This window comes from Erythranthe guttata, chromosome 6 (genome assembly GCF_056151865.1).
Source record: "Erythranthe guttata isolate IM_541 chromosome 6, IM_541, whole genome shotgun sequence".
Classification (NCBI taxonomy): Eukaryota; Viridiplantae; Streptophyta; class Magnoliopsida; order Lamiales; family Phrymaceae; genus Erythranthe; species Erythranthe guttata.
The window spans coordinates 16,322,252-16,385,390 of record NC_142538.1 but is presented as its reverse complement, the minus strand read 5'-3'; the positions used below and the strand labels follow the sequence as shown (position 1 = coordinate 16,385,390).

Genomic DNA, 63,139 nt, shown 5'->3' with positions numbered 1-63,139 from the left:
TTGATTGATTGGCTAGTCATCCGCAATATACATATATTAAGATCATGTATATATTAACCAATATTATATATAGAAATATTAATTAAATACACGGATTGAGAGGATCATAAATTGAAATGGTAATATATTAAATTTCGATCATAAATAAGTAAATAATTTACCCGATTTTGAATTTGAAATTATTGAATGCAAATTGAAATAGTAAATATATTAATTATGAAGCATAATAATTGTATTTTCGATTTTATGTTTAATAATTTAAAATAAAGTTTAATGACTTTCTATATATTAAAACAATGTTTTGTGGTGATAATTTAATAATTAAGGAAAGAAGACAAAAAATGAAAGAAATGAAAATAATGTGGGTCAAAATTGAAGATGTAAAAACATTGATTGTGGTTGGCAAAAAATACAAAAAAACATGAAATTCCTAAAGAGGATAAATTGTTTCATAATTTGAAATACAATTTAATGACATTCTATATATTAAAACAATGTTTTATAGTGATAAATTGGAATGTAATAATAATTATGGAAATAAGTCCAGAAATGAAATAAATGAAAAAATGTTGGATCAAAATTGAAGATACAAAAACTTTGATTGTGTGTTCTCCCTTTATATATTATATAGATTAAAAAAAAACAATTGTATTCCTTTATTTTAATATTTTAATGTTAAAAAAATGTTTTTTTCTGAAGATTATTTGAATATTCGGAAAAAAATTGAGTATCATGATTTTTTTCAATAATGTATTTTGAAATACTGAAAATATAAATAAGATTTTTTTTATTTCGAATTTATAAAATATTAACTTTGGAAATAATATATATACATGTGGTAATTGTTTAAATGAGTGTATAAATGTTAAATAGGAAATAACTTAAATACATACCAAAATAAAATTGACAAGTCACCAATTAAAGAATCCACCTCATCAATTGAACTCCAACTAAGCAATTTTGATAAATGACATCATCATTTGCCACATGTCAATCATTGAGGGCATAGATCCTCTTTTTATATTATATATAGATTATTCTAAAATTAATTGAAGACATAAATGTAATTAGAAAACCAAAATTAATTAATATACTATAGTCTACACCATGTTATATTTTAAGAAAAATCTCTTATACACCCATATGTGCCTACTTACTTACGAATAGGTCTAGTACTAAATCACATTTACCTAAATGAACGGACAAAATTCTCAAGTCTATCAAAGAAAAGAATGCCGCTCAAATTCTAATTTACTCTCAATTTCATCGATCAAATCCTAATTTAACCTTAATAAATCAATTTTGTATCAAACACTATCCTCGCTGTTGACTTTTTTTTTTACCAGTCAAAAGCATAACAATATATATATATATATATATATATATATATATATATATATATATATATATTTTCGTGTTGACGCTAACTTTTTTTATATTGAGTCAAGTAATATTATTATTATTTTCTTTTTTTTTGACTTTTTTTTTTTGAAACAATGTTATTGAGTTTTTTACCATTTGTTAATTGATTTGATGGGGTGTTACCAGCTCAATTCCAGTAATCCAAATATAGCTAGAGAACAAGAAGAGTAAGAGAAGAAGAGGACATGCAGAATTATAATTAAAGAGAAGATGATATTTGCAGAAGAGAATTACTATTATCGTTTAAAAACGCATTCCACGCTATATGGAAGAATAACGTTTTTATAAGTAGCATCTCAAGACGAGACATGTGACATAGAGAGAAAAATTAAAGTTGTTATTTCAGATTTGTAATAGGAAGAAAACGTTTCTTGGATTCATATTTTTTTAGCACTTTCTAATTATAGTTTTAGTATGTATAGGGCACGCTTGAGGTAGAAGCAGGCAGCTGATTTTAGGTTAAGTTTTCTTCTGACTGTTTGTGACTTGTTTCTCGAAGCTTCTCAGTGTTTAAGCTTCCCGATTCAACCTTTTATTATCTGTAATTTCCATTATCATTATATATCTATTTCGGTTGGTTTCATGGGGGTGGGGTGATGGAATAAAATGTAGTATATGTTAGAAGATGTAAGAGTATGCTCTGAAAATTGGAAAATATGAATAGTGCAATGGAGTTTTCGTTTTCGTTATGTGTGTGAATATGAAGTATCCGATTATTGTCCAAAACTACCCTGACAATAACACCGTAAACTGTCCAAAAATATTGTTTTAAGGGCATTGCATATTATTAGCAATCAAATAAGTGTGTGCTTAATTATTTTTATAAATACTTTTGTCAAAGTCATGAGTAAATACACATCATTCGATGTAGTCTTCACCGCGTGCAGAATAGAAATAACCACCTTTAGATTATTCAACCCCTAAACAACGGGAGAATTTTATTCTACCAACATCTAAAACATCCATGCTATAATAATGACCTATTTAAAATACATGAAAAAAAGAAAAAAAGAAATCTCGATTTACGTTTAGTCCGATGCACATGGATTCGTAATTAAGAAATTAAACGTTAACTCTCGAGTGATAAGACTGTCCCGGAACCCAATTACCAGGGATCACTTTATACGCAAGTGCTGTTTTCTTCGACTCGATTGTGGTAAGCCTCACGGAGTAAGGACCGCTTATCCCAACGGGTAATCCAACGGCCCAAGTTTCACCCCATGATTGTTTCATGGATAACCATCCTTTAGAATTGTCCGACAATATCTCGAGGGAACCAATATCGCCGTCTCCATTCACGTATTCTACTGCAAATGCTAGGTAGTTAGGGTTCGATCCAGAGTCGATCTTGAATGTTATATTGGTCCCATTGTAGTTGCATAACACCCTGCGGAAAAAAAAAAAAAAATAAACATATATTATAAGGAAAATAATTTTTTTTTTTAAATAGAATCGAGAATTACGATAGATAGATTTATTTTCTTGCCTTTGGTATTGGATATTGATTCTGCCCCATTTCCTTAACGGGTCAGCTTGACCCGGTTTGGCTAAAGCTCCGAAAGCTTTCCCGCTCAAATCGAAGTGGAATGCTTCATTGTTGCACGTACCGGGGCATTCGTTTGTGACCGTTACAGTAACTGGATTTCCCGAGCACAGCGGATTTTCTGTACATTTCACCTGAAAAAAAAAACAAATTATTAAAAAATTTAATCTAAAATTCTAAATCTATTTTTAATAAAATTTAACCAATTTATAGTGAAAATTGTTTAATTAACATCAATTATATACATAAAAAAAATTAAATTAACATATTACATACCTGATAACAAGTACCACAACCCTTTCCAGATTGGAATATATTTTGATTCCCTGCAGCCGTCATGCCATTGTATGGGGGATACGCCACGTCATTTTCAAATCCACAAGCTCCCCCTGCAATAAACATGCTCAATATTGTAAGTATATTACATATATTTTACTTATTTAATCTTAGAATGTAATATAATTAATTGTTCATTTATTATTTCATTTTAGCAAAACTAGAAAATATTAAGGTGGTGTGTGGTAGAAGACATCATTAAAAAACAATCACCCTTCAGCAATTAATTTATAAGTAACTAGTGTATTTTAAAAAGGGAAAACTACATTTTTCATCACTTTATTTTGCAGTGATTTTACATTTAGTCCCACATATTCACAAAAAAACGCATTTGGTCCCTTATGTTTTAAAAATTCAACATTTTTAGTATTCTTTCAGTCAATTTTCCGTTAAAATTAACGGAATTGAACGTGTGTTCATCACTGTCTTAATTGACGGACTAACGGTAAATATACAGGAATGACCAAAAATGATAAATTATTGAAACACGAAGGACGAAATGTGTTGTTTAGTAAACATGAGGATCAAATGTAAAATTTGTAGAAACTTAAAAGACGGAAATTGTAATCCCAGAATAAATTATAAACGAAAAAAAAAACAAGAATTCATAATTAGTTCACAAAAACTTTTGCAAGCACCAAATAGTTATTACCGCTTCCGGCTCCGGTGGGGCTATCGTACCACGTCGCCACCGCAGGTGAAAAACCACCCGCAAAAGTAGAATTAATTACAGTTTGGGAATCGATACAAGTACAGTAATTAGTTTGGAGCAACAAAATAGCTACGGAAATAAAAATAGTGAGAGATCGAAAAAAGTTATAGGTAAACATTGTGACTTTGAAAAAAATAGTATGGTGCCTTTGGTTCATGCCTTGGCTACACTTATATAGTGTTAATTTTTTTTAAATTCTTACAATACGAAATTCAAATTTTATATGGAAATTACATGAGATTCTAATTACAGATCTTACATGTAATTAAAATTGAGAAATATTCTGAATTTCAAGATAGAATTAGAAGTAATTATCACAACTTTCTAAATTTTCGATAATACTTGCTATTTATTTGAGAAATAGAAGTAATCCGAAAACAATAGCTTATATTAAGCTTACTATATAAAGAATTAAGTTGCCATACATAATTTATTTGGTAAATTTTGTATAGGCCCATCATTCTCAATTTCCTTGCCGATAGGTACAGACAAAAATAACTTTTTTGCCCAAAAGTCAAGATAAAAATATATTTTACTTAAAATTCCATTAATAACAAATATACCCTCAAATTCTAATTTGACTCTAATTTCAGTCCTCAAATTCTAATATAATTTAAATTTCACCAATTGACTTTTTTTGTTTTTTTTTTTTTTATCTTTTACTGAGGTTTACCTTTGTTTCACCAATGTTGCCGTGACGACCAGTCGACGCAACAAGAACACATTTTTTTCAGCAATATTACTAGTTTAACCGATCAACACAATAACATTAATATATTTTTAATATACTTTTTTTCCAATAAAAATAAAAATAAAAATTTACTATCGGCTATTTCATTTGGTTCACAACATATATAATAGCAATATTCAACATTAATTAATAGTTGTGATCAACAGTATAATAACATAAAAATTCTCTTTTTTTAAATTGTTATATTGACCGGTCAACACATTAACATTGTCGGTCAGCACACACCGATTTGTATCTTTTTTATTTTAACTGTTATTTTGTTATTGAACGGTCAACGCAATAACATTTTCAATTAAAAAAAGGGTAAAATTCACTATGCACCCTGAATTATGGGTTGCGTCGAATATATACCCCTCAATTCGAAACGTACCTAACACCTCCCTATATTTTCTGATCAAACTTACAAAAATATAAAGACATAAATTTTGTAATATTTTCTTGTGCAATTACAACCTTACCCCCAACTTTAATCTATGGGAAATATATGTGAACTTTAGTACTTCAAAATGTTTTAGCCAAAATAAAAATATACAGTACTTGGATGGCTATGTAGGCAATTGTTTAGCATATTTTAATATTTTATTAACTTGAGCATATTTTTGTAGGTTATAATCGCAAATCATTCTTTTGTAATTAAAATCCGTTACCGAGGCATGTTTACGGAGTTTGAATATGTTGGGAGTTTGACTTACATTGCGTGAGATGTTTACCCTGATTTAATATTCTATTTTGAGATACATGGTTTAATTAAAGGATTAGCTATCCAATTGCTAATGTGGCTTGATTAGGATTGTTATATGAAATTGAGCTCGTGATAACAAATAGAGCTGGACATTATATATAGTAAAGTTAAGGAAAAAAAAAGGAGAAAAAATGAACTAATTTCAAACGAAAAATTAAGGAAAAAAATGTGAAAAAATAAGGCACGTATAACCTTAGAACGCTTATACAATAGGGGTAAAAAAGTCTTAAGAAAAGGCAACAAGAAAGTCAAATAACTTAGGAGCTAAATGTCAATAGAGTTATTAAATAATGTGCTTTTGAACGAAACTAAACAATTAGATGTACCTAATTTAATTATATGTGGTTGTCAAAGACTCGCAGCTCATTTCGCAACTTATTTTCACTAATAAAGAATGAACATGAAATTTTTCTGTTGTCACGCAGTATTTGAATATATTTTCAAGTTATATGGCAACATAATTATTTGCTTACGTATTGTTTGCATATTATATAGGGTAAAGTTCATTTTGAACCATTTTACTGATGTCGTATATATCTCGTCCCAAACTTCACAATGTACCAGACGCCAGTGAAACGAGAGAGTGTAGTGTCGCATATTAACGCTTTTTAGACCGAGCTCGTCATACTCTGTTAGTCACTGTGGTTTAAATCTTCGTTGTGAGACCTATAGCACGAGGCATACTATATGCATATATCGAGTGGCTACTGGTTCTCTTGTAAAAGAAAATGGATGCAAAGAGTTCAATTCCACTGCCATTAAGATAAAACAACGCCCGGTTAATAAACACGCAATTAAACAACATAAGTTTTAAATCATTATCCACAAGTATATAACTTGTGGATGTACCTCTACCGACGGAAACATTATTAAAAGAATATTCAATGAATATAAAGAGAGAAGTAAAGATCTCTCTTATGAATAAATCAAAAGTTGATTTATTCGTACAAGACTTTTTATAATCGATGACAGTTTATACTTAACAAAACATTAGGAGTACATAGTAGTATTCAATGATATTGAATACAAACATACTCAATTTTGTAGTGAGAAAAAAATAAACAAAACAAAGTGTTGTAGAAAGTGTTCCAACATCCAAAACTCCCTGCTCCTTCACTCTCTTCAAAAATTGGTAGTAAATGGACTAAAGACCTCTCCTATTAAAGAATCTGAGATCTCATTGTCCTGCACGTGAATGAATATACTAGAAAAGATAATGAGTTACTGAGTTCGTGAATTAATTAAAACATGTACAAGATCATTCACCACTAAATTATAAATGACCGTCCACTAACTAACAATAATAAAACCAACTAAAATAATAAATTATATTTTGACTTGATATCATGGGTTGTTTATAATTAACCGGTCATATATCATGGGTTGTTTGTAATATTTTCTTATAATAATGTAAAATTTAACTATTTGATCTTAGTCCATGAACACCACTTAATTAGAGAGTTTAGATATAAAATATTCATTTTAGACTGAAAATAACTTATTATCCTCCAACTCATTCCTCAAAATCACATTCACTCTAAAAATAATGGCATTTCTTCAACTATTCCGCATTTTCTACTAATCTCATGTCGTCGACCGCCTAATTTTAGCCATATCATTGTAAAAAAAGTTATATTCATCTACGATGTCTATATTCAGTTCAAATTCTCTAACTAAGTTGTATATTTTCAGTCTAAATTGTCTATTCAGTATATACTCTCCAGCTAAGTTCTCTATTTTCAGTCCATTTTCGTTGTAAGCTTTCTAACTAATATTAGGTTTTAGTTTTAGGGAGTTATAAATGTAATATTGCGAGAAAATGGGTCTTTTCTAATTAATACATATTTTTATGTGTCTTTTTTTTATTCATAATGTTATATTCTTAAAAAAAAAAAAAAAAAAAAAAGCCTTATTTTATAATTTAGAGTTAATTTAGACATATTACAGTAATTTTTTTTAGGATTTTTGATTAGTTTGAGGGGAACAAATGTACGTAACAACAGGTATTTTTCGTAATTTAACCTTATAATCTCACGAGTTGTTTCTAATTCACCTATAAAAACAAAGAACTATATATAAACTTCAGAATTATATGAATAGTATTTCAAAAACATAAAAGGCCAAATTAAATATATATCGAATTTAGGTTTTTACATATAGTAAGTCTCTTTGCATAATATGAATAAGAGTGTGGATAATCATTTTTTTGCCCTTGTTAGTCAAACAAAAAAGTTATATAAGGAAAGGAAGTAATATAATATTTCTAGCCGATCAATTATATTATAATGTATTAGATTTATATTATTAATATAGTAACCAAAATATACAAAAAAATAATTATATTATTATCTTTTGAAAACACTTATTTTGTAAATGGCAAGCATTAAGGAGAGATAGTAAGTTTTTGTTAATCTAAGACTTGATAGTAAAAATATTTCTCTATAATTTGCAATAAAAATGAAATCTTTTTCGATAAATTATTTCATGTTTTGAATAATCAAAATATTTCTTTTGTTAATGGTAAGAAGCTCATGTTGTAATAATTTGCATATATAGAAAGTATTAAAAGAATTAACAGTATATAAGTCTAACCAAAGGCACCAGACTATTCATTCATTCACATTGTTTTTTTCTACATCTCATATAATCACCATGTTTACCTCTCACTTTTCTTCACCTCTCACATTTCTAACCCTAACAGCTATTTTAGTGCTTCAAACGAATTATTGCGTTTGTACGAACCCTAATTCGTTTAATGCTTCTCTCGGTGGTGGTTTCTCGTCTGCAATAGCGACGTGGTACGGTAGCCCCGAAGGACCTGGAACTACCTGTAATGATAACGGAAATTAAACATAAAACGATGTATTTATTATTATTATTACTATTACTATTGTTACTATTATTTTATTCTTATTTTTTATTTTATTTTAATACCAAATAAATGTAAAATAAAATTAGTTTTCGACAAATTTGAGCTGGTTGTCGGAAATGTCGTTTAATTTTTGACTGTTAATAGCTTGTAGAAAAAATAAACAATTAGCATAAAATCAAATGCACAAAAATAAATAAAATAATAGAAACTAATAATTATATATTTATATTACAATTTCAGGGGGAGCTTGTGGATTTGGAGTTGATGTGCAAAATCCACCATACAACAGTCTTGTATCTGCAGGAGGCAACGATATATACCTTAACGGAAAAGGCTGCGGTGCTTGTTATCAGGTATATTAATATTATTTAAATTATATATTAGGTATTTAGAATTTTATATTTTAAATTAATTAGTGAGACTAATTAGATATATATTTGACTACAAATTGTAATTTCATGTACTTATTTCCTTAGGTAAAATGTACGGAAAATTCAGCGTGCTCAGGGTTTCCAGTTACCGTAACAATTACAGACCAGTGTCCCAGTTGCCCTGGAGCTTTTCACTTCGACTTGAGCGGAAAAGCTTTCGGGTATTTAGCCAAACGTGGCCAAGCTGATCAATTACGAAATGCTGGAGGTATCAATATCCAATATCAAAGGTAGGAAAATATTTTGAGGAAATTGTAGTTTTGGTCCTCTATACTGTTCTATTTAGGATTTAGTCCTTTAAGCTGTTATATTTCGATTTTACATGCAATAACTTTACAAAGATATAATTTTTGGTCCTACAATATATAACGGTATATATAACGATACGTGGTATTTGAATTTTGCAGGGTAGCATGCAACTACAAAACGGGCATATTGTTCAAGATCGATGCTGGTTCGACCGCTAATTACATGGCGTTTGCGATTGAGCTTGTGAGCGGAGACGGTGATATCGGTGCTGTCCAGTTGTTGCCATCGAATACGGGAGCGATTAACATGCAGCAATCATGGGGTGCCACGTGGAAAGCTGATTTGCCAAATGGCACAAAAGGGCCTTATACAGTGAAAGTGACTACTATTGAATCAAGAAGAACTATTACCGCCACCAATGTTATTCCCGCCAATTGGAGCCCCGGCCAATACTATCACTCTGGCGCCAATTAATTAATTGCGAAATAAATTCACAATTTAGTCCTTTTAATCATTGAATAATAATATGGCAAGTCTTATTTTTTTCTTTCTAATAATTTCACATTCTATACGCAAGTAATTCATTTTTGTTACATATATAGTTATATTAAATTGATGTTGATTTTATTTTTCTTTTTTAAAAGTTGAACTTATAATATGGTCTTACAACGCACGCACGCACCTAAAGAGATTCGAATCTCCGACATCTCATTAAACACCACTACGAGAGACACTCCCGGTGGCAGGTACCACTAGGCTAAAGCTTAGTTGGTAAAATTCCATTATGATACTTTCGGAAATTAAAAATTCAACCTGATTTTGGAAAATTGAATGTTTTTATAATTTTTCGATTTTTCTTGAATTTACGTAAGTTTGTCCAAAAGTAGTGCTTTTAAGTTAAAAATCCGATATTGTAGGTTTCAAGTTCAACTTAATATTTGTTCGGTTAAAATGTTTCTTAGCGTTGTTAAAGTCTCTATTAAATGTTAAAGCTTTATTTACTCAAAAAAATAAAGTATTAAAACTTTATAATCTTTATATGATAAAATCTTGAAGGAAAGTTCAAAACTGTATTAATCTAATGTTTTAAAATGTAACTCAATACCAAATTTAATGTTTGATTTATATTATGAACTAATTTAATGTATTAAAAACATTTATATGTAATGAAATAGATAAGTCGATTTATTTCTTTACTATATCAGACTGTAAGTTGATTAATATGTAGGTGTGTATATATTATTGAATAATGTTTACTATTTATGTAAAGTCATCGAGGCAGATTTTCCCAGGCCCAAAAGCCTATTATAAATGATGCAGGCCAAAACCCACAACGGATAAAAAAATAGAAAATGATAGATGACCGGGAATCACTCAACCGGCGGCAGCGGACTCACTCGACGCTACTAATCACGGAATCACTCAACGCGACCAAGTCACTCACTTGTTTAAAGAGGAATCACTCACTCTCAATACAATTAACTTGTAATATATTTTTAAACTTAAACAATCATCTCCCATTTTATTCATTGAAAGGGTGCTTATATAGGAGTTTTGGAACATCCCTCCAAAACATAGGAAATTACAACTTTGAATGACTTATCATCTTCTAATTCTTGAAAATAAATAAACTTGACCTTGACTCATGAAATACATAGAATATGACCTGATTATATGATAACAAGATGAATAATTCGAAATTAGACAAATGAAATAAATAAAACACTTAGAAATACCAAAAGACACAAAGCTGTCAAGTTTCCCGAGTGCAGCTGGCAGGCTCTAGAAAACTGAGCATAACTTATTCTTCTGAACTTCGTTTTGTAAACCGATTTTTGTGTTGGAAAGTAGACTTCCAGAGCTTTGTAACCATATATAGCAATAAATCTAACTCTTTAGGAATCGAAACAGGTGATTTTTCAAAGTTGACTGATCAGCAAACACCAATTCTGCATCAATAAACCTCTCTCTTCTCGGCCTAAGTCCAAGATCAGCCCATCAGCCCAATAAAATGGCACGCGCCCCAATACTAGGGGATAAGAGGGGAGTTTTCGGCTAAGAGAAAAGAAACCTGAGAAAAACACACACTCACACCTCCTACACACACAAGCATAAATATACATACAAATATACTCAAATACTTGAGGGGTCCAAAAGGGGCTCCATCAAATGGTGCCGTCTGTGGGAACGTTTGAGTTGTAGACGTGCGTTGGTTTGATTTCGGGATTTTTTGGTTTGATTTTGGGGTTTCCTCCAATAAGTAGAAGAGCGAGAAGCACGGTGCTCCTTCTCGGGCGTCGGAATCGACCCTGCACGAAAAAAGGAGTGCGATCGATATCGGTCGCACTGGAGTAAGACGAGGCATCTCGCATCCGAAAGAGGAGTAAGACGAGGTATCTCGCATCCGAAAGAGTAGTAAGACGAGGTATCTCGCATCCGAGAGAGGAGTAAGACGAGGTATCTCGCATCCGAAAGAGGAGTAAGACGAGGTATCTCGCATCCAAAGGAGGAGTGCGATCCGACAGTGGAGTGCGATCGGTATATATAGGTCGCACTCGGTTTAAAGACAGGGAATATTGAAGTCATAATGAAGAATGTACATCGTAAAATACATAGTGAAAAGGAAAACATGGCATTAGGAAAGAACTAAAGTAACCTGTAATTTGTTCATACAACGAAGAACGACATCTCGTTCCAAAAAAAAAAAGAAGAGAAAAACCAAACTCGAGGTGACTAGTCTCCTCTTCACCTTGTCAAAACATCTCGAGAGAGTAGTTCGCCACGACTAGTTGCTCCGCACTCCATAAACCCCTCTCTTCTCGGCCCAGGCCCAAGATCAGCCCATCAGCCCAATAAAATGGCACGCGCCCCAATACAGATAAGGGGATAAGTGGGGAGTTTTCCGCTAAGAGAAAAGAAACCAGAAAAAAACACACGCTCACACCTCCTACACACGCAAGCATAAATATACATACAAATATATACAAATACTTGAGGGGTCCAAAAGGGGCTCCATCAAATAAGATGATGGGGGAAAAAAGTTTTTGAAAATTCAAGTTAATATAAATAATTTCATCCAAATATATATATATATATATATATATATATATATATATATATATATATATATATGTCATTATTTAAAAATATTAAACATGTCATTCATTTACAAAATTGAACGAAAAAACATGTTAGGAACTATAAAATGTAATATTAATTTATAAAATAAATTTAGAGCATAAAAACAATATAGCATATATAGGAACCTTAATTTTACATTTCCATGTAGACATCCGATAGAAAAACTCCTAGATCCGTCCCGCCACCGCCACTAGTACTCCATCTATTCAGAACCACAACACGATAAGGATAACAAGCATCCCACCAACGCCATCAAGGCCAAGCACCCCACCCGCGACATCAAGGCCATCCCACCCCTCCTACCCATCATCGTCGCATCGCTAGCACCATTCCCCAACCCGAGTGCCGCCGCTTGGCCAGCACTACCCTCCTAGCCGCCAACCAAATTAACCTTATTTGTTATAGCCGCCGCCTTCCGGCATTGGTCTGACATCAAAACCACTTTCTCCGTCTTTTCGATTGAAAAAAATGGGCTAAACGTTTAAAAGCCCATCTCGGGCGCCCGACGGTGCAGTGCACACCCATGTTCGGCGTGCAATTGGCTCTTGCACGCCTATTACGGGCGTTTGTAGGCCAACTGCACGCCCAACATGGGTGTGCACTGCACCGTTGGGTGCCCGAGTTTGGCTTTTGGCTTTTAAACGTTTTTTTTTTCTTGTAATCAATTTTTTTACGCTTTTTTCAGGACGATACGTCTACAATTGAAGTTGATCATACCAACTATTTTACAACAACTCAGTAGTTTGACTCGAAGGATGAGGTAGTGGTTTGGGCGAGGTTCGTTGCAAGAGGTCTTTTTGTGAAAATAGTAAAAAAAAGTTGTCCTAAGAAAAAGATTTTTCTGACTTGTGACCTATACGGGGAGAAACGATAATGTCCATCAACTAACCGACGCGCGTCCGAGAAGGACCGGTAACAAAAAACTAAACTGTGGTTTCAAATTGTCGGAGAGCTACGGTGGGATGATAGATGGGAGGTCAGAGTAGTATACGGGAAGCATAATCATTTTCCGATATACATGTCCGGGCATGGGATGAGTGCATTGTTCAAGAGGAGGCGAAGATTATTAGTGATCTGTCACAAAGTCATGTGCCGCCCAAGAAGATTTTGGCTAACTTGAGACAAAATGGTTTTGGTCTCGATGCTTATTCGAAACAAGTATACAATGAGAATGCGAAATTAAAAAGACTATCTAGGGGCGACCGTACAGTGATGCAACATTTGATTGGGTTGCTTGAGGAGCATAACTATTACAAATGGTTCCGTACTGATGAAACAACACATGCAGTTATTGATTTGATGTGGGCTCACCCTCAATCTGTCGAATTGTTAAGTAAGTTTCCGTACGTTATACTACTTGACAGTATTTACAAAACCAATCTGTACAAATTGCCTTTGTTGGAGATTGTTGGTGTTACTTCTGTCGGGAAATTTTTTACTGTTGCAGTCGCATTTTTGCGCCATGAAAATGAAGACCATTACACATGGGTGTTGCAAAAGCTGAAGAGACTTTCCCCCCTCAGACTCTACCTAGTGCCATCGTGACTGATCGAGAGTTAGGGCTCATAAAGGCGCTAGAGAATGTATTTCCGACCGTACTTCATCTCTTATGTCTTTGGCACATTAACATGAATGTGGGGCGTCGTGCTTCAAGATGTCTCGGCAATAGTAGGCGTCGTGGCACGGTTTTTAAACTTGGTACGTGGCAAACTTTGGTAAAATCAGTGTGTGAAGAAGATTTCGCCAGGAATTACACAGCTTTGATGGACGAGTACGCGAACTATCCAGAGTTGATTGAGTATCTCCAAGGCACTTGGCTCGTATACAAAGAGAATTTTGTAAAAGCATGGACGGATCTAATTTTTCATTTGGGTAATACATCGACAATCAAGTATTTATTTATAAGTGGTGAAATATATATACTTAACTTACTGTCATGTTTTTTATTGAAACGTAGCATATTCTAAACATATTAGGGTGGAGAGCAACCATAGAGCATTGAAGAGATGGTTGGATGCGTCCACGGGTGGTTTTGACACATTTTGGGTACAGTATCACTCACAGATGAAAGATCAATTTAACGAGATACTAGCCGAATTTGCAAAGTCAAAGAGGATTCGGGCCCAGACGATCAACGTGCCCGTATTTAGAATATTGTCCAGTGGAATTGTAACACATAACGCTCTGAAGATGTTGGACGATGAGAAGGATAAAGACATAGACGGTTGCGTCTGTTATATGAGGAAATGTCTTGGCCTCCCATGCAGACATGAAATTCGTGCAAAGGTGAATGCACGATGTGGTGTGTTTTACGCAGATGATGTCCACATTTTTTGGAGGACATTTATTTCGGGCTTCGGGTTGAAAGTGTTGGTTATGTTCCCGACCACAGGTCACATGCTATTGGCAGGCTAGAAGGGTTAATGAATGAGTTGCGTGAGCGGTCAGAAATTGAGATCACGGACGTGACATATGTCATTTTTGAACGAATGCATCCCGGGGCTATGGAAATGAATGAGCCACCATACTAGACCGCCCGAGAGGTAGACCGCAGAACAACTCTACACAGAGGGATCAGTCAGGGCATGACTTTCCATTATATCCGGGAGAAAGTGAAGAGTCTGGACGAGGACGAGAATGATCACGAGGCAACAGAGGGTGTGGTTCATCTTCTGAGAGATCTAGCCGTGGCCGTGGCCGTGGTCGTTCATCGACCCTGAGTGGACCCGCAATGGGTCAAATTCCCCGACCCCCTTGGATGCGACAACTTCATTTCTGCCTTGTTCCGGAGGTTGTGACGTGGACAGACGTTCAAGGGGATGGTAATTGTGGTTATCGAAGCGTCACGTGTGTAGTGAAGAACCACGAGGATGATTGGATGGAGGTTAGATTGGATGTTTATAACTGTATTAGAAGACACAAAGAGTTCTTCAAGGATTATTTCGGTGGTGGTAATTCAGTGTATCGGGTGTTGGCGAGTGTCGCTTATTGGGACAACGCCCCAGCACCATATGATAAGTGGATGACTATCACGGACGTGGGCGTGGTTGTGGCAACATGTTACAACGCGTTGGTCATGTCGGCTAGCAGTTTGGGCAATCAGACTTATTTACCACTTTGGGCTCCCGAAGGTGTTTCACAGTTATCTTACGACATGACTATATTATTTCTTGAATCATGAAGCCACTTTGTGTATGTGAAGATGAATGACAATAATAATAATAATAATAATAGTAATAGTAATAATAGTAATAGTAATAATAATAATAATAATAATAATAATAATAATAATAATAATAATAATAATAATAATAATAATAATAATAATAATAATAATAATAATAATAATAATAATAATAATAATAATAATAATAATAATAATAATAATAATAATAATAATAATAATAATAATAATAATAATAATAATAATAATAATAATAATAATAATAATAATAATAATAATAATAATAATAATAATAATAATAATAATAATAATAATAATAATAATAATATGATAATAATAATAATAATAATAATAATAATAATAATAATAATAATAATAATAATAATAATAATAATAATAATAATAATAATAATAATAATAATAATAATAATAATAATAATAATAATAATAACAATAATAATAACAATAATAATAATAATAAGAGTAACAATAATAATAATAATAAGAGTAATAATAATATTAATAATAATATTAATAATAATAATAATAATAATAATAATAATAATAATAATAATAATAATAATAATAATAATAATAATAATAATAATAATAATAATAATAATAATAATAATAATAATAATAATAATAATAATAATAATAATAATAATAATAATAATAATAATAATAATAATAATAATAATAATAATAATAATAATAATAATAATAATAATAATAATAATAATAATAATAATAATAATAATAATAATAATAATAATAATAATAAAATAATAACAACAATAACAACAATAAGAATAAGAATAATAATAATAATAATAATAATAATAATAATAATAATAATAATAATAATAATAATAATAATAATAATAATAATAATAATAATAATAATAATAATAATAATAATAATAATAATAATAATAATAATAATAATAATAATAATAATAATAATAATAATAATAATAATAATAATAATAGTAATAATAATAGTAATACTAATAGTAATAGTAATAATAATAGTAATAATAATAGTAATAATAATAGTAATAATAATAATAGTAATAATAATAATAATAATAATAATAATAATAATAATAATAATAATAATAATAATAATAATAATAATAATAATAATAATAATAATAATAATAATAATAATAATAATAATAATAATAATAATAATAATAATAATAATAATAATAATAATAATAATAATAATAATAATAATAATAATAATAATAATAATAATAATAATAATAATAATAATAATAATAATAATAATAATAATAATAATAATAATAATAATAATAATAATAATAATAATAATAATAATAATAATAATAATAATAATAATAATAATAATAATAATAATAATAATAATAATAATAATAATAATAATAATAATAATAATAATAATAATAATAATAATAATAATAATAATAATAATAATAATAATAATAATAATAATAATAATAATAATAATAATAATAATAATAATAATAATAATAATAATAATAATAATAATAATAATAATAATAATAATAATAATAATAATAATAATAATAATAATAATAATAATAATAATAATAATAATAATAATAATAATAATAATAATAATAATAATAATAATAATAATAATAATAATAATAATAATAATAATAATAATAATAATAATAATAATAATAATAATAATAATAATAATAATAATAATAACGGAAATCAGGTTCTGAACAACATATTTTATTAAACATAAATTTTGCCTAGAAAACGAAAATCCTCGGGACAGGAGTAGAACCACCGAAAGTACCACCCATCGGGACAGGAGGCGGAGTCGGAGTCGGAACATTAGACATCCTGTAAACATAAAAAATATTTTTCACTAAATTATTTTAAATTCACTAACTTATTTTAATTCAGAAAAAAAATTAAATAAATTATTTTAATTCAGAAAAAAACAAAAAAAAAATCGAGTTACCCAATGCATATAACACAAGTAGGAGTCGAAATTACCTGAAAAAAATCCAATCCCAACCAATGAAATTGGTTGAATTCGATTTTTTTTGAATTTTTTTTTTTCTGGAAATTTTCAAATGAGGGGATTTTGGAGAAATTTGAGAGTTTTAGGGGTTTTAGAGAGATAAAGTTTTTTTGTTTTGAACGGTAAATAACAATTTTTAAACCGTAAAGAGCATTTCACAACAATAAATAGTTTGACTTGATCAAATTTTATTTCGGACAATAAATACCTCTAACTAAAGACAAAAGACATTCCTCTTTCATAGCTTTCATTTCCAAATTGTGGAAAATTCAAATATACTTTATTATTATTATTTAATTTTATTTCTTTTACATAGATATTCAAATATATATATTTTTTATAAGAATATTCAAATACAATTTAGTTAGTTAATGAATGAGAAGACAAATTGGCATAATTAATTAAGGATCCTTTGTTATTTATTGCATAAACAGTATATAAAGAATCAAATTAAGTTTTTTTTCTGTAAAAGTTTACGATACTCCATCCGTTCTCTATTAAGTATCATTTTTAGCTTTGCACAAGTATTAAGAAACTCAATAAATGTGTTTTGATTTTAGGTAGAACACATTAAAAAGACCAAAATAACCTTGATTATTTAATGATGTGATAAGAGAGAGTTAATACGTATAGATGAATTATACGTATTTTTAGATAGAACACATTAAAAAGACCAAAATAACCTTGTTTTTCTCGTCTTTTTAGATGTATTTCGCACATTTTTCCGTATTTGGAAATGGTAGAATACGTATGCCTATGAAGTAATTGCGTTTGTTGTTGCATTGTGCTTGATATAATATCTTGAAAAATCTGATGAATATTTTCGATATAGTGATCTTATTACACAAATATTGTGTGGCCGTAAATGTTATAGGATTCGCGTATTATGGTTTTCAAGCGTTCGATCTTGGATACCATTTGGGCACGGGGAAGCGTGTCATCTCTCACCATTTGCATTACCATTTTGATTTCGCAATGGATCACGCAAGTATACTGTTTAACTTTACCCTTCGTGATTTTTTCTACATCTCCGATACCAGAGTGAACAAGATTGCTATACTAATTATTGAAAATGGGGCTTCGCTTATACTGTGTTCTTTTCAATGCGATAATTTGTTCGTATAGGCAAATAGGGTTTCGGTGGAAGTTTCAATTAGTAAAACGAAGTGATTACACATCATGAAATTTTGTGTTTTATTTGAATTTGATCCCACTCGAAAACGATGGGTAAGAACACGTAACAACCTATTAAGGCTTCGTTTGGTGGTCAATATAGAATTAGTAAAAGTAATTAAAATATGCAAATCTTTAAGAGCCAAATTGTATAATTTTCGAGCGAATTTGTTAAAAACTTATCAATCATATTTTATCTTGTTGACGAAACTAGGTATAACTTTCAAGGGTTAAGTTGACCAATATGCAATTATATGTATAGGAGAAATAGATTTGGAGAAAAGAGAGAGTGAATGTCTCTCACATATATTAATCATATATATAGTTACATGTAGAAAACCCTAACCTACTACACAAGGTAACCTATTATACAAGGTAACTATAATAAATAAGAATAATAATTATATACGTAATATATATATAATATATACGCTAATACACCCCCGCAGTCGAAACGGGAAAGGAGAGGACGTGGAGACTGGAGACAAACTGTTGGAACAGTTGAGTAGGGAGTCCTTTCGTGAAGATATCGGCAAACTGGTAGGCGGATGGGACGTGAAGAACTCGAACGTGTCCCAAAGCAACTTTGTCTCGGACAAAGTGGATATCGATCTCCACATGTTTCGTACGAGAATGTTGAATCGGATTGCTGGATAGGTAGACGGCACTGACGTTGTCACAGTAGACAATAGTGGCTTTCGAAAGTGGGCAGAGCAACTCAGAAAGTAGGTTGCGTAACCAAGTCGTTTCGGCGACGGCATTTGCGACAGCTCGATATTCGGCCTCAGCACTCGATCGAGAAGTAGTGACCTGTCGTTTGGAGGACCAAGAGATGAGGTTGTTGCCGAGGAAAACACAATAGTCCGATGTCGAACGACGAGTGTCAGGGCAGCCACCCCAATCGGCGTCCGAGTAAGCGATAAGGGAGAGGTCCGGATTGGGGGAGAGCTGAAGGCCGTGATCGAGAGTGCCACGAATGTAGCGAAGGATACGCTTGAGAGCAGCCATATGAGGTTCCCTCCGATCATGCATGAATAGACATATTTGTTGCACAGCATAGCAGATGTCAGGATGAGTAAACGTGAGGTATTGCAGTGCACCGGCAAGGCTGCGATAAAGAGTAGGTTCAGCAACGGGGGGTCCAGTGGTCGAAGACAACTTGCTCTTTGTGTCAGCCGGCGTAAGACAAGGGTTGCAGGAAGCCATGTGTGCACGCTCTAGTATCTCGTCGGCGTACTTGCGTTGAGAGAGAAATAGCCCATTCGACGAGCGAGTAACTGAGATGCCGAGAAAGTAGTGAAGATCGCCAAGATCCTTCATTGCGAACTCTTGATTGAGGGCAGCGATGATAGAGAGGAGCAATTCAGGTGCGGAGGCCGTAAGTACAATGTCATCGACATACAGCAGAAGGTAGGCGCATGAACTGTTGCGACAGTCGCGTGAGCTGTTGCGACAGTGGCGTGAACTGTTGCGACAGTACTCAAAGAGTGAAGTGTCGGACTTGCATTCTCTGAACCCCATGGTAGTAATGTGAGATGCAAAACGTTTGTACCAAGCACGTGGTGCCTGCTTGAGACCGTAGAGTGCTTTGTTGAGACGACATACGTGAGTGGGGCGAGAAGGATCGACGAATCCGGGAGGCTGCTCGCAGTAGACAGTTTCAGAGAGATTGCCATGTAAGAAGGCATTTTTCACATCAAGCTGGTGGATTGGCCATGATCGCGAGAGAGCAATACTGAGAACTATTCGAACAATGGCTGGTTTGACAACTGGGCTAAAAGTCTCGTCAAAATCGATGCCACCCTGCTGGTGAAACCCACGAACAACCCACCGTGCTTTGTATCGCTCAAGGGAGCCATCAGACTTGAGTTTCTGTTTGTATATCCACTTACCAGAAATAACATTAGTGAACGGGGGGCGGGGCACAACATTCCAAGTATTGTTTTTAATTAAAGCAGTATATTCCTCAATCATGGCGTTTCGCCAGTTTTAGTCAAGAAGAGCTTGGCGATAGTTGGTGGGAATGGGAGAGGTAGAAGACGCAACGAGAGAGAAAGGGACTTTGGGTTTGTGGGTGCCCACTTTACTGCGAGTCACCATAGGGTGAGTAGGGGGAGGTGGGGGAGGTGTGGGAGTAAGAGAAGGAGTTGTGAGCTGGTCGTGGTCGAGATGTGGTGCTGCAGGAGAAACAGGTGTTGGCTGTATTATATGACTGTTGGACGAACTGTTGGAACATGGTGGTTCATTGTTGGAACAGTTGGAGGAACTTTTGCAACAGTTAGACGAAGTCTGAGGGAGGAGGAACATGGAGGGTGTGTTTTCGTCCAAGGCAGAGGTAGGAAGTGTGTTTTTGAGGGGAGTGGAAAAGGAAAGTGAGTTTCGTCGAAGGTAACATGACGGTAAATTATGATTCGGCCAGTGGATCTATCAAGGCAACGATAGCCTTTGTGAGAGGAAGGGTGACCGATATAGACACAAGAAGTAGAACGGGGGGCAAGTTTATGTGGTGTGGTGGCGGTGAGGTTGGGATAACAGAGACAACCGAATACTCGAAGATGAGAGTATGTAGGTTTGATGAGGTAAAGAGCTTCGTGAGGAGTCCGGTTTTGTGTGGTGTTGGTAGGTAAGATATTGAGTAGGTGTGTGGCCATATGAAGGGCTTCGACCCAATAAGTAGGAGGAAGATGAGCTTGAAAGACGAGGGATCGAATCATGTTAGTTATAGTGCGGATCATTCGTTCTGCGTGTCCATTTTGAGGGGAGGTGTGGGGACACGAAAAACGATTTAGGATGCCGTGTTTAGTGAAGTAGTTTTGAAAATCCGCATTTTTTAATTCACGACCATTATCACTTTGTAAGGCTTTCAGGGGATGTTGGAATTGAGTTTTGAGAAGTGTATGAAAATTGACAAAGGTTGTAAAAACGTCAGATTTATTTCGAAGAGGAAAAGTCCATAAATAATGGGTAAAATCATCAACTAACACAAGATAATATTTGAAACCCGTAAGACTAGAAACATGAGAAGTCCATAAATCAGCATGAATAATTTGAAATGGAGCAACAGTAGTAGATTTTTGAGAAAAAAATGGTAGACCAAAATGTTTGCCTAATTGACGGGCATTACAAAGAGACTCCCTAGGGTCTTTATTATGGGAAAGAAAAGTGCTAGAAAATAAACGAGACATGACGTGTTTGCCGGGATGGCCTAGACGCCGATGCCAAAGAGTGCGAGACGAAGGTGTTGCGACAGTGAGGAAAGCAGCGGGAGGTGAGGTGGGGGGAGGGACGCCAAATGGATATAAGTCACCGGAGCTATTGCACCTGAAAATCTCGACTCGACTCCGAAGGTCCTTCACAGAAAAACCAAACGGGTCAAATTCAACCGAACATGAGTTATCGCGGGTGAACTTTCGAACAGAGATAAGGTGTTTGACGATATTGGGTGTGACATAGACATTTGTGAGGCGGAAAGGAGTGGTGGGGAGAATTGTGTGGCCTATGTGGGTTATGGGGAGGGTGGAACCATTACCGACGACGACATGTTTGGGGAAATTACTGCCAGGATTAAAAACAAAATTGAAATTACCTGAGTGTGGTGCCATATGAGAGGTCGCCCCGCTGTCTATGAACCACTGTGACTCGGTAGGCTGCTGAAGTGTCACCGTATTCAAACGGTTTGCGAGATCCACCACGTTCGCACTGTTGCAGGAACTGTTGCAACTGTTGATGGAACTGTTAGAGCTGTGGCATGGTTGCTGCTGCGGATGAATCTGAGTAGGAGCCGAGTGGCCGATGTAGGGTTCATGTGGTCCAGTAAAGTAGGCTTGAGCCGCTGGAGTGGATGGGTAGCCCGATGTATTTGGAGCGAATCCCAGAATAGACTGTTGTCGGTAAGGTGCGCGCCAGAGTTGAGATGCGCCATGAGCACTATGGTAGCCGTAGTGCTGCATGGGGTGACGGTTAGTGTTGCGACCTCCGCGACGGTTGGATCGGCCACCCCCGCGCTGATAGCGGGAAGAACTACCTCCGCGGGAACTGTTGCAGGAACCATTGCAACTGTTTGATGGACAGTTCGCGTTGGAGGCGTAGAAAACAGCAGCGGTCTGTTCCGGTTCAGCAATTCTTGTTTCTTCCATCTGAAGAAGTGATCGAGTCTGTAGAAAAGTGGGAAGGGGATTTTGAAAGGAGATGAGGTTGGCGACGTCCCGTAATTTTTCGGAAGGCCGAGTAGGGTTTGGAGGACGAGTTGTTTGTCGGAGATTGGATTTCCGACATCGGCCAAGTTGTCCGCCGTGGTTTTGATTATTTGGCAATAATCGTGAATGGAGAGAGCGCATTTCTTGAGGGACTTGAATTTTTCTTCAAGTTGAATGGCTCGATAATCTTTGTTATCGGTGAAGAGAGAAGAGATGGCGGTCCATAGATCACTGGCGGTGGAGGTTTTTGAGAGAACCATGCTGGACAGATCGATGGAGATGGTGTCGTAGATCCAAGATTGGAGGAGATAGTCGGCGCGCTGCCATTCATCAGCGGAAATCGAATCCGGTCGGGGTTTTCCATGTAGAAGATCGGAGAGACAGAAACGACCGACGGTAATCGTGAAAAAGTGGCTCCACTTTTGATAATTAGGATTTTTCAGATCTAGAGTAACGGGGATAAGAGATTTGATATTAGAGATGTAATGAGCAAGGTGAAAAGGATTGAGAGGGGCGGTGGAGGGAGAAGAAGCTTCGCCGGCCATGGAGAAGAAAGGGGGCGACAACTATGGAGAAGAAGAGAAGAAGAGGTGGTGACGGCTAGGTTAACCTAGTGTCTGATACCATATAGGAGAAATAGATTTGGAGAAAAGAGAGAGTGAATGTATCTCACGTATATTAATCATATATATAGTTACATGTAGGAAACCCTAACCTACTACACAAGGTAACCTATTATACAAGATAACTATAATAAATAAGAATAATAATAATATACGTATATATATAATATATACGCTAATAATATGTGCTTTTTTTTGGCTAAGGAGAAAGTTGTCTTTTCACGTGCGAATCAGGTTTTGGCGTACATTCTGATGTCAGCATCATCATCGGCAGCTACGAGAGTTGATGACTGGATTTCAAATTGGGGAGGAAACGAATTTACGTCAATGGCTACCGCCTTAATTAGTATGTATCTGTAATCGAGATTCGACTTGACACCTCATCGATCTATATATATATATATATATATATATATATATATATATATATAAACATATTTGGAGATTTAATGCAAGAATAATATGTATACGAATTCGGAAGGTGTACATATGCGCATAGTGATAGGTGAGTATATATAGTGGTTTTTTTTAACTTTTGTAGAATTGAAGTTGAGTTTGTAAATGAACTGTTCATGTAATAAATAAATTTGCTGTGGAATTCGCCCTCTTTTTCATTTGGTAGTATTAATTGTACATGATTAGGGATGGCAAACGGGTACGGGTTTGACGGGTTTCTGACGTGGAACCGACCCATTTGGTGCAGATTCAGGTTAAAAAGTTGTAAATTTTATTTTGTTACAACTTGAATTAAATTAAATTTTGAAAATACTTACTATACATTCTTTTGACAGCAAGTATCATTTTGATATTTCGACTTTTATTGCAGAAACATTAGATTAAATTTGAAAATGAAAAACAAATCGGCATGTGTTCCTTCATTTTCTTTGACCTTTAATCATCGAATCACGGTTTTTCAAAGAAAAAAAAATCATGTAAAAAAACATTAAATTAAACAATTGCTTTATTTTCGGACTCTCTTAATTATCAAATGTCACTCCAGCAAAATACAAATTTATTTGCACACAATTTCAAAATATTGATAAAGAACTCACGAAACATTGAAAAATAAAATTGAAAACGAAACAATCCCGGCACTTTACTCCTATCATGCAAGCTCGATTTGTGAATTTACAGCGTATAAAATTTGTAATTTCAAAATTCACCAGCTAATTTTCCGTATTTGTGGCATAAAACTGCTTAAACCACCAAAAAAATTAACATTATTAACATAAGTGGTTATGGCATCTTTTTCGTTGTTGTTTTTTTTTTCTCTTCGTATCATGTGTGGATTAGTGAGCAGCATGAGTAGCTCCGTCAATTTTCTATATATGTTCTGCATGAGACAGAATTCTTCGATTTTTCACTACTGCATCATGGTGCAATTGCTTAGCTTCACATGCCGACATGCATGATTATATTGATTGCTTCTTTACGTGTGTTTTTGTGGGTAAAAAAAATTAGTGGTTAAATTTCAGACCCTTTTGTGAGCATCTATTAACTGATTCACAGTTATTTCGAGTAGTTACTCGCACCGTATTTTTTGGTATCTTTTCATTTGATCGCTTGTGTAAAAGGGTATTTATTGTATGGAAAATGGTCGGGTCGGGTCATTTGATCTCTTTCCTTTCTCACGTGGATTAGTGTGTAAGCTCCTTTAATGAAAAATTGATGGGACAGTGCTATAAATACAGAGTTGTACCGAGTTCCATCGAATACGTACACGTGGAGTTCTTTTTGTGAAAATCTTTATTGCGGTAGAAGTTCGATAGTATTTCACTTGGTTGAAGCAGGTCCGAGATAAATGTATTTAACTATTTGCTGTACAAACTATTCAAAACTTATTTCCTTTTGCTTGTAGGGCCTTTTTTGGGTTCGATTCTTCCCACTTTTGTCAAATATACTGTTATATGAATTCCTTGCATACTCCAAAGCTGATGCTTCAACAAATGTGAATCAAAAGCCTGAGTTTGCCTTGTAATTATTCATGTCCTTTTTCTTACACAAAGGGAATTCATCTCGTCTCATAATCAGCCTTTCACACACAGGATTCACATGACTCTCTTAACATTGCTTTCATGAATTTGTTTGCATTTGATGTATGATGTTGATTTGATACCGACTGTTGTTTTCCGATTTCATTACAATATTTCTTAGCATCTCCATTCTTTTTTATTGTTCCAAATGTTTTTCCCAATTGTACGCTGTGCAACTGTGGCATCATTTTGTTCCATATTTTTATTATTCTAATTTTAACACTAACTAATTTCACATCTAAATAATGGCACCGTGCGTTGCACGGTGCACATGCATTAGGTTTAGGGATGGGTTTATGGGATTTTGTGCATAAATTCCTAACTAAGCATTTTTATTATTCTAGGTTTAGGGGCTCATTCCTTTAATATTTATTTCAAGGGTCCATTTGATATACACCCCTAGCATGAAAAATATATAGGGATAGGCCCACCCCTAAAATTCTTCCTTTGAGATAACCCTCTGGAGAGGCAAAAGTACTATTGTGCCCTTATGTGCATTTTCGCCCAACTGCATTTATTATTTTCGCCCTGCATTCAGCATAATGCCAAACTGCATTTAGATTTTGGGCCTGCATTTATCATTTTTACAGATTTTTATAATAAAAAAATATAAATGTTTATTTAATTATTATTCTTTTATATATACCCTATTTTCTGTTTTTTTTTTAATTATTTTTATTTTTTTTTTAATTTTTTTTAATTTTTTTAATTTTTTTAATTTTTTAATTTTTTTAATTTTTATTTTTTTAATTCAATTTTTTTTAATTTTTTTTAGTTTTTAATTTTTTAATTTTTTTTATTTTAATTTTTTTGATAAATTTACTGTACCGAAATTGACTACACATGACTATATTATACTACACATAATTGTAATATACCACAATCATGTTATGTAATCATGTACTGTTTTTTTACCAAAATTAATCTACACGAACAACAAAATTTACGATTTCAATCTTGATATTATAAATCAACTAACCCAAAAAAAAAAACGAAAACACAATCACATCCATAAAATCTTCAAAACATGAACACGCATTACTATACATTAAAAAAACACATAACACATATATAACTATATGTTACTACACGTGACTATAGTTATCTACAATCATCTACAATGAAACGTCACATGACACTTCTCTGCATCTTATTCTTTGCATCTCATAATGTTACACAAAACAAAACCTGTGACAAAAAATACAAGTTAAAGAAAACGAAGAACAAAAATGGAACAAGCGAATTATATTACGTGAAAAAATACAAAAAAACAATGAAAGACATTTTTTTGATAAATTTATTTTGGTGAACTATAGTCACAAGTAGTTGTTACTGCATATGACTAGATATGACTATATGTAGTCAACTATAGTCAGATGTAGTTATGTTCATTCTTGTTACTATATGTGACTATATATAATGTTACACAAAGTAAAATATGTGACAAAAAATACAAGTTAAAGAAAGCGAAGAACAAAATGGAACAAGCAAATTATATTACGTGAAAAAATACAAAAAAAACAATGAAAGACATTTTTTTGATAAATTTATTTTGGTGAACTATAGTCACAAGTAGTTGTTACTGCATATGACTAGATATGACTATATGTAGTCAACTATAGTCACATGTAGTTATGTTCATTATTGTTACTACATGTGACTATATATGACTATAGTGTACTATATATGTATATAAACCAAAAAGTTCACAATTGAATCTATATAAGATTATGAATAAAACAATGTGGTTGGAAAAAAAAAAGACACCATTTATTGGTTTGAAACAGAAGAGCAAAAACACAAACACGACAGAAGAATTGAGTGAAAGTAAATCACAAGATATATTGACAATTACTTGTTGACCTTGCTACCATTCCAAATTAGTCATTCTACACATAATCTTAAGAGAGAGAGAGAGAGAGAGAGAGAGAGAGAGAGAGAGAGAGAGAGAGAGAGAGAGAGAGAGAGAGAGAGAGAGAGAGAGAGAGAGAGAGAGAGAGAGAGAGAGAGAGAGAGAGAGAGAGAGAGAGATATGATATAGGAACAAAGTGTAATTTACCGGTGACGGTGGCGGTGGTGAGCGGTGGTGGGCGGCGGAGTGGCGGTGGGCGGCTGCTGTTAGCAACGGAGTGGCAGTGAGAGGCTGAGGGTATGGAGAGATGGAAGAGGCGCGGCGGCGGAGATTACGCAGGCGATGGGCAAGCGGCGATGGGAGGCAAGAGATAAGAGAAAATGATGGAATATCTCTGCATCTTATGATTTGCTTCTCATAATGTTATACAAAGCAAAACCTGTGACAAAAAAAATACAAGTTAAAGAAAACGAAGAATAAAATGAAACAAGCAAATTACATTACATGAAAAAAATACAAAAAAACAATAAACAATGAAACACATTTTTTTGATAAATTTACTTTGGTGAACTATAATCACAAGTAGTTATGTGCATTATTGTTACTGCATATGACTAGATATGACTATATGTAGTCAACTATAGTCACATGTAGTTATGTTCATTCATGTTACTATATGTGACTATATATGACTATATGTATACGATCATATGACTATATATGTATATGAATAAAATTCATCTACACCACAAAAAAAGTTCATAACTGTTTAAGATAATGAATTATGCAATCCCTGCCAGATACTGCTGCAACATTCATTATACTTTATTTAAAAAAAAAAAAACAGAAAAAAAAAAAATCAAAACACAATTATTGGGCTTTGTGCAGTTTCCAATTTACCACCTTGGTACTAAGACAAACCATAGAAACTTGGTAAATTAAATCACGTAATGAACAAAACCTCCCAAATCCGTAGGGGAATAAAACGAATCTAAAACGAAGATGGGGAAAACGGAGAACGGGAAAATATAAAACGAATCTGAAACGAAGACGAGGAAATATAAAACGAATCTCAAACGAAGATGGGGAAAACAGAGAATGGGAAAATATAAAACGAATCTGAAACAAAGACGAGGAAATATAAAACGAATCTAAAACGAAGATGGGGAAAACGGAGCAGGAAAAATATAAAACGAATCTAAAACAAATACGGGGAAAACGGATCGGAGCAGGGGAAAAATAATACAAAACAGTAGAAAACGGAGCACCTTGAAGATGTAGATCTCGTACTTCTCCACGCTCTTCTTCGTCTCGTACAAATCATCGGTGAAATACGGATCCCGTGCGATGGAATATGGATTTGTTCTCAGCGTGGGGGGCAGCGGTGGCAGACGGTGGCGGAGGGAGAGCGTCGGCGGGCGGCGGCTGCTTGCGGAGCATCGATGAACGTCGATGGGCGAGCGGCGTCGCAAGGCGGTGGCGGAGCAGCGGGCGGGTGAGCAGATCTGGCGGAGCAGCAGTGGGGTGAGAGTTTGTCGATATAGAGAGTTAGAGAGAGAAAGAGAGTTAGAGAGATATGAAGAGGGGGTCGGGATAACGGCTGATACGTGTGATTCAAAGAGAGAAGGTTGGGGCTAGGGTTTTATGTATTGAATTAAAACTAAAAGGGTAAAATAGGTTTTTCAAGTTGTCTAGGGGGGTCTTACTAATTAAGATCAGATTTTGGGTTTTTAACTAGGAAAGAAAAATTTGTTGGGTCTCCTCATATATATTTTGAAAAGTAGGGGGTTATCACTCATTTCCCCTTATTTCAAATAAATGAAATATTAATGTATATGACAATATTACCACCAACCTTGTATACCCATTCTTAATTGTAACTGCAATTTAATCAATTTTGTCCCAAAAAAAATCCAATTTTGACTTTTTTTCTTCAAAAACTTTTTCTTTCCAAAAACTTTTTTTGGCCGACGGGCGACGGCACCGGCGTTGACTTTTTGATTTTTTTTTTCTTCCGGATTTTTTCGCCGGTTTCTGGCGTTGACTTTTTTTTTTTTTCTTTACGTCCGCCGCTAAATGTTGACCATAATTGTGCTGTCAGTGACGGTAAATTAACGTCATTATGCTGTCAATGACAGTTAATTAACGTAATTGTACTGCCGTTGACAATACATTTATCAAATTGTTCTGCCGTTAACAGTAAATTAACGTAATATTAATATTATTATTATTATTATTATTATTATTATTATTATTATTATTATTATTATTATTATTATTATTATTATTATTATTATTATTATTATTATTATTATTATTATTATTATTATTATTATTATTTTGTTATTTTTTTTATTTTGTTTGATTTGTTGACAAGTTAACGTAATTATATTACTGTCGGTAAACACAATAATATTATTGTCAACAACATCAATATTATTATTATTTTGGGTTTTTTGTTTTGTTTAAGTTATTCACGGAGTAACGTAATAATATTACTGTTTATTATATTGTAATATTACTGTAAACACAATAATATTACTATGGAATTGACGATAATATTATTGTTGTTATAGTAATATTGTTGTGTTAACTACATCAATACTATTATTTTGTTTGATTTTTTTGTTTGTTTGAGTTATTCACGAAGTAACGTAATAATATTTTTCAATTTCTTTATGCCTTTTTAATTATTTAAATTCATATCAATTTGATTTTTTTCCTCAAATTCCAACTTTATTTTAGTTTTAACGCATGAAGATTTTTCTCAAATTCGAACTTGGAATGATATGGACGTTATAGTGTGTGATTTTGTGAATAAATTAGGGGAAAAAAAAGGGTGGGGAAGGAGAAGATGAGATTTTAGGGAGAAAAAAATTCAATTGTGTGTATGATTTGGTAAAATTGACGTGGGATTTAGCATATCATATATATATATATATATATATATATATATATATATATATATATAGGGCAAATGGCAAAAAGGCCCATCAAATGGGACTTAAATGCATTATAGTCCACAAAAAAAACACTCTCAATTAAGCCCATCCCCATGTCTTTAGTCTAAAATACCCTCATTAATATAATTCTTATCAATTCCACCCATTATGCTCTAACTTCTTTAATATTACACATTGACCCCGGATTTAAACAAATATATCACATTAACCCCCAATTTTTTTTTTCAGAAAATAATTTTTTTTCTGAACTGTTTTTTTTCCGGCCAGATTCCGGCGTTGACTTTTTTTTTTTTTTTTTTTTTTTTTTTTTGAAATTTTTTTTTCCTGATTTTTTTTTTCCGGCCGGTCAACCACCGTTGACCGCCGGTCTCCGGCGTTGACTTTTTTTTTTTTTTTTTTTTTTTTTGAATTGTTTTTTCTTAGAAAAAAAATATTTTAATTAATATTACTGTCTTGACTACTAAATTACTGTCTCAGACAGTAATATTACTGTTTGGGACAGTAATATTATGAATATTATTTTTCCGAACAGTAATATTATTTATATTATTGTCTAAGACAGTTAAATTACTGTTGGGGACAGTAATTTAACATCCAAGACAGTAATATTAATTAAAATAATTTTTTTTTGAGGAAAAAATAAAATAAAAAAAAAAAGTCAATTAACAGTTAAGTTACTGTCTCCGACAGTTAAATAACTGCTGGAGACAGTAATTTAGCAACGAATACAGTAATATTAATTAAAAATATTTTTTTTAAGAATAAAAAAGTCAATTAACAGTTAAATTACTATCTCCGACAGTTAAATAACTGCTGGAGACGGTAATTTAGCAACGAATACAGTAATATTAATTAAAAATATTTTTTTTAAGAATAAAAAAGTCAATTTACAGTTAAATTACTGTCTCCGACAGTTAAATAACTGTTGGAGACAGTAATTTAGCAACGAATACAGTAATATTAATTAAAATATTTTTGAAGAAAAAAAAAAAAAAAACAGTCAATTAACAGTTAAATTACTGTCTCCGACAGTTAAATAGCTGCCGGAGACAGTAATTTAGGCAGCCAAGACAGTAAAATTAATTAAAATATTTTTTTTAAGAAAAAAAAAAAAAAAAAAAAAGTCAACGCCGGAGACCCGGCGGTCAACGGCCGTTGACCGGCCGGAAAAAATTTTCAGGAAAACAAAATTCAAAAAAAAAAAAAAAAAAAAAAAAAAAAAAGTCAACGCCGGAGACCGGTGGTCCCCGGCGGTCAACGCCGGAATCTGGCCGGAAAAAAAATATTTCAGGAAAAAAAATTATTTTCAGAAAAAAAAAAAGTTTTGGGGGTTAATGTGATATATTTGTTAAAATCCGGGGTCAATGTGTAATATTAAGGAAGTTAGAGCATAATTGGTGGAATTGATAAGAATTAGGGTTAAAATTGGGGTCAAAATTGAAATTATGGTTAAAATTTGTTAATTGATGAAATTGGGTTAAATTGGGGTGTAAATCATGAAATTGGAGTTAAATTGAGTTTCAAAGAATTGGAGGTAATTTTGGTATATATAAAAGGATTTTCCTTATTTGCAAATAAGTTTGAATGGGGTGGATTTATTTGGAAGACAAAAAAGTCGAATGTCCCTATTTTAATTAAGTGCCCTTGTCATGGGCTTTTTTGTGATTACCCCATATATATATAAGAAAAGGAAAATCATATAATTCAAATTAAAAAAGAAAAAAATCTTGAGGAATCCTAGTTGAACCGATTTGCTTGCAATAAAAGAAATTAAAAGTAATAAAGGAAAAACAAAATCTCCAGGGAAGATTGGATTCTAACTTAGTATATATATATATATATATATATATATATATATATATATATATATATATATATAGGGTGTAGTTGTGATACAATACAATCTCAGAATCAATACATCGACGACGAAACAATACAAACTCAGAATGAATACATCGACGATGAAAGGAGGAGATATTGTTGATGATGAGAGCAAATCGACGACGACGATGAACGAAGGAGATATTGTGATGAACGAAGGAGATATTGTTGAATCGACGACGAGGATGAACGACGACGACGGAGATCTGATTGAGAGCAACGATGGTTTATTGATTGAGATTCTTACTTTCTTGCCTCCAAAGTCCGTCTTTAGATTCATGGCCGTCTCAAAGCGATGGATGAATATTATCAACAGTCCTTTCTTCCTCAACTCTTATAGTTATAAGAGGCGACACAACCCTTTGCCGGCGGTGATGTCAGCTTTGCTACCGAAAACTTTCTTGTTGGAAGGCACTCCGATGAGTATACAAACTATTATAGTAGTAGTAGTAGTAGTAGTAGTAGTAGGATGAGAAAGTACGAGTTGCCTAAAGGATTTGGGTACATGATCAGTTCCTCCAATGGCCTAATCATATGTTGTAGGCTCCACCACCGCCCCCACCCGAACTCCGACCTTGTTTATCCGACGTACACCGTCTTTAATCCGGTGACGGGAAGATCAGTTTCGATCCCGCAGCCGCCTTATAAGGATTGGTACTCCCACATCACACTAGGTTTCATGTGCGAGGACAATACGAGTCAACTCAAAGCGAATTACATACTCGTTCGACTATCCACCGGTTAATGTATGTATGTATTTATTTATTTATTTACTGTTTTTTCGGCGGATAAATAATTATTGGGATTGGGATGATGGTGCAGGTCTAGATAGGTTGATGGGCACTTACTCTTCTAAGACGGGGAAATGGGTGGAGTCGACGGTGGTGAGCACGGGCAGGATATTGAGATTTCTCCGTGACCCTGCAGTGGTGGCAAACAATGTTTTTCATTGGTTTGCATGTACGGATTTGTTTATGAAGAACGGCCTACTGTTGTGCAGCCTAGTGGTTTACGACCCCTACGATGGTCAAAATCATTTGCAGTTGATTGTTCTTCCGAAGCTGATTAGAGATTCATGGTGCGGTGTTGTCACAAGGTCGTCCCCATGGACCTTAATGTACAAAATCAGCCTTGAACGACCTTGGATGGGTTCAGACGCCATTCTCAATATGCGCACCCGCATTCCCTTTGTTGTTTTTCCGTTGGGTTTGGACGCCTTGTTTCGCAGGATCCTCTTGTTGTCCTCGTCAGGAATCGCTACACCTGGTCTCTTTACAACCTCAAGACCGGATTGTGGAAGTTGGTTGGCCATTATGGCGCTAAAATGTTTCTTGGAGGAAATCAATATCTTTGGCATCAACCTTCTTTTAGTCCCTTCCTTGAAAGCCCTCTTCTATCTTCTTATGCTCGTCTTTGAATAATACTTAATTAGTTGTTCATCGATCTTTTGTAACGGTGATTGATTGATTGATTTTACAATGTTTTTTTTTCGATTTCCTCCGAGGAGGAGGCTCGAGTTTTTGTCGCAATCTCCTTTCCAATACTCAAACGTAATTCATATAACCACAATTATAACTTATATACACAACACACACACACACACACACGGTACACACTCAACACACACACAACTCATGCAATCTCCTTTACAAGAGCATTAAACAACCAAATCATGCTCATAAAGTATGAGCACCTTCATCCTTTCATTAATGGGATTTCTCCCACTTTTACTCACGTCAACAAAAATCTTACAGCCTCTTAAAATCCATGCAATAAATTCCATGTTTCATAACTAATTTGCCAAGAATCTTAAAGCACAATGATTACTGCATAAAAACTTCTTTTGGCACATGCACAACTAATATTTTGAAACATGAAAAAGATTGACAATCGCAAAATTTGCAATATTGAAATGCGTTTATATGAAGAAAAAAATGAATAATTTTATGGCGAAGAGCTCGTCCAATAGAATATTCGACGATTTGAAATCTCGAAAAATAATCTGCACCAAAACAACAAGAATCAAAAATCTTCCGAGTTTATAAATCTAAAGACATGCATGCAATATATCCAAAGCTTCTCATTGTTATCAAAAATCTTATCGCGTAAGTATTTTTAACGTGCATAAATTGCCATCCACGTTTATATACATACCTGAAATTCCATGCCTTTGTGAAGGTAAGTCAATCCTTGAACAGCATCTTGTGCAACTTTCAATCTAGTAATCCATGGCATCGGTGGATGAAACCGACTCGATATATGGTCTTGTACGCTCCGATTAGGCATATATTCGTATATCAAAAGGCGTTGAATTCCTCTCTCGTCGTCTTCAGCACAGTGACCTATAAGTTTAACAAGATTCGGATGCTCGACAATACCAAGAACATTCACTTCATTTATCCATTCCTTGTGTCCCTAAAAAAAAAAAACCCAATTATTTAAATTTAATTATGACTCGTCTTACTAACGAAAGAAATGATTTTAATTTTATTGTAAAAAATGTTAAGAGATATATTGCGTGTAATCCTCGGGTGCTGAGCTGTTTAACGGCAATATCAATTCTTTTATTTGAATTTTCGTCATCGAGTAAAACACCCCTATATACCGGTCCAAATCCACCTTCTCCAAGCATAAGGGAGCGGCTAAAATTCTTTGTAGCTGTTCTAAAGCTCGTCGAATGTGAAAGACTTGAGGAGGTTGGTAGGCCTTTGAGAAAGACTCGATAACGTGATACTGGCTGATGATGCATTGCTTATATCTGATATGTTTTGAGAATTAAATTCGGACCCTGATCTTCTAACATCTTGGTCCGATGACGCTGAAGTGGACGAGAAAATCGAGGTGGATTTTGCGGTTTTCGGTTCGTCGGTTTTGTTAGCATTCGAGAATTGAAAGCACCTCATAGCCCCTTTTTCCGACAACCCTAACAGAAGTCAGTTTCTTACAGTGGATTCTTACGAGAAAAACGTTTGTCTGAAAGAGAAACTAGCTCGGGTTTTAGCTTACAATTCTTGATTGCCTATATGTATATAGGAGCAAAACCAGAGTAATTATCAATGATCCACAGAACAATGATCACTTCATTCTTGGGATTATTGACCAATAATACATTTTTAAATCATCATAATCATATAATTATTTTGGAAACTCTTGAGGATTAAATGATCAAATAACACATTACTCGTATAAAAGTCACATAATCGGAGGTTTTTTCAGACATTTCGTATATCGTCAAGAAACTAAAGCATCATCAAGAACAGAACACCAAATCAACACTAAATTTGAACATATAGAAAACAAGAAAGTAATGCAGGGAAGTAAAAAAAAAAATCCCTGAAAACTCACCTTTGAGATTAATTGCAGGGAGCAATATATTCTTCATTGAGTTCTTCCAACAAACACTTGGTGGGCATGTATTAAAAGAGACAAAGAAGAACCTGAAAAGGGGTTGTCAAGAAATGCATGTGTCTCAACGAGGATCCCATGATCTCTATATCGACATGTCAATGGTTAGGGCAGCTGGATTTCTGCTCAACAACTCTTCACCCCCATTGAAAACAACCTTGGATTAAAAACAAGTTATTTAAATAAAACAGTAGAAAAATAAAATAAATAATAAAAAATTCCTTGATGGTTTTGTGAAAGAGTGTTTTTTCAGGGCAGAAGACTTCTTCTTGTACTATCTGAAAGAATAATAATAATTAAAAAATTAAAAAAAACTAAAAAAATTGGTTTATGATGAATGATTAAGATGTCATTTTCGCTTATGTACTAAACTGTAAATTAGGAAGTACATAATTGGGGCAAAAATTAAAATTTGAATTCCAGTACTACAAACATTGCGTGCGTCATCAATCCCTAGCTCCCACCAACAATTGGATGACGTGGCAATTAAAGAAAGTGCCATATGTATCCATTGGAAAAAATAGAGCAAAAAGCAGTTTGCCCCCTAAACTATGGGTCGTTTTGCACTTTACCCCCTAAATAAAAAAAATTGCACGTTTTTACATGAACTCATTAATTCGTTGTACGGTGCCCCCTAAACTTAAGTTTTCGGCAATTTTGATCGGAATGTCAAAACACATGCGTTGCAGGTGATATTTGTGGGGGTAAACTCGTCAGCTCATTATATTCTATATATTAACTATGAATTAATAATTAAAAAAAGTAAAAAATAAAAATAAATTGAAAAAAAAAAAGAATCATCTTCTTCTTTCCGTCGCCTACCACCGTCCCAAACCCATCCCGGCCAGAAAATCTCGCTGCCCCCAACCGCCGATTCACTCCGCCTTCATTCCTGTCATTCTCCCAATTCGCCACCACATGTTATCTTGACGTTTTCCTTTACAGATTTGATCCATGGCTGTGAGAAGTAGGTCGAAATCTTTGGCCCAATTTTTTCGGCGATGAAAATTTTGGGGGATTCGGTAAATATTTGGGGCTTGTTTTGATCGTAGTGAAACCTTGGGTGTGTCTTTAATGGCTAGATTTTGTAGTTGTTGAAGAATTTGTCGGCGGGCAACGAGCTTGGCGACTGAAATTGAAGGTGAAATTGAAGAATTCGGCGGCGGGTAATTTGTCTTTTTAGATTTGTTTTTTAAATTATTTTGAAGATTTCGTAGGGGTTGCATTTGTTGTGTAATATCTTTAGTGTGCGTTTGAGGAATGTCGAGAGGATTTATGATTAATGGGAATTGAAATTTGTTTGGCCTAGAAATTGGTGCACAAAAGGGATTTGGAGATGGAAAGAAGCAGCCATGATTCACCAAGGGAGTTGGAGAAGAAGACCAAAAATGGAAGAGAAGAGAAAAAATTGAAGTCGGACAAGAATAAAAGTAAAAAGACAAATTTGCCCCTCGTGAATGGCACGTGCGTGAGATTCCGGTGACATTTGCCGGAAAATACCACCTTTAGGGTATCGTGCAACAAAAAAACGAGTTTAGGTAAAAACGTGCAAAAAAAAATTGTTTGGGGGGCAAAGCGCAAAACGGGTCATAGTTTAGGGGGTAAACTGCTTTTAACTCGAAAACATATAGGGTCAATTACGAAAATTCTCCTAAACTTAAACTAAATTACAAAAAACACCCTAACATATCCCTAATTACTAAAATCCATCCGACGTCTGTTTCCGTCGTACCTCAGCCCTTTTACGGCTTTTTGACTCCAGGAAATATTTTCCGAAAAATGCAACTTATACCTATGCAAACGCGGAATTTCTTTTATGCTACTTTTTAAAGGTAAAACTTACTCTTAAATAGGTAATGGTAATATTAATATGTTGTGAATGTGTAATTTACAAGGATAATTACAGTTTTGGTCCCTCAAGTTTGCACGTTTTTCACTTTTGGTCCCCCATTTACCGCCGTCAACAAAATACACATTAATGTTGTCAACACATTTAGTCCCTCCGACTGTTTGACCGTTAAGTTGTAACGGTCAACGGTTGAATTTGGGGTTTTTCTTTTAGAAAATTGCAATAAGACCCCTGTATTTTTTCAAAATACTCTAAAATCCTCTAAAATTTTATCCAACCATAATTTAACCTCAATTTCATCAATTAACCAATTTTAACCAATGAACCCGATTTTTCAAGATTGGGTAATCCGATGTTGAATTTCTTTTTAAATCGGTTGACTCTTTTTTCGAGTGATCTTTTTTTTGCCGTTGTTGACCGATGTTGAATGTCGGGTTAACAGCGTTGACATTTTTTTTTCTTGATTTTTATTTTATCTATTTAAATTGTTGAGTAATGGAAAAATACAATTTTAAAAAAAAAATGAAAGCTGATAATCGGCGAGAAAATAATATCATAAAAAAAAGTCAAAATAAAGAAAAAAGGAAAAAAGTCAACCCATCTCAATAACAGAAAAAAGTTAAGACAAAAAAAAAAAGATAAAAATTAATTGCCGGTGTTGACCCCAAAAACTTAAATCTGAAACCTATTTATATTTTCTCTTCTATTCCATGTTAAATGGGTATGATGTTCTCTAAAGTGTCTTTGGTATTCTGTTTATGTTGTCAGTTTGTAAAATGTTCAACTCTTAGCCCATAATATTACTGTCTCTATTTGTACAGTGATGACAGCAGTGAACATAGTGAAGCTTATTGATCGATAGTGTCAATGCCAAATGGTGCGAAGCAGAGTCACATATAATATTGATTATACTTCAACTTAATTACTAGTACCTCAACATTATTTAATTGATTTATGCTAGTTGAGGTTCTATAATTATTTTGAAAACCCGATAATTAATTAATGTAATTATTTGTAGTTAGGTCATATATTCCTCTTAGGACAATATGCGTTTTCATATACCTTTAGAGAACATATATGTAGGAATCACATAGATCAATCCGAACCTTCTGATGAGATAAAACTTTTTTTAATAAAATCCCTCATTCTTAATCAAATTAAGAATTATTTCAAGCTATAAAGAAAAACTAATCTGTTGAATTTTTCTTTCCTTCTGCAACGGTTGAGTTATGTGTAGCCCTTTACTGTAGTGCAGTAAGCCGTGTTAGCGAGGAGTGCTATGGTAAAGTTACCTGTGATTCAATTGACATAACAATGAAAGTAGCCATAGAAAAGGGTTATGCTAGATTATAGTGGTCGGCTAGATTAACTAGGGACTGCATTAGTTTGGCATAATCAAGTTCTATGAGCATCTTTGATTGGTAGATTAAACTTGACACACGACCATTTTGAATTCGCGAGATTAACTTAGGTCATTATCAAGTGTGAGGAAAATTAATTTAGGGTCATATTGTGGATATGATTGATTGTGATCTACCGTTGGGCAAATATAATGGGGCTGGATTAACTACGGGTTATATTTGTCTATTGGACCTAAAACCCATTAAAGAAAATAGATCAAAAAGGAAGGAAAAAGTTGCAAATAAAGAAATAAATCAAATTGGAAGAAGGAATCTCGCCACAGCTTTGGCAGTGTCCACCATTTCGAGCATATCTCTCTCATAAGAACTCCAAATCAGCTGATTTTGGCGCATTGGAAAGCTAATTTCAAGGGCTACAATTCTTATTTACACAATATTCCAAAATTCGGACTCCAACATGGCGAAAATCGAAGAACAAGTCTTGATGGGGGAAAGTGGCGGAAATTGATTCCTATTAGGTTTCCCCTACTTTCTTATCAAGAAAAGCCTATAAAAGCAACAAGTCTCTACACCATAAGCACGAAAATTTGACACCACAATACGTGAGGAACGAAGACTCAAGCATAGTTTTTCTTATTTAATTTATTTCTTTTATTTTCTTTATCATAAGAATCACGAGTAGCTAAGTCTTTACTTCTAGGATTTTATTTGGAACCCTATGTGGGATTTATGAACCCAATTCTATGATTTTATGCAAGTTTTAATTCCGGATTATTTCTTCTACTTGTTTTATTAAGTGCATGAATTTGATCACCTTATGTGCTTTTATGTTATTGTTAATCGCATGAATCGGAAGATCGGGTTAATAATTAGAACTGTGGTTGAAGAGCCTTTGTGGTATTAACATAGGAATATAGTTAATCTCTTAGGTAATCATTATTGAGATTTGTGCTTAATGCTTTGTTCTAGAATTAATTGCATAGGAATATAGTAATTGAATCTAGAGTATTAGAATCGTAATACACGCGGAAGCGGGTTATGATTATTTTAGCATCTCAGGTTAATAATCCGGGTTAATTGCTTGCATAATTGAAGGAATTGGGGGAATAATAATCACATAGGGGGGAGAATAAAATTCGAGGCTTGTTTACTGTGATAAATCTTCGTGCTTAATTTGTTTCTTGCTTTTGCCTTTTTAATTGCTTTAGTTTAATTTAGTTTATTAATCATCTTTCGACTGTGTAGGTGGGCTTGATAGCAATTGGTAGAATTTAGCGTCTAGGATTAGATAATTAAATATTCTCTGTGGGATCGATACTTGGACTTAAAAATCCACTTTATTACTTGTACGATACGTGCACTTGCGTGTAGGTTTTCGGCCAACAAGTTTTTGTCGATCCATGAACACAACATAGAATTAACCATTTCCCATGCTACAAATTTTGGGTCATCTTTGTCAGGTCTGGTAATTGAACCATTAATAAAACCGATTTTATTTTGCGATTTCAAAGCAAGAATAATAGCATGTTTCCCAAGGTGCGTAATTTTCACCTTTCAATTTTATATAAGTTAGGACAGAACCTGGACTAGACGAGGGATGAAGATAATAGGGCGAAGTTGGATCGATGATAGAAGACTTCGGAGCTGCATCTGATTTCTGATCATTGCCCTTAGTCATGGTAGACGAAGAAGAGACCCAACACGAAAGGTCGATGGTAGTAGACTGAGTTAGGCCGAGACGGATGGTCGGCGGCAGCAACAAACGGAGTTAAGCCGAGACGGATGGTCGGCGGCAGCGGAAGTATATTCTACAACCTAAGCTCTTGTAGGGTATCAATCTGCCCAGCTCCATAAAGCCACTGAATAATATATAAGTTTCCCTTGTGCAGTATTGATTACTGCCAAGGAGAATATATATATATATATATATATATATATATATATATAGTTGTATAACAGAAAGATAGAACTAGGGATGATTAAATTGAAAATAAATAGATAAAGGATATCAGCTCAGTCTTCCAATTTTCACACCAGAAATTCACACTTTCAGTATACACCACCAGAGTACCTCGAGAAGAACAAATCTTCTTTCTCTCTCAACACTCAAACCCCAGTTTACCCAAAAACCACGAATGAAGAACAGATCAAGCACTCAAGCTTACCCACTCACCAAAACCCCAATTTCAGATCTCACAAATAGAAAAACTGAGGGATTTAGGTCGGATTTAGGGTTGTATATGTGTCTTATCCTCTTCCAACTTCCATACCTGTATTTATAGGGATTGAAGTCAAATAGAGCCGGTGAATGCTGTACTGGAGAGTCAAAGTCAGCTATGTACCATGCTCTTTGACTTCCAGCCATTAATCAGTCAATGCAGTACAAGGGAGGAAGAAGACAGAAGCAGGAGCGGCGGAGAAGGAGAAGAGGAAAGCTAGGGTTTCAGAATAAGAGGCAAAAGCAGAGAGAAGAGGGTATATAAGTGAGTGAATGAACGGTCCAGATTCAGCCAGAAATCCAACGGATGGATTTGGCTCAGAAATGGATTGGGCTCACTTATTACTCCTTGGGCTTAACTCAATATGGTGGTGTATAAAAAAGGATGGCAATTGGGCTTACAGGCCCATAACACATTTGGGCCAAAAACCAACAATTCTCCACCTTGGACCAAATGTGAATTATTAGTGAAAATTTCTTAAAAAAATTTTGGAAGTCATCATTGTTGGTTTTTGACACACTAGTAGGAGCACACAGTTCATACAAGCATATCAAGTTGTGTTCACTCAGAATACAACTTATGTGCATTTAGAATAAATGCAGCAATGCAATCACATAGAAAGCATAATCTTATTCACACAGAAATAGATTTAACCAAGCAATCACAAAGAAAGCATAAATATCAAGTCACATAGACTACAAACTAGCACACAGCAAGTCAAGGTTTTGAAAGAATGTTCAAGTTTTTCAAACAAGAACAGAATTTTTCAGAAGGCATACATTTTGTTCCCATGTCAGCTGGATTGAACTCAGATAGAAGTTTCTCAAGGTCAATAACCCCTTTTCAACTACATCACGAATGAAATGGAACTTCACATCAATGTGTTTAGTTCTATCATGAAAAACAGGGTTTTTACACAGTTGAATGCCAGATTGACTATCAGAAAATACTACCACTTTAGAATTAAGAATATCAACTTCCAACAACAGCCCCTTAAGCCAGATGGCTTCTTTTATAGCTTCAGTGGCAGCTACATATTCAGATTCAGTAGTAGACAGAGCAACAATGTTTTGGAGTTGAGATTTCCAACTAACACAAGCACCATTTAAGGTGAACACATAAGAGGTAGAGGATTTTCTATTGTCCCTATCATTTGCAAAATTTGAGTCCAAATAGCCACATAGTTCAATTTCAGTCTTGCCTTTAGAAAACATCAGACCAGTATTAACAGTACCTTTCAAATATCTAAGCAGCCATTTTAATGCCTCCCAGTGGGGCAAACCTGGATTAGACATATATCTACTCAAGCAACTCACAAAATATGCAATGTCAGGCCTAGTACTAACCATCAAATACATAACAGACCCAATGGCATTGGCATATGGCATTTTTTTCATTTCAGAGATTTCAGGTTCAGTCTTTGGAGACTGATCCTTACTTAACAAAAAATGAGAAGCAAGAGGAACAGATATAGGTTTGGCAGACAGCATAGAAAATTTATCAAGGATTTTTTTCAATATAAGAGGATTGATTCAGGAATAAAGAACAGCCAGGTCTATCTCTGATTATGTCCATGCCAAGAATTCTTTTTGCATCACCAAGAAGTTTCATATCAAACTCATCACTAATGCATTTAATCACATGATTAACAGTTTGAATGCAAGGACTAGCAAGAAGCATGTCATCCACATAGATAAGCAAGAACACAGGTATTTTTGCAGATTCTTTAAAATATAAGCATGGATCAAATGAACTTCTTTTGAATTTTAAAGACATCATGCATGCATTAAATTTCTTGTTCCACTGCCTAGGGGACTGTCACTACAAGAAAAATGACTTTTAATAACTTGGAATCAACAACATGCGGTTAAAGCATGTTGTGACATTATATATTTGACAATATGCACTAAATGTATGTTGTTGTAAGTCTCAAACATAGATATTTCACAAGATGCCTTTTTGCATGTTGTTAACAGAACAAACTACAACAGGTATAAGCATGCTGTAGAACATATTAAATATAACGACATTCAAAATGTCTTGTAGAATAATGGAGCAATAACTAGATACATAAGTATGTTGTCAAATATTGTAATATAAATTTGTAAATAAAATAAATATAACAAAAATATTTCATAGTCTTGTAGTTTAAGAAAGGCACTCAAGCTTACCCACTCACCAAAACTCCAATTTCAGATCTCACAAATAGAAAAACTGAGGGATTTAGGTCGGATTTAGGGTTGTATCTGTGTCTTATCCTCTTCCAACCCCCATACCTGTTTTTATAGGGACTGAAGTCAAATAGAGCCGGTGAATGCTGTACTGGAGAGTCAAAGTCAGCTATGTACCATGCTCTTTGACCTCCAGCCATTAATCAGTCAATGCAGTACAAGGGAGGAAGAAGACAGAAGCAGGAGCGGCGGAGAAGGAGAAGAGGAAAGCTAGGGTTTCAGAATGAGAGGCAAAATGAGAGAGAAGAGGGTATATAAGTGAGTGAATGAACGGTCCAGATTCAGCCAGAAATCCAACGGATGGATTTGGCTCAGAAATGGATTGGGCTCACTTATTACTCCTTGGGCTTAACTCAATATGGTGGTGTATAAAAAAGGATGGCAATTGGGCTTACTGGCCCATAACACATTTGGGCCAAAAACCAACAGCTCTGGTGCCATATTAAGAATATAATTATTGGGTGGAAAGATGCGTATATTCATTGAGTAGCAGACTAATATATAGGCAAAATAATGCCTTTACAATTGATCATATTACAAGACGTTCTATAGAACAAAATTACGAGATATGTGGGATTTGATTATCTACCAAATTAATATTATTTACATCAATATGTTGTGCTACCCAATGTAAACTATAAACATCGATAGCTATTTGACTCGGTCCCCACCAAAAGTGACAAAAAAACAACGTGTTCCAAGAAAAACCATCACAAAAACGCAAGCTAAAATCTTGATTAGTCATAAGAGTATGATTCCCAAGGTCATCGTCTGCAAACGCACAGTGCAAATTCAACGGGACGGCGTATGAAGGGAGGTCGTTACTAATGTGAACCCGTACTTCATTCGACATAATACATTTCTTTGCAGATGATATTTGGAGGATGCTAGCTATTACAAGAAAAAATACTAAGAGATTTTTCATCATGGTATATATGCCAATGTTGTTACATATTAAAAAATTGTGTAATGGTTCTTCTATGGCATTTTTATTATATAGTTTGAAGTTTGAACTATTGAACTAGGTTAAATTTTGACTTTTGACTCTAGAAAAAAAAAAAAAAAGAAGAAGAAATCTGTTAGAATTTGAAATATTTAAGAAATCTTGAATTAAATTAAAAGTATTGGAAATCTGAATTAAATTGACTCATGTAATTACTGAAATACTTATGTAATCCATAATTAAATGTGGCGCATAAAAAAGGACCATATCCTAGTATTGAAAATCTGAAATAGATTCATGGAAGTTGGAACTAATGAAATACTTGTGTAATCAAGAATTAATACAAAACATAATCATGTAATTAATGAAATACTTATATAATCCAACATTATCATGTAGTATATATACAAGAGACCATCATAATTAATAAAAACAATAGAAAGTATATATGCAAGAAACTCATTGATTTAATTAATATAATGTAGTAGAAATAAACATATTGTGTGGCAATAAACTAACGATTAGTCCTAAATTAATCGATAAAGTAACTCTCTTTTACGATATTCGTCGTCTAATACTTTGATTTATAGAGATATCGTAAAACAATACTTTGTAATAGAAATAAAAACATTATAAGTGTTAAATAGAACTTTTGTACCGAAAATAGGTATTCGTGTTTAATTATTGTCGTAAATACTTGCGATGTTTGGTGATCATATAAATAATCGTGTATTATATAATAAGTTTATTTTTTAAAATTAGCGTAATTAGTTAGAATTATGAGTTTTATATGATTGGAATAAAAAAATATTAATTTGTTTCTACCATCATTCAAATTAAATAAGAAAGAAAAGAAGAAGAATTTAAGATTTATTATATTAAGAAACACAAACTTAGCTCCACATTTTTCATTAATTCAAATGGGTAAAAATTATCATCACCCTTACCTGTATTATATTATACATTCAACAAATAGACCGGAGCATTTTATTCTACTAAGCTAATAATTATTAATTATTCAACGTCGACTTTCGCCCGGACTCGACAAATCAAGAAATTAAACGTTGACGTTGGAGCGATAGTTCTGGCCTTTAGACCAATTAGCAGGGATTACATTGTTCGCAATTGCGGTTTTTTGCGACTCGATTGTGGTCACTTTCACGGAATAAGGACCGCTTACTCCCTCGGGTATCCCGACACTCCAAGTAGCACCCCACGATTGTTTCATGGATAACCATCCGTTCGAATTGCTTGACGAGATTGCGGCCGAACCAATATCTCCGTCTCCGTTCACAAATTCAATCGCAAAAGCTAGATAGTTAACGTTCGATCCTTTGTCGATCTTGAATTGTATGCCGATGTTACTATAAGTGCATTGTACCCTGCAACCAAAAAAATTAATTTTTTTTTATTAATTTATATAATGAACTATACTAAATATTGAGATAGTGTGAGATTCATTTTTTTTATTTTTTTGGGATTCTTTTTTTACCTAAAGAAAATTAAATATAATTATGTTTAAAACATGAGATAGGGGTTTGTTCTTGCCTTTGGTATTCAATATCGATTCGACCCAATTTCCTCATCGGGTCGGCTTGACCCGGATTGGCTAAAGCACCGAAAGCTATACCACTTAGGTCAAAGTGAAATGCTTCGTTGTTGCATGTACCCGGGCATTCATTTGTGACCGTTACGGTAACTAGATTTTCTGAGCACAACGAATTTGTTGCTTTTGTGCATTTGACCTGAAATAGATAAATATACGTAAATAAGTGATCGCTTTAAAAATAACGAATTTCAAACTCGTGATAAAGAAATATTATAATCTTAAATTTTGGATATATTTTTATATCATAAAATTTAAATCAATATTGTAGTGAAAATAATTTATTAATTAACATCAATTATCAAAAATAAAAATAATAATAATAATTAAATTAACATACCTGATAACAAACCCCACAACCCTTTCCAGATTGGAATATATTTCGATTCCCTGCAGCTGTCATGCCATTGTATGGAGCATATGCCACGTCATTTTCAAATCCACAAGCCCCCCCTGCAATATATATATGCTCAATATTGTAAGTATTACATATACTTCTTATTTATTTATCATTTTTATTTAAGCAAAATTTAAAAAAGATTAAATTGGTGTTTGTAAAAGTTTTTTATGAAGGAGTGAATTTTTGAATAATTGCTAGATTAAAAGTTGGATGTGTTTGCAAATGTTGTGAGTTAATATATAAGTTGATGTGTATTTAAAATAAACTTTAATTTTTAATTTATTTTAGTAAAATGTCTTAAAATGCCCAAAAGTTGGATGTAAGATCAAATTAAAATTTAAAATAAAAAACTTAACTACCCCTTTCAATTATGTATTGTCTTACGAAAACCCCTCATTCAGTAGGTAAACGACACTGTAAAGGTAGACATATAAGACAATATATAATTGATGGACGATTGTAATTGTCCAAACAAAAATGATTTTTTTTCTTAATTTAACCTTACGTCAGGGGTGGCCGTAATTTGTCCCAAAAATAATAAAAGTCCGCTGTAGACGTTTAAAAGAACTTTAAGGCAAAAACAATGTTGCATGTAAGATATTCCTGAAATTATGTCTTAAGACAACTTATAATTTCAAGAAATATTATTTTTGCAAATGCTAAAAAAAAAATTAAATAAAAATAAAAGTTTATAATTGTTTTTACCACTTCCAGGTCCTGTGGGGCTATCGTACCATGTAGCCACTCCAGCTGAAAAACCACCACCTAAAGTACCATTTATTATTTGTGAAGCCATGCATACACAATTATTTAATTGGATAAATAAAATAGCTATTATTGTAAATAAATTAAAAATTCGAAACAATTGAGAAGTAAACATTGCCATGGTATATTGACTTTGAGAAACCAATACTATTACTATATTATATATTAAAAAATATAAAATGTAAATGAAATAGTTTGGTGCCTTTGATCCATGTCTTGCCTTGATTTATATACTGTTTAGAATTTTAATTGTTACCTTTCTTTAAATTAATAAAAAGAATAATAGTTGCCATATATTTGATTAAATTAAATTAATCTAGTAAATATTTAAATATTTTGGATATCAAGATAAATGAATAATCATAACTTACTATATATTCAGTAATGCTTGCAATTTTTCGGAAAAAGTGGAAGTAATATATAGCTTGATTTTTTTTAAAATTACTATGTATTTGCTTACTTTATTTAAAAAAAATTAAAAAAGTATGCGGCCGAAAATATAATTTATTTTGACTTAAAATATGGAAAGAAAGTTGGATGTTCATAATATATTTTCAAGTTCCATGTAACATGATTAGTTGTTTATTGGGTTATAGTTGGACGGGTTCAATTTGTTGGACCCGATATTTCATACTTTTTTTATAGTTTAATTATTTATATATAATTTTAAGCCGGTTATTTAATAAAAATACATTTATGAAACATAAAATATCATGTATTAAATTGTATATTTCAACTAAGAATAAAATTGAAATAAAATAAAATATTATTATTCCAGAATTATTTGAATAAGTAAATGTAATTAGAAAACCAGAATTAATTAATATACCATCGTCTACACCATGTTATTTAAGAAAAATCTCTTATACGTCTATATGTGCCTACTTATTTACGAATACGTCGAGTCCTAAATCTCTTTTATCTAAATGAACGGACAAGATTCTCAAGCCTGTCAAAGGCAAGAATATCGCTCAAATTCTAATTTACTCACAATTTCATCAATCAAATCCTAATTTAACCCTAATAAATTAATTTTGACTCAAATACTATCGTCGATATTGACTTTTTTTTTACCAATCGATCAAAAGCGTAACATTAAATTATATATATATATATACTAGTAATCTACCCGTGCGATGCACGGTTAATTTATTTCCAAGAAAATATTATTCGATGATACTGTAATTACAGGGGAGAGATCCTGCAAATGATGATTATAAATATAATTTATTATTTTTTGGAGGATAGCCTAAAAAACGTAGTAAAAGAAGCAAGTAATTTAAATGTTATAACTTATAAATAAATGATATCAATGACCAAAATCATGGTAATAATGTCAATGATTTTTTTGGTTTGTAGAAGTATGTCAATATAAATAAGATTTTACAAACCCTGACAAACAAACAAATAAGATTTTTTTTTTTAAATAGGGGAAAAAACCGCAAAAGCAAAGGTGTAGGAACAAATTCAGTCCTCTTCTCACTTTCCTGCAACAAATTGACTCATTTAGAATAAGAGCAAAGAAATTAAAACAGTCCAACAAATCCAGTCCCCTTCTCACCTTTCCATAACAAATCCAGTCCCATTCTTCAAAAAAAAAATTAGGAATAAGAGCAAGAAGATCAAAAAACATTTTATGAAACCTAAAAATTGCTGGGGAAATATGTGAAACCAAAAAATCACGAAAAAAATGCAAGGTTTTAGAAGAGATTGCTTACACTAAGAAATTTGTGAATCTCCAAAAATATATGTGAATTATGATGTTCATAGACGCGGATCATTTATTGTAGAAATATAAAATAAACAGTATCATAAAATTATACACATGCAATGAATTATGATGCACAAAATGTTGTATAAACCATTCTTTAAAAAATACTGAAATTTGAACACAATGTGTCTAAAATGTACTATTAAAACGGGTTTAGCGAATTAAACAGTAGGCCGATTTAAGCTTGCAAATAATGTAGTAATTTCTCTTAAACAATGCGTGTAGAAATATTGAATTCTCAAAGGAAAACGAAAAACAACACTTAAATCCCTTTATAAATAGATAATGAAAACTCACCTGTCTATTGACGGTGATTTTAAGTGAATATTTATTGTCCGATGAAAGAAAAATAAATGTTAGGGAAATACCTTATAGTAGTGAAAAATGGTTAAATATGTAAAATACAACACAAATACAACACAAATAAGAGCACCAGAGGAAGAAAAGAAAAGAAAAAAGAGAAAGGGGAACTTGGAGGTTATTTCTTATTCCCCTTCGTACAGGATAGCTAATTCCAATTGCCCATCTCCGGTTGAATCTATTGAGGACCCTTTCTTCGCTATAGCGGGCAAAGACAACACATCTCAAAGTCTGTTACATTGAGTAGTAGAAGTTAGTGTTACTCAGTTGATACTCTGTTACAATTAACATATGTAGATGAAAATGTTGAGAAGATGCAAACAAAGAAAATTTCACCTAATCAAAAATACTGAAAGTTGCAGGAATTCTTTAACACGAATAGCTGTTGTTTTTCTGCAAACACACTATCTGCACAGAAAAAATAAATTATTACTAAAACTGAAATTGAACACAAATAACTTTGATCACCAAAGTAGAATTAAAAAACTTCCTTAGCTAAAGCAAACCAACATTATGAACACATTACATTTATGTAAGGGCAATTATAAATGCTGAAAAATTATATAAAGCATTCTAAGAAAAAGGTATAAAATCACGACACTGGAAAACAATCATAGGGAAAAGAAAAAACACAGAAAACATACTATGTGGGAAGAAAAACCACATCTCCAGCAAACGAAAAAAAATAGGCAGAGCAGAAAAAATCCAAAAAAAATATCTGAAGAAAATTACAAAATAAAACTCAAAATTTGTGGGATGACTTGTAGAAGAAAGCAGATTTTTTGTGCAACAAAATATTTATGGAGAAACATATGGTACAGTTGTGGAGTTTTCCAAACGAAAAATATGTGGGAGAAAAAACGAAAATAAGTGGACAAAAAAATGGAGGTGGGGAGAAGTTGGGGATAAAAGAATGGCGCTGAAGAAGAAATAAGAATTGTCGAAAAGTTGGAGAAGTTGCGAAGTGGGAGAGAAGTTGTATCGCCAGTTGAAAATGCGAACGTGTCAAAAAATTTATTGCAGAAAAGGGTCTAGGGTTTCTCCAAAAAGTAACCCACGTTACTTCTTTTATATATAAGATATATATTTGCCGTGTTGACGCTAACTTTTTTTATATTGTGTCAAATAATATTATTATGGCGGCGGTTATATGCAAGCCCATTTTTTTATTAGTTCAAACCCAAATAAAGGAGTTTATTAGTTCAAGTTCGTAAATTAATCTAATTTTATTACATCAAGACCAAAGAGGACAAATATACCCTTATTCACAAATAATACTCAAATACAAATAAATCCTATTTTTAATTTGTTCAAGACCAAAAAATTAAAAAAAAAAAAAAAAAAAAACAAAAAAAAAAACAAAAACAAAAAAACAAAAAGAAAATATCACGACTTTTGTTTGTAAATTCGAAAACATTAGTCGAGCATCGATCTTAATAAATATGTATGGATGAACATTAATCTATGCTTATTTCTTGTTGGGTTGCAATGCTTTGGCCGATTTTGGAAAAAAAAATTGAGATTGAAATTGGTTTTTTTTTTTTTTTTTTTTCCGTTGGTTTCCCAAATCGGTTTACCCAGACCGATTTTGTACATGAAAATCGGCGTCACAATGCCGATTTTTATTAACCAAATCGGCGACACAACGTCGACTTTACAAGTTGAAATCGGCGTTCTAATGTCGATTATTGAGTACAAAATCGGTTTTCGGATACCGATATTTTTCGGATTTTTTTTAATAATACATTGTATATTTGGTTAATTGATATTTTTTAAATATTTGAAACGAAAATGTTTATCACCATTCGGTGATATCTACGAACTCTTTTAACCCAATCGAGTAGAGCTTTCCGTGTCTCAAATATTTATTCGTTGGATAATTCATTTGAATAATTTTCCATCAATCCCTTAGGTTGCTACACGAAAGTATGGGAAAACGGTCTTAGAAAAACACAGATAATAAAATCGGTACTTAAAAACCGATTTTTGTAGTATAAGTCGGCATGACAATACCGATAATACAAAAACAAATCGGTGTTGTCATGCCGATTTGTACTACAAAAATCGGTTTTTAAGTACCGATTTTCTATTAAAAAATCGGAATGTGGTAACCGACTTTAGTAACAAAAACCGGTATTTGCAGACCGATTTTTGGTATCGTCGAATTTTTTTCCCAAAAAAAAATATCGACCCAAAAGCAAAAATAAACGGTTAAAACATATTTCATTGTGTTCTCCACCCTTGTAAACCACCATATCATTGTTTTCTGGTTCCATCGTGAATGTTTGGTATGTATATGATAATTTTGGTGTGTAGAATCTCTTGGTGGGTTTGTGAAAAATAAGGAGGAGGAGATTTTTAAGTCGTGAAATAATGAAGAAGTGTTCCTAGATTTATGTATTTTATTTGGTCTTGCATAAATGAAATGATTTTTTTTTTTTTTTTGAATATTTTGTGTTTTTTATTTGATTTTAAAATTCATTAAGGGTAAATTAGTATTTTTATGTTGAAAGTCTTGAACTAATAAAAAAATGGGCTTGCATATAACCGTCGCCTATTATTATATATGGTTTGCAAGCTATTATATGAGAGTGTAGGTTTACCCAGTGCACCTATATAGTTGGCTGTGTGTTCCTTCATTACAAAAAAATAAATAAATAAAAGTAATATTATTATTTTTTATTTTTTTCGACTTTTTTTTTTTTATCTTTTTGAAACCATGTTACTGATTTTTTTGATTGTTAATTAATTAATTTGATTGGGGTGATGAAGTAAAATGTAGTATATGTTAGAAGATGCAAGTGTGTGCTCTGAAAATCGGAAAAGTATGAATAGTGCAATGGAGTAATTCGCGTTCGTTATGTGTGTGAATATGAAGTATCCGACTATTGTACCAGTGAAAACTACCTTGACATAGTACCGTAAACTGTCCAAATATAATGTTTTAAGGGCATTGAATATTATTAGCAATCAAATAAGTGTTTACTTAATTATTTTTATAAATACTTTATTGAAGTCACGAGTAAACACACCATCACCCGATTTAGTCTTCATCGAGTGCAACATAGAAATAATCACTCTTAGATTATTCAACCCTTAAACAAGGGGAGCATTTTATTCTACCAACATCTAAAACACCCATACTATAAAGAATTAAAATAAAATATTAATGACCTAATTAAAATACATGAAAAAAAAAAGACATCTCGATTTACGTTTAGTCCGATGCATGGATTCGTAATCAAGGAACGTTAACTCTTGAGTGATAAGACTGTCCCGGAACCCAATTACCAGGGATCACTTTATACGCAAGTACTGTTTTCTTCGACTCGATTGTGGTAAGCCTCACGGAGTAAGGACCGCTTATCCCAACGGGTAATCCAACGGCCCAAGTTTCACCCCACGATTGTTTCATGGATAACCATCCTTTGGAATTGTCCGACAATATCTCGAGGGAACCAATATCGCCGTCTCCATTCACGTATTCTACTGCAAAGGCTAGGTAGTTAGGGTTCGATCCAGAGTCGATCTTGAATGTTATACCGGTCCCATTGTAGTTGCATAACACCCTGCGGATAAAAAAACATATATCATAAGGAAAATAAAAATTATTTTTTTTTCTGAAAACGAGATTTATTATTTTTTTCTAGAAAATATTGTTTATAACTAATTAAACCAAATATATATATTTTTGCTTTAAACATGAAATCATTTTGTATTAAATTACTCTGAATAGATATCTTGCCTTTGGTATTGGATATTGATTCTGCCCCATTTCCTTAACGGGTCAGCTTGACCCGGTTTGGCTAAAGCTCCGAAAGCTTTCCCGCTCAAATCGAAGTGGAATGCTTCATTGTTGCAAGTACCGGGGCATTCGTTTGTGACCGTTACAGTAACTGGATTTCCTGAGCACAACGGATTTTCTGTACATTTCACCTGAAAAAAACAAATTATTAAAAAAAATAATTTAAAATTTTAAATCTACTTTTAAATAAAAAAAACCAATTTATAGTGGAAATTTTTTGATTAACATCAATTATATAAAAGAAATTAAATTAAATTAACATATTACACACCTGATAACATGTCCCACAACCCTTTCCAGATTGGAATATATTTTGATTCCCTGCAGCCGTCATGCCATTGTATGGAGGATATGCCACGTCATTATCAAATCCACAAGCTCCCCCTGCAATACACATGCTCGAAATTATAAGTATATATACATATATTTTACTTATTTAATCTTAGAATGTAATATAATTCAATTTTTTATTTATTATTTCATTTTAGCAAAACTTGAAAATATTAAGGTGGTGTGTAGTAGACATCATTAAAAAAAATCACCTTTAAGCAATTGATTTATAAGTAATTAGTGTATTTTAAAAAAAGGGAAAACTACAGGTTTCATCCCTTAACTTTTTCACTAATTTCACATTTGGTCCCTCATATTTCAAAATTAAACATTTTTAGTCATTTCCATCAATTTTCCGTTAAAACTTACGGAATCAAGTCTGTGCTCATCACTGTCTTAACAGACGGAGTAATAGTAAATTTACGAAAATGACCAAAAGTGATTATTGAAACACGAGGGACGAAATGTGTTGTTTCGTAAACATGAGGATCAAATGTAAAATATGGACAAACTTAAAGGATGAAAACTGTAATTTTCCCGAAATAAATTTATAAAGGAAAAAAAAAACAAGAATTCATAATTCGTTTACAAAAACTTTTGCAAGCACCAAATATTTATTACCGCTTCCAGCTCCGGTGGGGCTATCGTACCATGTCGCCACCGCAGGTGAAAAACCACCCGCAAAAGTAGAATTAATTACAGTTTGGGAATCGATACAAATACAGTAATTAGTTTGGAGCAACAAAATAGCTATGGAAATAAAAAAAGTTAGAGATCGAATTAATTGATAGGTAAACATTGTGACTTTGAATAAATAGTATGGTGCCTTTGGTTATGCCTTGGCTACACTTATATAGTGTTAACTATTTTTAATTGTTACCATATAATATTCAAATTATATATGGAAAATACATGAATTGAGTAGAGTTTGATAATATATTCTAATTAAAGATTTTGAAATGTAATAGATTCATCTTACATATATAATTTAATTGAGAAATATTCTGAATTTCAAGATAGAATTAGAATTAATTATCACAACTTTCTAAATCTTCGATACTACTTGCTATTTATTTGAGAAATAGAAGTAATCCGAAAACAATAGCTTATATTAAGCTTACTATATAAAGAATTAAGTTGCCATACATAATTTATTTGGGTAAATTTTGTATAGGCCCATCATTCTCAATTTCCTTGCGGATAGGTACAGAGAAAAATTATCTTTTGCCCAAATGTCAAGATAAAAATATATTTAACCTAATATTCCATTAATAACAAATATACCCTCAAATTCTAATTTGACTCTAATTTCAGTCCTCAAATTCTAATATAATTTAAATTTCACCAGTTGACTTTTTTTTTATCGTTGACTAAGGCTTACATTTGTTTCACCAATGTTGCCGTAACGACCAGTCGACGCAACAAGAACACGTTTTTTTCAGCAATATTACTAATTTAACCGATCAACACAATAACATTAATATATTTTAATATACGTTTTTTTCCAAAAAAATTAAAAAAATTTACTATCGGCTATTTCATTTGGTTCAACAACATATATAATAGCAGTATTCAACATTAATTAATAGTTGTGATCAACAGTATAATAGCATAAAAATCCTTTTTTTTCTTAAAAAAATTGTTACATTGACCGGTCATCACATTAACATTGTCGGTCAACACACGCCGATTTGTATCTTTTTTTATTTTAACTGTTATTGTGTTATTGAACGGTCAAAGCAATAACATTTTCAATTAAAAAAAGGGCAAAGTTCACTTTGCACGCCTGAATTATGAGTTGCGTTGAATATACACCCCTCAATTCGAAACGTACTAAATACATTCCTATATTTTCTGATCAAACTTACAAAATATAAAGACATTAATTTTCTAATATATTATTGTGCAATTACAACTTTACCCCCAACTTTAGTCTATGGGAAATATATGTGAACTTTAGTACTTCAAAATGTTTTAGCCAAAATAAAAAATACAGTACCTAGATGGCTATGTAAGCAATTATTTAGCTTATTTTAATATTTTATTAACTTGAGCATATTTTTGTAGGTTATAATCGCAAATTATTTTCTTGTAATTAAAATCCGTTATAGAGACATGTTTACGGAGTTTATTATTTTTTTGTAATAAAAATCCGTTATAGAGACATGTTTACGGAGCTTGAATATATTGGGAGTTTGACTTACATGGAATGAGATGTTTACCCTGATTTAATGTCCTATTTTGAGATACATGGTTTAATTAAAGGATTAGCTATATATCCAATTGTTAAATGTGGCTTAATTAGGATTGTTATATGAAATTGAGTTCAACTAGAGCTGGACATTATATATAGTAAAGTTAAGGGAAAAAAAAGAAGAAAAAATGAACTAATTTCAAATGAAAAATTGAGGAAAAAAATGTTAAAAAATAAAGACACGTATAACCTTAGAACGCACACAATAGGGGTTAAAAAGTCCTAAAAAAAGACAACAAGAAAGTCAAATAACTTAGGAGTACTAATGTCAATAGAGTTATTAAATCATGTGCTTTTGTACGAAACTAAACAATTAGATGTACCTAATTTAATTATATGTGGTTGTCAAAGACTCATAGCTCATTTCGCAACTTATTTTCACTAATAAAGAATGAACATGATTTTTTTCTGTTGTCACGCAGTATTTAGATATATTTTCAAGTTATATGGCAACATAATTATTTGCTTACTTATTGTTCGCATATTATATAGGGTAAAGTTCATTTTGTACCATTTTACTGATGTCGCATATATCTTGTCCTAAACTTCATAATGTACCAGGCGGCGGTGAAATGAGAGAGTGCAGTGTTATTTAACCCGATATCAAACCTTTTTATTAATGTTTTTTAGGCCGAGCTCGTCATACTTTGTTAGTCACTGTGGTTTAAATCTTCGTTGTGAGAGCTATAGCACGAGGTATAGTTTATCCATATATCGAGTGGCTAGTGGTTCTCTTGTAAAAAAAATGGATGCAAAGAGTTCAATTGCATTGCCATTAAGATAAAACAACGTCCGGTTAATAAACACGCAATTAAACAACACAAGTTTTAAATCATTATCCACAAATATATAAGTTGTGGATATACCTTTACAGACGAAAACTTTATTAAAACAATATTCAATGAATATAAAAGAGAGAAGTAAAGATCTTCTCTTTTATGAATAAATCACAAGTTGATTTCTTCGTACAAGACTTTCTAGAATCGATGACAGTTTATACTTAACAAAACTCTAGGAGAGTAAATACTAGTATTCTATGATCTTGAATACAAACAGACTCAATTTTGTAGTGAGAAAAACATAAACAAAACAAAGTGTTGTAGAAAGTGTTCCAACATCGAACGCTCTCTACTCCTCCACTCCCTTCATAAATCGGTAGTAAATGAACTGAAGACTTCTTCTATTATAGAATTCGAGAGCTCATTATCCTGCACGTGAACGAACACATTAGAAGAGATAATGAGTTAGTGAGTTATTGAGTTAATTAAAACATGCACAAGATAATTCCCCACTAAATTATAAATGACCGTCCAATAACTAACAATAATAAAACCAACTAATATAATAAATTATATTTTGACTTGATCTCATGGGTTGTTTGTAATTCACCGGTCATATATCATGGGTTGTTTGTAATATTTTCTTATAATAATGTAAAATTTGACTATTTGATCTTAGTCCATGAACACCACTTAATTAGAGAGTTTAGACATAAAATATTCATTTTAGACTGAAAATAACTTATTGTCCTCCAACTCATTTCTTAAAATCACATTCACTCTAAAAAAAATGGCATTTCTTCAACTATTCCGCATTTTTCTACTAATCTCATGTCGTTGACCGCCTAATTTTTTGCCATATCATTGTAAAAAAAACTATTTTCATCTAAGATGTCTATTTTCAGTTCAAATTCTCTAACTAAGTTGTACATTTTCAGTTTAAATTATCTATTTCAGTCTATACTCTCCAGCTAAATTGTCTATTTTCAGTCTATTTTCGTTGGAAGCTATCTAACTAATATTAGGTTTTAGTTTTAGGGGGTTATAATGTAATATTGCAAGAAAATGGGTTTTTTCTAATTCATACATATTTTTATGTTTTTTCTTTATTTATAATGTTATATCCTTAAAAAAAAAACCTTCTTTTATAATTTAGATTTAATTTAGACATTTTATTGTATTCTTTTAGGATTTTTGATTAGTTTGAGTGGAACAAATATACGCAACAACAGGTATTTTTCGTAATTTAATCTTATAATTCCGCCACAAGTTGTTTCTAATTCACCTATAAAAACAAAGAACTATATATAAACTTCAGAATTATATATATGAATTGTATTTTAAAAACTTAAAGGCCAAATAAAATATATATCCAATTTGCGATTTTACATATAGTAAGTCTCTTTGCATAATATATATGAATAAGAGTGTGGATAATCATTTTTTCTCCCCTTATTAGTCAAACAAAAAATTATATAAGGAAAGGAAGTGAGATAATATTTTCAGCCGATCGATTATATACTATCATGTATTATATTTATTTTAATAATATAGTAAGCAAAATATACAAAAAATTAATTATATTATTATATTCTGAAAACACTTATTTTTTAAATGGCAAGCATTAAGGAGAGATAGTAAGTTTTTGTTAATCTAATACTTGATAATAAAAATCTCTCTATAGTTTGCAACAAAAATGAAATCTTTTTCGATAAATTATTTCATGTTTTGAATAATCAAAATATTTCTTTTGTTAATGGTAAGAAGCTCATGTTGTAATAATTTGCATATATGGAAAGTATTAGAAGAATTAACAGTATATAAGTCTAACCAAAGGCACCAAACTATTCATTAATAATTCACATTGTTTTTTTCTACATCTCATATAATAAATATTTTTCTGCACAATTTCATATATATATATATCACCATGTTTACCTCTCACTTTTCTTCACCTCTCACATTTCTAACCCTAACAGCTATTTTATTGCTTCAAACGAATTATTGCGTTTGTACGAACCCTAATTCGGTTAATGCTTCTCTCGGTGGTGGTTTCTCGTCTGCTGTGGCGACGTGGTACGGTAGCCCCGAAGGACCTGGAAGTACCGGTAATTAATTAATTAAAACAAAATTAAACATAAAATAATGAATAATAATAATTATTATTATTCCGTTATTATTATTATTTTTTTTAATATCAAATAAACCTAATTGTGTATATATTTGTAATTTCAGGGGGAGCTTGTGGATTTGGAGTTGATGTGCAAAATCCACCATACAATAGTCTTGTATCTGCAGGAAGCAACGGTATATACCTCAATGGAAAAGGCTGTGGGGCTTGTTATCAGGTATATTATTAATATTAAAATTATATATTTATATTAATTAGGTATTTACAATTTTATATTTTATATTTAATTAAATTTTCTGTACATTTTACCAATATATATTTGACAACATATTGTTATTTTATGTACTTATCTTTTTAGGTTAAATGTACGGAAAATTCAGCGTGTTCAGGATTTCCGGTTACCGTAACAATTACCGACCAGTGTCCCGGTTGCCCTGAAGCTTTTCACTTTGATTTGAGCGGAAAAGCTTTCGGATATTTAGCCAAACAAGGCCAAGCTGATCAATTACGAGCTGCTGGACAAATCAATGTCCAATATCAAAGGTACGTACGAAATATTTCGAGAAAATTGTCGTTTTGGTCCTCCATATTGGCCTATTTAGAGGTTTGGTCCTTAACTAATTGTTATATATTCTATTTCGCGTTTTTTTTTAATTAGAAGCGAAAGTTTATATTTTTCGTGAATTATTAATCATTATATAATAATGCTGGTATTCGAATTATTTAATTTTGCAGGGTAGCATGCAACTACAATACGGGTATATTATTCAAGATCGATGCTGGTTCGAACGCTAATTACATGGCGTTTGCGATCGAGTTTGTGAGCGGAGACGGTGATATCGGTGCTGTCCAGTTGTTGCCATCGAATACCGGAGCGATTAACATGCAGCAATCATGGGGTGCCACGTGGAAAGCAGATTTGCCAAATGGCACAAACGGACCTTATACAGTGAAAGTAACTACTATTGAATCAAGAAGAACTATTACCGCCACCAATGTTATTCCCGCCAATTGGAGCCCCGGCAAATACTATCACTCTGGCGCCAATTAATTAATGAAGAATTTAAAATAAATAATAACAATGTAGTCCTTTTAATCATTGAATAATAATGTAAGGAAAGTCTTGTTTTCTGAAATAAATTCACATTACATTGTTATTGTTTTTTTGTTTTTTTTCATATATATAAGAAATCCAATTCAAATACAAGAATACAATTTTATTATTTCTTTGTTGATTCCAAGAATGTTTTCTTTGCTAAAAGAATATATATTTTTTATCTGGTATACGTAATTTTACTCAAAACTAGTGCTTTAGTTAAATATGCTTTTTTTATATTAATAATTATTTAACTAAATTCTAATTTTTAAATAATTATACATTTTGAATTAATTATAACATTATGATGAATTTTTATTTTTCAAACAATTGTGAGAAATACATTAAATAATAAGACTGCACTTTTACTTTGTATTCGTATTTCGTAATGCGATATTTATATACTTAGTATTCGATTATTTAGAATTTATATCTCTATAATTCGAAGTAAAAAAATTTAAATAAGAGTTTCGAGTAAATTTATCTGAAATTCATTCTATGATTTCGGTTAATAATGTACCAAAGATGAAAAAAAAAAAGTTGAATATAGATAGACATGTAATTTAAGGTAAATCTAAACTTTTACTTCAGATTTGTTGTCATACGAGTAGTAACGGTCGAGAAAATATGTAGTTTGTTTGACAAATTTTAAAAAGTAGGCCTGAAAAATTATATGCGAAGATAAAATTTCAACTTCAAACAACATTTCTTATATGATGTGTTAAATATCATTTCAGTTTTAATAACAATTCCGTTACTACTTCAAATGTAATCTTCACCATTTTCGAGGCAGAATTTGGGAAAATTCGAAACACGGAATTTGTATTTATTCCAGTTAGCTTTCTAAATTCTAATCCAAATTAAATCACTTGGGGTGAGAAATATATCCATGAACGGTTTCTTCGATCCTACACCCGGTGAAAAATACCGGGTGGGTCTTCTGCTGCCACGTGTTCTTTTTTTTATTTTTCTAAAACCCCTAAAGGTAAACCCTAGCGGGGAATCTATTATAAAATACAAAAAAAAAGATACGTGGCAGCAGAAGACCCACCCGGTGTTTTTCACCGGGTGTAGGGTCGAACAAATCATCCATGAACCCATAATTTAAAGAATGTCCGCAACTTTGACATTTTCAATTATCTAAAATTCAAAATATAACTCGTTCAAGCATCCAATCTAGTTGATTCTAGTTGGATTATAAAGTTACCTTAAAGTAATGGATAATCCGTGTTTTGAATTTTATCAAAATCAGAATAGATAGTAGTCAAAATTATATTCAAATTTAAAAATGATATTATTAAAATTCAAACTACATTCAATATTTCAGTTACTTATATAGTTCGCACGTAATTTATTGTGGATAAATAATATTTATGCAGTTGATATTTAGGCTTATCCAAAACTCTTACAGAAAAACATTTAATGTTCTTTCCATATTATTACACTATTAATAACTATTTTATGGTTATTCCGGTTACGTTTTGCATAACTGATTGGATAATTATTCTATATTTTATTAATTATGGTAAATAAATTTATATATAGTAAATTCAATCTAAGCTATTATGAGAGACGACCTAAGTTTTAATTAGATCTTGATTCTTGATTCTTGAAATTCAAAATAATAATCAAATTAGATCATAATCTAGTTTCAAAAAAAATCATTTGAATATATTATTCATTTATGGTAATTAAAATTTCTTGGTGGTTATTTTTTATAAGGTGACAAGTATAATTTTGATCACTATATATATGTAACTTTCTCCACACATTTTGCATAAATCATTTTTTTTTCAAATAATCCATTACATTTGGTTTCTGCAAAGTCAAATACTATGTTTAATTATTTAATTTTATTTTTCCTTATTACAAACAATTGTGTTTGTATGGGTTCTTCACTATCATTGAACAATTCTTTGGTTAGTGGTTTCTCACCTGCAGTTGCAACATGGTATGGAAGCCCTAATGGAGCTGGAAGTGGTAATATTAATATAATTTAATATTTATCTTTTTTTTTTATGTTCAAATATTATATATATATTTATAATTTAAAATAAATAAAAGATATATAGTACTAATGTTATGTATTTTATTGTAATTTCCAGGTGGAGCTTGTGGATTTGCAGATGACGTGGCAAATCCTCCATACAATGGTCTTATTTCTGCTGGAAACCAAAATATATTCAAACATGGAGAGGGTTGTGGGACTTGTTATCAGGTTTTAATTAATATTATTTATTTATAGAATTTTTATATATAGAGAATTTTTTTTTTTTTTTTTTTTTTGAAAAATAATCTAATTTATTTATTTTTCAGGTAAAATGCACCGATAATCCAGCGTGCTCGGGTTTTCCAATCGTTGTAACGATTACGGACGAATGTCCCGGTACATGCAACAACGAAGCATTTCACTTTGACATGAGTGGAAAAGCTTTCGGGTATTTGGCGAAGCTCGGCCAAGCCGATAAGTTACGGAATGCAGGAAGAATTAATGTCCAATATCAAAGGTAATTAATAATCAAATTTTAGATCAACCCGATTAGGGGAAATCGTACGTTGGTCTAGTTAGGAATTTAATCCTCTCGTTTAATTTTGTTCTGTTTCAAATTTACACGCAATAACTTTGTAAATTTATCATCTTTCATCCTATCTTGCTAAAAAAAACATTTTTTTCAATATATATTTATGGATACATGCTAATTAAAAGTATAATTTTCCATTTTCTTAATTACTTTGGAAATTTAACTAGGCGAGTTTTTCACGACTTCGAATTTTTTGCAGGGTTCCATGCAAATACAACATGGGTATAACATTCAAGATCGATACAGGATCGAATGCGAACTATATTGCGTTTGCAATTGAGTTTGTGAGTGGAGATGGCGATGTTGGTTCGGTTGAACTATTGCCTTCAAACTCGAAAGGTTCGTTGTCCATGCAAAAATCTTGGGGTTGCACGTGGAAAGTTGGAATACCCGTTGGAGTAAAAGGCCCTTATTCCGTAAGGCTAACTACTATCGAATCGAGAAAAACAATTACCGCGAACAATGTAATCCCGGGGAATTGGTCCCCCGGCGAATACTATCGCTCGGAAGCCAATTTCTCTTAATTATATATATATGATCAGTTATTCGATCGTACATCGATTATAGCGCTTCGATGTATGTATTGGTTCAAGTTGATAGAGTATATTTTTTCTATCACTTGGTTAGGTTATTATTCATGTTTTGACATGGATATTTTTACGTGTTTAAAGTGAACAAATAAACTCGTGGATCATTGTTTGCAATACAATGAGTGATTTACTGATTATGTTTTTGAAGTGTCTTGTATTTTATAGTGAAACGCATTGTATTGGAGTTTCGATTTCCGTATTCGGAGAATCGAAGCATGACTAGTTCGATACGATATTTAATATTGAAAAAAATTAATTAATTAACCAATAATTATGTAAATGTGTTGCATATTTCTATCATATACAAACTTTGAAGTCGTTATTTTCCCTTTGGAAACAAATAAATAGGAAATAATGTAATACGTTTTTAGTAATAAAATAATAATTTAATTACTTGTAATACATAACTTATGCGATTATGCCCAAATTTACATATTTCGAATGGCTTGCAAACTATTACACACATTGGGGGCAGTCGCCCCGGCAGCAATTCTACTTTTAATTA

At 32.4% G+C, this 63,139-nt stretch overlaps 7 protein-coding genes, 1 long non-coding RNA gene and 1 pseudogene across 9 annotated transcripts; 4 read left to right on the top strand and 5 right to left on the bottom strand.

Moving 5' to 3' along the window:
• Positions 1-2,266: 2,266 nt before the first annotated feature.
• LOC105963482 (expansin-B6) lies at positions 2,267-4,151 on the bottom strand. Its single transcript, XM_088818941.1, has 4 exons — positions 3,954-4,151; positions 3,242-3,354; positions 2,909-3,099; positions 2,267-2,809 (listed from the first exon to the last, which is right to left on the bottom strand). Exons 1-4 carry the CDS (start codon positions 4,129-4,131, stop codon positions 2,485-2,487), a joined length of 807 nt encoding a protein of 268 aa, XP_088675067.1. The 5' UTR covers positions 4,132-4,151; the 3' UTR covers positions 2,267-2,484.
• Positions 4,152-8,128: 3,977 nt separating this feature from the next.
• Positions 8,129-9,674, top strand: LOC105963483 (expansin-B4). The gene is made up of 4 exons (XM_012987891.2): positions 8,129-8,336; positions 8,619-8,731; positions 8,855-9,039; positions 9,217-9,674. Exons 1-4 carry the CDS (start codon positions 8,159-8,161, stop codon positions 9,530-9,532), a joined length of 792 nt encoding a protein of 263 aa, XP_012843345.2. The 5' UTR covers positions 8,129-8,158; the 3' UTR covers positions 9,533-9,674.
• Positions 9,675-13,683: 4,009 nt separating this feature from the next.
• LOC148770303 (uncharacterized) lies at positions 13,684-14,614 on the top strand. The gene is made up of 2 exons (XM_088819105.1): positions 13,684-14,090; positions 14,176-14,614. Exons 1-2 carry the CDS (start codon positions 13,684-13,686, stop codon positions 14,612-14,614), a joined length of 846 nt encoding a protein of 281 aa, XP_088675231.1.
• An 11,681-nt stretch (positions 14,615-26,295) lies between these two features.
• On the bottom strand, positions 26,296-29,113 carry LOC148770302 (uncharacterized). The gene is made up of 3 exons (XR_016031886.1): positions 28,582-29,113; positions 27,521-27,752; positions 26,296-26,649 (listed from the first exon to the last, which is right to left on the bottom strand). It is a non-coding gene; the product is annotated as an uncharacterized LOC148770302 (long non-coding RNA).
• A 4,962-nt stretch (positions 29,114-34,075) lies between these two features.
• On the bottom strand, positions 34,076-35,854 carry LOC148770301 (serine/threonine-protein kinase PCRK1-like; annotated as a pseudogene). Its single transcript, XR_016031618.1, has 4 exons — positions 35,503-35,854; positions 34,676-35,080; positions 34,312-34,572; positions 34,076-34,159 (listed from the first exon to the last, which is right to left on the bottom strand). The product of XR_016031618.1 is annotated as a serine/threonine-protein kinase PCRK1-like (transcript).
• Positions 35,855-45,034: 9,180 nt separating this feature from the next.
• LOC105963484 (putative expansin-B2) lies at positions 45,035-47,133 on the bottom strand. The gene is made up of 4 exons (XM_088818943.1): positions 46,877-47,133; positions 46,112-46,224; positions 45,714-45,910; positions 45,035-45,547 (listed from the first exon to the last, which is right to left on the bottom strand). The coding sequence occupies exons 1-4, from the start codon at positions 47,055-47,057 to the stop codon at positions 45,223-45,225; spliced, it is 816 nt and encodes a 271-aa protein (XP_088675069.1). The 5' UTR covers positions 47,058-47,133; the 3' UTR covers positions 45,035-45,222.
• Positions 47,134-52,308: 5,175 nt separating this feature from the next.
• Positions 52,309-54,001, bottom strand: LOC105963485 (expansin-B4). The gene is made up of 4 exons (XM_088819104.1): positions 53,824-54,001; positions 53,144-53,256; positions 52,813-53,003; positions 52,309-52,636 (listed from the first exon to the last, which is right to left on the bottom strand). The coding sequence occupies exons 1-4, from the start codon at positions 53,999-54,001 to the stop codon at positions 52,309-52,311; spliced, it is 810 nt and encodes a 269-aa protein (XP_088675230.1).
• A 4,093-nt stretch (positions 54,002-58,094) lies between these two features.
• Positions 58,095-59,523, top strand: LOC105963486 (expansin-B4). Its single transcript, XM_012987894.2, has 4 exons — positions 58,095-58,343; positions 58,471-58,583; positions 58,725-58,909; positions 59,102-59,523. The coding sequence occupies exons 1-4, from the start codon at positions 58,166-58,168 to the stop codon at positions 59,415-59,417; spliced, it is 792 nt and encodes a 263-aa protein (XP_012843348.2). The 5' UTR covers positions 58,095-58,165; the 3' UTR covers positions 59,418-59,523.
• Positions 59,524-61,348: 1,825 nt separating this feature from the next.
• Positions 61,349-62,724, top strand: LOC105963487 (expansin-B4). The gene is made up of 4 exons (XM_012987895.2): positions 61,349-61,442; positions 61,568-61,680; positions 61,779-61,969; positions 62,244-62,724. The coding sequence occupies exons 1-4, from the start codon at positions 61,349-61,351 to the stop codon at positions 62,566-62,568; spliced, it is 723 nt and encodes a 240-aa protein (XP_012843349.2). The 3' UTR covers positions 62,569-62,724.
• The last annotated feature ends 415 nt before the right edge of the window (positions 62,725-63,139 follow it).

Coding starts and splice junctions, on each gene's coding strand:
- LOC105963487 (XM_012987895.2), top strand. CDS start 61,349: ATGGGTTCTTCACTATCATTGAACAATTCTTTGGTTAGTGGTTTCTCA. Junction 61,443..61,567: donor CCCTAATGGAGCTGGAAGTG/GTAATATTAATA, acceptor TGTAATTTCCAG/GTGGAGCTTGTGGATTTGCA. Junction 61,970..62,243: donor ATTAATGTCCAATATCAAAG/GTAATTAATAAT, acceptor AATTTTTTGCAG/GGTTCCATGCAAATACAACA.
- LOC105963482 (XM_088818941.1), bottom strand. CDS start 4,131: ATGTTTACCTATAACTTTTTTCGATCTCTCACTATTTTTATTTCCGTA. Junction 3,100..3,241: donor GTTGTGGTACTTGTTATCAG/GTATGTAATATG, acceptor TTTTTTTTTCAG/GTGAAATGTACAGAAAATCC. Junction 2,810..2,908: donor ATCAATATCCAATACCAAAG/GCAAGAAAATAA, acceptor TTTTTTCCGCAG/GGTGTTATGCAACTACAATG.
- LOC105963483 (XM_012987891.2), top strand. CDS start 8,159: ATGTTTACCTCTCACTTTTCTTCACCTCTCACATTTCTAACCCTAACA. Junction 8,337..8,618: donor CGAAGGACCTGGAACTACCT/GTAATGATAACG, acceptor TTACAATTTCAG/GGGGAGCTTGTGGATTTGGA. Junction 8,732..8,854: donor GCTGCGGTGCTTGTTATCAG/GTATATTAATAT, acceptor TTATTTCCTTAG/GTAAAATGTACGGAAAATTC.
- LOC105963486 (XM_012987894.2), top strand. CDS start 58,166: ATGTTTACCTCTCACTTTTCTTCACCTCTCACATTTCTAACCCTAACA. Junction 58,344..58,470: donor CGAAGGACCTGGAAGTACCG/GTAATTAATTAA, acceptor TTGTAATTTCAG/GGGGAGCTTGTGGATTTGGA. Junction 58,910..59,101: donor ATCAATGTCCAATATCAAAG/GTACGTACGAAA, acceptor TTAATTTTGCAG/GGTAGCATGCAACTACAATA.
- LOC148770303 (XM_088819105.1), top strand. CDS start 13,684: ATGGGTGTTGCAAAAGCTGAAGAGACTTTCCCCCCTCAGACTCTACCT. Junction 14,091..14,175: donor GGTAATACATCGACAATCAA/GTATTTATTTAT, acceptor TAAACATATTAG/GGTGGAGAGCAACCATAGAG.
- LOC105963485 (XM_088819104.1), bottom strand. CDS start 54,001: ATGTTTACCTATCAATTAATTCGATCTCTAACTTTTTTTATTTCCATA. Junction 53,257..53,823: donor CCCCACCGGAGCTGGAAGCG/GTAATAAATATT, acceptor TGTGTATTGCAG/GGGGAGCTTGTGGATTTGAT. Junction 52,637..52,812: donor ATCAATATCCAATACCAAAG/GCAAGATATCTA, acceptor TTTTATCCGCAG/GGTGTTATGCAACTACAATG.
- LOC105963484 (XM_088818943.1), bottom strand. CDS start 47,057: ATGGCAATGTTTACTTCTCAATTGTTTCGAATTTTTAATTTATTTACA. Junction 46,225..46,876: donor CCCCACAGGACCTGGAAGTG/GTAAAAACAATT, acceptor TATATATTGCAG/GGGGGGCTTGTGGATTTGAA. Junction 45,911..46,111: donor GTTGTGGGGTTTGTTATCAG/GTATGTTAATTT, acceptor TATCTATTTCAG/GTCAAATGCACAAAAGCAAC.